The 71315-nt window shown below is 43.9% G+C and overlaps 3 protein-coding genes across 4 annotated transcripts in view; 1 reads left to right on the top strand and 2 right to left on the bottom strand.

Moving 5' to 3' along the window:
* Positions 1-21771, top strand: part of map3k21 (mitogen-activated protein kinase kinase kinase 21) — a 26027-nt gene extending 4256 nt beyond the window's left edge. The window contains exons 2-11 of one of the 2 annotated variants that reach the window (XM_088933937.1): positions 7376-7556; positions 9410-9558; positions 10297-10472; positions 13316-13556; positions 14104-14226; positions 14373-14456; positions 15982-16132; positions 16450-16544; positions 16789-17385; positions 18303-21771. In XM_088933937.1, the coding sequence (XP_088790063.1) occupies positions 7376-7556; positions 9410-9558; positions 10297-10472; positions 13316-13556; positions 14104-14226; positions 14373-14456; positions 15982-16132; positions 16450-16544; positions 16789-17385; positions 18303-18706 (2201 nt within the window). In that variant the 3' untranslated portion in view covers positions 18707-21771. The remainder of the gene's footprint in view (positions 1-7375; positions 7557-9409; positions 9559-10296; positions 10473-13315; positions 13557-14103; positions 14227-14372; positions 14457-15981; positions 16133-16449; positions 16545-16788; positions 17386-18302) is intronic. The other variant, XM_088933936.1, reaches the window with a different exon arrangement.
* Positions 21772-22178: 407 nt separating this feature from the next.
* Positions 22179-27600, bottom strand: il22ra2 (interleukin 22 receptor, alpha 2). The gene is made up of 6 exons (XM_088933938.1): positions 27479-27600; positions 26104-26227; positions 24829-25007; positions 24553-24722; positions 23123-23273; positions 22179-22694 (listed from the first exon to the last, which is right to left on the bottom strand). Exons 1-5 carry the CDS (start codon positions 27561-27563, stop codon positions 23124-23126), a joined length of 708 nt encoding a protein of 235 aa, XP_088790064.1. The 5' UTR covers positions 27564-27600; the 3' UTR covers positions 22179-22694; position 23123.
* Positions 27601-40540: 12940 nt separating this feature from the next.
* Positions 40541-70541, bottom strand: ifngr1l (interferon gamma receptor 1-like). The gene is made up of 7 exons (XM_088933820.1): positions 70216-70541; positions 47979-48105; positions 47348-47547; positions 46239-46408; positions 44667-44829; positions 43825-43949; positions 40541-42936 (listed from the first exon to the last, which is right to left on the bottom strand). Exons 1-7 carry the CDS (start codon positions 70301-70303, stop codon positions 42514-42516), a joined length of 1296 nt encoding a protein of 431 aa, XP_088789946.1. The 5' UTR covers positions 70304-70541; the 3' UTR covers positions 40541-42513.
* Between the last annotated feature and the right edge of the window lie 774 nt (positions 70542-71315).

Raw genomic sequence — 71315 nt, 5'->3', positions numbered from 1 at the left:
CTACAGCATTTTCTAATCCCCCCTAATTCTGTATTGTTGATATTCTAAGTCCTCTGCAAACATGACTGGTTTGCCAGCTATGCTAGAATCAAGATCATTGACACGTATGAGGAAGAGCTGTGGTCCTGGTACAGACCCCTGTGATACTCCACTAATTACATCATACATTGCCCAGGTCTTATTCTACTTGCATGCATTTTCTTGAATCCCTACCACCTGTAATCTGAGCATTTTTAGAAGAAACGTTGTCTCCTACTGAAAATCTTAATATACTATATTGTATGATTTGTATGCATTACTGCTGTAAGGCAAGAGTGACCTAGCTTTTCTAAATAGATGCCACCTTCCAATGTCCTTCTGGTGTACATATGAATCTCAATTTTAATTCTAATGATCCTTTCCAGAATTTTCATAATAGATGTAAGTTAGGATTTATAGGACTGTAAACACTTGATTCGGTTTTGTTACCTTTTTTATGGATGGGTCCTCCAATAATCAATCCCCACTCAATGGGAAGTGTTTTGTTAACAGTATATAACATCTCCCGTGTCCTTAAGTACAATTGCACAATATCATCAGGCCCTGGTGATCTTTTAATCATAAGTATTCTGGGCACCTGCAAGACCTTTTCCTTTTTTTTTTCCTCAGTTTATTTTATATAAAACTTTTATTTGCTCAGAGTTATCTGTCTGTTGTTAAACATCTGAGTGAAATATTGATTTAATGAATTAGTTCCTGGAAGGTCATAGAGTCCTGCTGGCTTTTCTCGGACTGGTATTCAGAATATTGCAGATCAGATGTTCTGTTGTGCGGTTTGCTTCAGAAAGGGGATTGTGAAATATTAAGTAGTATGGAGAAAGCTATCCTGCTGCAGATAAAAACATATTAATGCAATCTCCAAGCCCACACAGCAGCTTTACTGAATACAAGGACAAACCAGAAGTAGTATTGAATTATTCCCTGCCATGTGACTCCAAAAGAGTTTTAGAACAAGATAGCCAGTTCCTGAAGGGTCATACACCCACGCTAGAAAATCCTCAGTCAGCATAAATTTGAGCACCTTCTGTGCGAGAGACATTCAAGAAGTACAGAAAGTCAGACACAGGTAGGAGCAGCTTTGAGGCAACTGATCTGTGTGTCATGCAGTTTCACAAAACAGAAGACGAAAAGGCTTTTTCCAGTCTATTAGAGACTCTCTTTTAACCTGGTGTTACAGTTCTATGGCACGTCGCCTGTGAATTTGAGGAATTGTCTTTACTTGGGCCTGGTGGAAGGTGTGCTCAGTTCCGTTTATCTTTACATCGAACACTCCTGCATTGCACAAATGTGAAGTGCTAGTGTGGAAATAGTCAAATCTCCATTAGTGTTAGCTGTTTGATTGTTTTAACCCACTGGACTCCAGATATTTTTATGCCCATTTGCTTTCCTGTTTTAAAAGATAACAGCAATGCCCTGGAGCTGTGAAGATGCTGTATTTTCAAGCCGTCTTGCACACAGTTTAAGCTTTGAATTGTGTACCATCAGGAGAGTTTCCCTTTTCAGAGAAAGTGTCATAAACTATGTGTTCTGGTAACAGTTTTGCCAAAATGGCATGCCCCTCAATTTGCAGTTGAGATTAATTCCGGAGCTCTTCTCTTGTAATTTACGAGGGCTTTATTTTGTTGAACCCTTCTCCTCTATGGATGTGCAAGAATCAGGCCCAGTGTGTGTGCCCCTCTGGGGGCTTTGGTCTGAGGTCAGAGAGGATTCACTGGTGCTATTCCAGAGAGTCCCAGGGCCCTCTGCACCCCGAGCCGTAAATTTGTCAGCAGCGTGGTGACTCAGGGGTCAGCTTTCAGGCTCCGAACACGCTTGATTTGCAGTTTTTCACTGTTCAGTGAAGTTTTTAAGCAGTTGTAACAACCTAGCATTTAAATGAGTTTGGTGAGTAATAAGATGCTTGATTGCAGATTTGCAACCTTTTTGTGTGTGTAGCTGACATCATGAAGGCACTACTAACATAAACTAGATAAGATAAGATCATTTTATTGGCCATATACTATTTCTTGCATTAGGAATTTGTCTTTTCGCATACCCCAGCTTGCTCTCCATGAGACACACAGACAGGGAGACAGAAGCTTGGGGTCAGAGTGCAGGGTCAGCCATTTATACGGCTCTCCCGGAGCAGTTGGGGTTAAGGGCCTTGCTCAGGGGCCCAACGAAGTAGGGTTCCTCTGCCGGCTGCGGGATTTGAACCAGCAACCTTTCAGCCACAGGCGCAGATCCTGAGCCACAGAGCCACCGCTCCGCCCAGTCCGTGGTTCTTGAAATTTAGCCCAAATTATTCATATCTGAATGGCAGTTTTTATATTGTACAGTATATATTTTGTGCATATACTGGAACAGGTATATTGATCATATCTGACCTGACAGCATTGCGGTGTAGCAGTTCTGTTCTGGGACTGCAGCTCCGGTGCCTCTGTCATAAGCTAGATCAGCTCTTTCACCTCCAGTCTCCTCACTCGAGTGTGATTGTTTGAAGAGGCCAGACCAGTCCAGATATCCTGGTAAATAAGTCTGCAGGGTGCTCGGACAGACTGGGTGAGGAAGCAGGGGTTAGCCACATCTGCAATCGCACGTCCAGAGGCTGACATCCCAGTCTGCGAGGTAAATTAAACTCTGGCTGAGCCCCAGTTTGGCTTTGAGCTTTGGCTTTTACCCGTGCTTGCATTGGCGATGCGATAGCACCTTCGATCTCGGGTGATGGCAGGCTGTGTTCCTTTCAGCCGGCCAGTCAGGCCTGAAAGGTCTGGCTTGTGGAGTTGAACACCCTCAGGCCACGAAATCTGCAGGCTTAGTGTGAAATGGGGTCCTGCTGCTGTGTGCCTTTGTGAGGCAAACCTCTCTCTCTGCGACAGCTTCAAGGCTTCTCCTTCACGTTCTGTAGAGAAACTGGGCAGCAGAAGAGAACTGCCTTAAAGTCAGTGAAAAGTGCGTTTCTGATCATCAGCAAACTACGTGGACAGATCTTGGCCAGTTTCCACTCCGGATCCTGTTTTTCTTACAGCCTGTGCTGATCTTTATCACTCAGATTGACCTCCCCCCACCCCAGTGCAGGGAACTGCTCAACTGTTACTCAGCTGTGAGTAAGTGCATTTGTTTGCTGTTCCACACACTTGCGATAAATGAAGGTGGGCTGGGTAAAAGCTTATTGAAACCGTGTTTGAGTAAGAGTAGGTAGAGGCCAGTTGCTGGCGTGTCGGAGGAGTTCTCATTGTTGAAGGAGTCTTCAAACTTTTGCTCGCCACTAATAAGGAAACCAGCAGTGCTTGCAACTGCATAAAACTCTCGGAGACAAGTTATTAAAGCAGAGCATGCCATAGCTAAAGCTGTTGGTTTGCCTCTTCCACGATCATTTGAAAAAGCTTGTTTTTACCAGCTCCCTAAGGCTTCTCTGCATAGGTTTGCCAATTTGAGGGGTAGGAAAAATGAGGTTAAAGAAATATTAACAAGTCACTTGGTTTGACTATGTCTTTGTGTGTCCTAATCTCTTTAATACCTAACCTAGAGGAATGCTGCTAATGAGGGGGCAAAACTTAACAGAAGTTAGCACAAAGAGTGGTCAAGCGCTGGTTGCTAGGAGACTGCAGGCACAAGAATGCAGGGACCCTCCTCTGCTAGAGAGAGTCGTATTTTCATTATATTTAATCTCCCAGTTGCCTGCTGGTAGAATTTAGGAAATTCGGTCGACAGAATTGTAGTGTGGAGAGCAGTCCCTGTGCTGCAGAACAACACGGAAGCCTGGGCCTGTGCCAGTTCTGCTTTTACTTGGTTTCAGGTACATAAAAATGCCAGAGGAATTGCCGATGTCCATGTGTCCTAATTGAAAGGGAGAAACACAGGTGGGCTGTTGAAGTAAGCCCTATCCAGACCAAAGGTTCCTCCTGTGTTTCCTCTTGTTTTAAACATTCCTTTTTATTATTTTAAATGCTGCACCCCAGAAGGGATGCTGGAAGTGAGCAAAGCCTGTTTCTAGGGTGCATTCCTTCTTACCCTTGTTCTGAGCCATGTCCAAGGGTGTGCCTTCATTGTGCACAACAGGAATTCATACGAAAGGAACGCAACTTGTTTAAACAGTTGTGTGCATGTTCTTAATTGGGACTTAATGAATACAAGTTTTTATATTACAATATCAAGTATAATTTCTGAAGAGAACCACTGTTCCATTGTGAATGCATTGGCTAACGTCCTGTAGGTAATGCTCCCATTAAGTGGGATTAGATGAGCAATCAGGTTAGAGTTATAGAAACCTGGAGGCAATTTGTATTGAGGAAAAAGTAATGATGTAAAGATTCCTGAGCTTTAGCTTGTAGTATCAAACCTGGCATCAGCCTGTACCGTGTATGGTGGTGATGCACTCGGTGTGCCGAGGTGAAATTGGCACAGATTGATTCAAATTGACCGGTTCTGGTTCAGGTGACAGATGGGAAATCGGGCTGTGGTTTTGCAAGGAGTGGAGGCAGTAGAGCCGAGGAGGGAGGGCAGCCACCATGTTGACAGAGCACATGGCTGCGAGGGAGAGACAGGGTTTCTGGACTGCTCCCTGCCCCAGTCCTCGCCGTGGGGGCACAGGCTGGGGATGTCCAAGCTGACATTAACAGAAGTGATTTTAAGACAGAAAGAGCAATGTATGTGGTGGCACTGTGGCTAAGGATCTGTGGCTGGTTGCCGGTTCAAATCCCGTGGCCAGCAGAGGAATCCTACTCCGCTGGGCCCCTGAGCAAGGCCCTTAACCCCAACTGCTCTAGGGGCGCCGTATGAATGACAGACCCTGCGCTCTGACCCCAAGCTTCTCCCTCCCTGTCTGTGTGTCTCATGGAGAGCAAGCTGGGGTCTGCGAAAAGACAAATTCCTAATACAAGAAATTGTATATGGCCAATAAAGTGATCTTATGTTATCTTATCTTGCATCTCCCTGCTGGATGTATCCTTCTGAGATCAGCTGAACGCCTTGATCGAGAGTCTCCTGCCTGGGTCCCTGAGAGCCAAGCTCCTGCAGTTCTTACATCTCGGCCTTAAATCAGCAATTAGTAACGTAATCGGTTCAACTAAGCCAGGAATGTGGCAGTCTTGGACCAGGGTTGGTTACTCCCGTTTTTGATTCTTAAGTCTTACCAGAGGCACCAGAAAGAAATCTTGGTAGGTGAGGTTTTCTTTTTCCAACTTGGGATCCCAATACACAAAATGCCACGCTGACATCGATGTTTAAGTGTCAAGGAAAGCCAAAGAGTTAAAATCAAACTATCAAGCTGTCACTTTGGTACACTTCTTATTTGTTTATAGTTTTGTTTAAGCAAAGTGACTTGTGGCCCTCCAAGGAGCTGAGCAGTGCACTCCCACTTGTGTGGTAGCAAACCACAGGCCATGCCTGCCGGCCCCACCTCCAACACTGTTTAAATTACTGCTGTAACTACATTAATGCACAATTAAATTGGACGGCACCTTTCGATCTTCCTTGATTGCAGTTCCACAACATCCTCAATTATCACCCCGAGCCTCCAAATAGCACCTACTGAGTGGTGGCTCTGTGGCTTAGGATCTGCGCCTGTGGCTGGAAGGTTGCTGGTTCAAATCCCACGGCCGGCAGAGGAATCCTACTCCGTTGGGCCCCTGAGCAAGGCCCTTCACCCCAGCTGCTCTGGGAGAGCCGTATAAATGGCCCTGCGCTCTGATCCCAAGCTTCTCTCCCTGTCTCTGTGTCTCATGGAGAGCAAGCTGGGGTATGCGTAAAGACAAATTCCTAATACAAGAAATTGTATATGGCAATAAAGTGATCTTGATCTTGTCTACTAATTCAGTTGCTTCAGAGTGATCTGAAACTGCTCACCTTTGTATCACAAGGCGTTTTCGTTGTGCGATTGTCATTTCTTTCCAGCACGTGCATATGTTGATATTGCCCTGCCCTGTTCGGTCACTACTTTTCTGACTGATGTTTTCTTTCTCTGCTCTGTTGCAACCGAGGAGTAAGACTCTTGCCTAATTAAATAAGGGGTGAAGATGATTTTATTCATGTGGCTTATTTAGGGTCCTGTGGTTATTATAGATCATAAGAGTCATCTTGTAAACAAGAAGCCACTACGCCAAGCGCATCCGCACTGTGATTTTTATGTTGTGTGGAACAGAAGTTGGGGCTCAAGTATGATTGTGCTCTACTCCTGGTTACATCGTACTCGTGGACCTAGCAAATACGTAAATTCTTGGTCCTGCTTGTGGGCCGCTAACTTCGACCTCATTCAAAATAAAACCTTATACAACACTTAAGCTGATACCATAAACATTCTGTCGTAGGAGTCTCTGGATTGTAGTAACTTGCAGTGTGTTAGCAGATGGGGACTAATACTTTCCTTTAGGACCCATTCTTAAGAGTGAAGTAGCTGAGTAATTAAGTTCGGACCTCTGAATAGGGCCAGTTGTAGATGGCTCATTACTTTAACAAGAATTCAAGGGCTTCTCCACTCTGCTACCTTATTGTAGTACAATTGTTGTATTTTTTTCAGACCTATGCGCTCATGGTCTCCGTCAGCTTCTGCCAACAATAACACTTCAGTTGCAGACAGCTGGCTGGAGGTGTCAAGGTCTTTCGTTGGTTATCAGCTGTATGTTTGATAGCAGATTAATTATTATTAACTGTGAACTCTCGGAGCATGGGAAAATCAAAAGGCTCTCTTGTTTAAGCACATTTTTAAAAAGTGTAATCCTGTATAAAGTTGCAATCTCCAGACAATGATCTACTGTTCCTGCAGTTCACGACTGAAGTTCTCAAGGATAGAAGTGGCACATCTAAGACCGGTTCTGCCTAAACTACAGCCTTTTTAGCTTTGTACATCCTTGATCCAGGTTGAAAACATTTCTAGAGCTTTAACATTAGGAATCTCACTCATCGTTGCCCCAAAAAAGGTTAGATCTGAATCATGGCTATATCCTTTGAACTGCTTCATCAGAAAGTTTGATATGTTGTAGTGAAGTCTGAACAGTGATGAAACAGAGCAACCAGGAAGGCAGGGCAGCACCTGACAGCTGTCCTACAGCCTGACACATCTTTGGTGAAGAACCTCTGCTTTTCTGATGTGCAGGATAACTGCTCTTGCACGCAGATGTGTCTTTCTTCTCTCTGTTTTTCACCATTCACAGTCACTTGTTGATTATTCTTTGGCTTAGTTTTCCACCTCAGCATGCGTTACTGAAAGCTGGTGGCACATGTGTACCCTAACAGGGCTGGGGTCCCACAGCGCTACTGATTGTTAAGGGGAGTCAGAGATTTCCTGTTGCCTTTTTAAACGTTTTTGTCAGCGTAAAATGACACCTCCTGTTCTTTTTTTTTGTTTTTGTTTTTGCAGTATTGTTACTTGAAAAAATCGAAAATGGAGACATTGGCCAAAAGACGTTAAAGATCACGGACTTCGGGCTGGCGCGCGAGTGGTACCAGACGACCAAGATGAGCGCAGCGGGCACCTACTCCTGGATGGCCCCTGAGGTCATCAAGTCCTCGCTGTTTTCCAAGGGCAGCGATGTCTGGAGGTAACCGCTGAGCTGTCCTCGCGTGTGCAACTGCAAAACCTGTTCTCTCGCTCTTTCCTGGCCTCTCTGTGGAAGCTATATGCATTCATCCACTCGTGTGATCGTGTGTGGTACAGACTCGCTCAGTGGCCAACACAATCCCAGCCAAGATCCTCATGGGAGTTTTACCATTTAAGTGTTTGATCTGTCCCAGAATCTGCGATGCACAGCGAAGGCACTTCTTATTATCAGCACGTTTGCAGTTAATTTTTTCGGTTATAAATATCATTGGTGTGGTTGAATCTACAAACTACATAATTTTGTTCAAAAGTAGTTCTATTTTTTTCTTGCCTTCTTCGCATATTTTGGCTTTTTCCAAAGTGAACTACATGTAACTTAAGGCTAAATTTCCTTGTTTTTCCTGGAATGCTCTTGGCAAAGTTCCTTTCCCAAGAGTGTACAACACCACCTCCATCTGTTTCCATCTGTCATTTGACCCTTGATCCTCCATTCTGGAGTCCGGAGAATTGACCATTTCCCCACATCTCATCTTCATTTATGATCGGCTTATACAGCTTTCTAACCAGTGACCTATTCTTTAATAATGTTTAATTCCATGTGGCATCTTTACCTGCTCTTAGGACAGCCTGGGTTGTTGAGGAATAAAATCTCCAAAACATTACCATTACATTAACATTGCCAGCAGCCATATCACCCTGCAACTCACAACTGGAGCTCAGCAGGTGTGAGCCTGGTCAGTACCTGGATGGGAGACCTCCTGGGGAAAACTAAGGTTGCCGCTAGAAGAGGTGTTAGTGGGGCCAGCAGGGGGCGCTCACCCTGCGGTCCCTGTGGGTCCTAATGCCCCAGTATAGTGACGGGGACACTGTACTGTAAAAAGGCGTCTTCCTTTGGATGAGACATAAAACCAAGGTCCTGACTCTCTGTGGTCATTAAAAATCCCAGGGCGTTTCTCAAAAAGAGTAGGGGTGTAACCCTGGCGTCCTGGCCAAATTTCCCATTGGCCCTTATCAATCATGGCCTCCTAATAATCCCCATCTATGAATTGGCTTCATTACCCTGTTCTCCTCCCCACTAATAGCTGATGTGTGGGGAGCATTCTGGCGCACTATGGCTGCCGTCACATCATCCAGGTGGGGCTGCACACTGGTGGTGGAGGGGATCCCCATTACCTGTAAAGCGCTTTGAGTGGAGTGTCCAGAAAAGCACTATATAAGTGTAAGCAATTATTATTATTATTATTATTATTATTATTATCATCATCATCATCATCTACACTTGGAGGTTTGAATGGTGTTTTTTTGTGAAAGACTGTTGGTCATAAAAAGGCACACCGTGTTTATCTTTACTTAATGAAAGTTAATTTTCGCTAAATACATGATCTGTTCTGCAGAATTCGTCTGATAACAATAAATGTGGTTCCCTTTTATTGTGATGACTGTGTAATCTACCAAAACTGCACCGCAATCCAGTCATCTGTTTAAGGGTCCTTGGTGAACTCGGAGCCAGCTGTAGCATCACAAACCATTCCCCTGGTCCAACTAGGCCTTTCGACCCACTAAACCCAAAATGGCTTTCGAAGAGCAGCCCTCAGCTTTGTTGGTGCTGCTCAGGTGTCCTGTATCAATCCAGAACAGGGCAAAAGACGCAACACGCATTGTGCGGTGAGCTCAGGTGCGTTGTGCAACTTAAAGGCAGGAAGGAAAGCTAAAAAATCTGAAAACTGGAGAAAGTGATGTGATGAGATTTTATGGCCTGTTACACGTGTGTGTTTTTAAGGCGAAAGGAGGTTTCTGGCCGGTTTTGACTCTGAAAGCTCCCGGCTCAGGGCACTGTGCTTCTCTGGTCCCCAGCTATGGAGTGCTGCTCTGGGAGCTGCTGACCGGCGAGGTGCCCTACCGGGGGATCGACGGCCTGGCCGTGGCCTACGGAGTGGCGGTCAACAAACTGACCCTGCCCATCCCCTCCACCTGCCCCGAGCCCTTCGCCAAGCTCATGGAAGGTAGGTTTGACCTGGGAGACCTGGGGAGTCGGGAAGTTCTGAGCAGGTGTCTCCAGGACTGAGATCACGTGCCACATCTTTACACAAAGAGAGGTGGGGGTCGCACACTACCCACTGGATGGCATTGTGCTCTTGATGAGTTACTAGCAACCAAAGGAGCAGGATGGGCCTAAGCGCCTCTTTCTGGTCCCAAGATGAGCCTTAAACACAAGTCTGAGACCAAAGAAGTACAAGGCAAAGCTGTGAAAACTGTATGGGAGCAAACCTAATCAAAAACACAGGCCTCCAGTATCGATCAGGTATGAACCAGTCCCAAACTGTCCCTCACTAGGTGCATGTTCACATGACCTTTCACCTTTTTTCTTGTGCAATACCCATGCCACGCCACACGAATAGGCTTGAACTTTTTTCCATCTGGTGCTAGATAAGTCCTTTCTAGTTGAGACTCGACTAGCTGGGCCCACTCTTCCTATTATGATTTTGCTTTGCTGTTTTAATACCACATCAATGTTATTTCACTCTTTACGGCAGAGAGCAGTCGAGCTGCCAAGCTGCTTTTTTTCTAAGCTAGAAATTAGGCCCTGATTGTGCGAGAGAGATTTTCGGCTACCTGGGCCTGCCTCTTCCCCGCTGTGGGGCAAGTGGCTGTATTTGCCCACCTGCCGCCTCTCGTGGTTGTCAAGGGAAACGCGTGCGCCCAGGACGTTGCTGACGCTCAGCCCTGCTTCTGCTTTCCAGAGTGCTGGGAGCAGGACCCTCACATCCGGCCCCCGTTCCTGGCCATCCTGGAGCAGCTGACCGCCATCGAGGACGCCGTCATGGCGAAGATGCCCCAGGACTCCTTCCACTCCATGCAGGAGGACTGGAAGGTGGAAATCCAGGAGATGTTCGATGAGCTGCGGACCAAGGAGAAGGTCAGCCATACGGGGAGGTTTTGCACTGGGCGTTCCTGTGGCCAGTTTGTCCTAATGTTTGTTCGACTTAATATCTGTACTTGAAACATTTAAAAAAAGCTAATAGTTTAGATGTCCTAGCCACCTGACATTGGTGGCCACAAGGGTCTCGTACCTTTAGAAATGTCTTTTTTTAATAGTTGATCTATTTTAAACTTGGCATAAAACCCCTCTATTACCTTCCTGCAACCTTATGTTAAGCGTGGCGTATTAGTCCTCAGCAGGTGCTGTAATCCGCCATCCCGACTAGAGGTGTTCCCAAATGTCCGTAGAGTCGGATGCCTTATCCTCAGATTTTTATGCACCTCGAGTTTCAAAGGCGCTTCTGAAGATTTACTTCTCTTCTTAAGTTTTAATTGGCTATGTTTTTAAGGCGCACTAATCATCCCCCCCCTCCCCCCCCCACAAAAAACAAAGCAGGCTGTAAATTGTGAAATGGGTTTAAGCATTTCCACAGCGTAATACGATAATCTGCTTCTCTTCCCAGCGAGCCCCTCATTATTTTAAATTGGGATTTGGAATGGCTGTATCAGGAATGTGAGGGCATTTGCAGGAAAGCACATTAATAAGCTACTGTACCTAGGTAGTTGTTGGATTCCATCTGCGTGTTCTTGTATCTGTGAGTGTGGGCTTCTGCCATTTCTGTTTTTTTTTTCTTTTTGTGCCAAACCAGCTTTTCAGCAAGTCATGGCCATGAGCATCGGTGTCACGCACACCACGAGCTCTGGGCTTCCCTGCTGGCTGTTAGTTGAGGCTGAATGATCCTAATGGTCTCTCCTATCTGTCCTAATATTTCTTCCGCTTGGATTACTAGAAGGGATTAGTGAGCGTGGGCTACCGGGAAGTGGACAGGGATCTTTAGCGTGAGATTTTGGTCTTGTTGATAAGCACAGGTTTGAAGGTTTCTGGCTCTTTCCCCTGACACTACATGAACAAGGGAGGCTTGCAGGGGAAGCTGAACAGCTCGTGAACTTCACTATCAATAAGGAAATCCTCTTTTTGCCTGAGGGGTGGCTACTGTTTATGGAGCTCACAGAGTAAAAGCAGCTGGTGGGAGAGTTAATTAATAATTGCTTACACTTACATAGAGCTTTTCTGGACACTCCACTCAAAGCGCTTTACAGGTAATGGGGACTCTCCTCCACCACCACCAGTGTGCAGCCCCACCTGGATGATGCGACGGCAGCCATAGTGCGCCAGAACACTCCCCACACACCAGCTCTCAGTGGGGAGGAGAGCAGAGTGATGAAGCCAGTTCAGAGATGGGGATTATTAGGAAGCCATGATTGATAAAGTCCAATGGGAAATTTGGCCAGGACGCCGGGGTGACACCCCTACTCTTTTCGAGAAACACCCTGGGATTTTTAATGACCACAGAGAGTCAGGACCTTGGTTTTATGTCTAATCCAAAGGACGGCGCCTGTTTACAGTATAGTGTCCCCGTCACTATAATGGGGCATTACGACCCACATGGACCGCAGGGTGAGCGCCCCCTGCTGCCCCCTCTTCCAGCAGCAACCTTAGTTTTTCCCAGGAGGTCTCCCATCCAGGTACTGACCAGGCTCACACCTGCTGAGCTTCGGTGGGCTGCCAGCTGTGAGTTACAGAGTGATATGGCTTATAATTAAAAAGGATTCTCCTAACTGTTTTGTAAGGGCTCCTCTATTGCCCTCTTCACACACATTGTAAGTTAATTGTTGGTTTATAATAGGTTATTGGCTTGGGAGCTGTGAGGTAAACACACGAGCAGCACAGCTTTTCAATTTTTGTTTTTCATTTAACTTACTTCAAGGCACAGTTAAAGTTTTCCTGAAGCTTTGACTAACTTGGCGTCTTATAACAAGGTGTAGTTGCTCGCTCTTGTTTTGGGTTTTGTCTTCTTTTGTGTAAACTAGCTTCTGAAAAAGAACTTTTCTCCACCCGTCGAGAGGAAGACTAAAAGGGCAGCAAGGTCTCAACCTTTATTCACCTGTTCTTAATTTTTTGTCGTGAGTTTTTGCTTATCAAACTGTTTGCAGGGCAGATATGATCTGTATGTCTCTGGCTTGTGGAGTATGAGTAGCAGCTCGCCATTGTTTACACAGACAGTGCAGGCTTGACAGATTGCCACTGAAGTTCTCACACACACACACAGAGAGAGTAATGCTGTAGGGCTGTAAGACAGTGCTTCAGCTGTGCACAATAGGATTAGCTGCTATTGTTCCCAGAGCCAGGAAGCAGAACTCGAGGTATAGACCTGCATGCATTGACTCGCTAGCACACTAACTGCGCTGCAGTGTATCCCTGTGTTGCTGCACAGATAACCTCAGCCATAGGATCTCAAAGCTTGCGGGACAGGATTCTGGTAGGCTTCTTATTATGGCCTTGTTGTTGATAGTCATGAAAATATTAGGGCGATCTAGAACGTCTCACCCTTTTGTGCATGGATAAGCACAGTGCCACAAAGAAACATTTTAAGCAGTTTTGACCACAGCAAGTATTGATTTTCCATTTTCTCCTCCATCTTTCAAGGATAAGAAAAGCATATTCTCAGGCTATTCCATAGCAAAGGCATCCCTTAGAATGTCTCGCTGTGAGGCAGAGTTAAGAAGCCTCTCCTGTGTGTAAGAATGTAAAGATTGAAAATGACATGAAGACGTTGGACCTTGTGCTTGGCTGTTTGGTTGAGAAGTGCTTCCTTGATCTAGACATCATAGTCAGGCTCTTACTGGAGGATCCCAGGGAACTGGCGTCTTCCAGGCACCCAGACGTGCCACCTGCCCTGCTGTCCCAGAGTAACGTACCCCTGTCCTGCTGTCCCGCAGGAGCTGCGCTCGCGGGAGGAGGAGCTGACGCGCGCGGCGCTGCAGCAGAAGTCCCAGGAGGAGCTCCTGAGGCGGCGGGAGCAGCAGCTGGCCGAGCGGGAGATCAACGTGCTGGAGCGCGAGCTCAACATCCTCATCTTCCAGCTCAACAAGGACAAGCCCAACGTCAAGAAGCGGAAGGGCAAGTTCCGGCGCAGCCGGCTGAAGCTCAAGGACGGGAACCGCATCAGCCTGCCTTCAGGTGAGGGGCAGGAGGGAGGACAGGAGGGATGGGGGGAGGACAGGGGGGAGGGACAGGAGGGATGGGGGGACAGGGGGCAGTTGGGAGGGACAGTAGAGGACAGAAGGGCAAGAGGGGAAGGAAAGGGGGAGGGCAGGAGGGGCAGGGGGGCGGCAGAAGGTGCCGGGAGAGGATGGGGGAGGGCATTGGGGACAGGAGGCACGGGGGAGGGCAGTGGGTGGGGACAGGAGAAGGACAGGTGGGACAGGGGCAGGGCAAGAGGGGGAGGGTAGTGGGGGCAGGGGGAGGACAGGAGGGCAGGAGGGACTGGGGGAGAGCAGGAGGAGGACAGTGGGGACGGGAGCAGGGGGAGGATGGGGGAGGGTAGTGGGGACAGGAGCAGGGAGAGGACTGGGGAGGGAAATGGGGGCCAGGGGGGGACAGGAGGGGACAGGAGAGTCTGGGTTCAGGGTCAGGGTCTACAGGGTCCCCAGTGACAGCAGTGACATCCGGCACAGAGCTTTGCTAGCGAGCGGCTTTAACCAGTGTCTCTTGTGACTTGTCACAGATTTCCAGCACAAAATAACCGTCCAGGCCTCGCCGACGATGGACAAGAGAAGAAGCCTGAACGGCAGCAGCTCCAGCCCTCCCAGCAGCCCGACGCTCATTCCTCGCCTGAGGGCTATCCAGTGTAGGTCCCCTCTGAGCAGCCGGTCCCGTTACTACACAAGGAAGCTGGTTTTTGTTGGTGCCTTCTTGCTGCTTTGCAGCGAGAGAGGAGTTGCCTTCACTGAACTTTGCATCCTTTTTCAGTGTCTTGTAATCTCTTTTTCTCAGTGCACTCAAACAGGAGGGACAGTCTGTATGTGTACCATCAGGAAGTGGATATCACAAACGAGTGTCCCGGGGTTTGGAGGACAGGCAAGAAACTGATCAGTTCTGGATGGTGTTGTCACTGAAAGTGAATCCAAATCAGTTGTCTGCTGCTGGTATTTGGGACGTGTCTTTGAGAATACGCTTTTCTCCACTCTAAATCGATATACAATATTCTGTTCATTGATAATTGTAGCTGACAATCATGTTATCTGAAGTGTGATGGAAGATTTAATCTTGGGGAGAGAGTCATTTCTGAAGGCTTTAGTACTAACTTAAACCATCTGGCACATGTCTGGTTACATTTCTGGTTAACAACACTTGATTCATGCTCACTTACTTCGTAGGTCCATTCTTGGTTTGCTGAGTGAAGGACAGTACACAGGAATGCATCAGCAAAGAAAATAAGACAAAATGTGATTTTGTGTGAATCTGTTTGTTGAGTTTCTGTAGTTTGAGTGAAATAGAAAACGCACAATGCAAGTATGGATGCATTTTGACATTTTCTTTTTGGTAACCAAATATAAATAATTCTATAGAATATGCTTTTCACAAACTAAATCCAAAATCTCTTGCTCCGTGGTTTAACCTGTGCAAGAGGAAGTGCTCACTTGTTGCTTTAGCCACTTGGACAGCAGAAACATGTCGGACATTTCAGAGCGTAGATAGTACTACCTCACATCGACGCTACAAAAAGAGTCTCCTATAAACGCAGACCGCAGAGGGTGTTGATACTGAATGTGTCTGTGCAGCTCTGTAGTCATTCCAAGTTAGAAACTTCTATGAAATAGGGGCGCAGTAACTGCTGACTGTAAATTCGAACAGAGGTGACTGGGTGTTTGGAAACACCGGTTATTGGTGTACAGTTGTTCAACTGCTTGATCAGATTATGGGGGAAAAAATAATTTGAGGCTGGGAGACAGAACAGAAAGGCTCATATGGAACATAGTGCAATATTTTTTAAATACAGTCCAGTTTCCTGAGGATGCTATGATCATTGACAGATGCAAAGATCGGTACGTACATAAAACCATACAGTGGCCAATGACAGTTTTGCTTTTCTCTATTATGGGTCTAAAAGTGATTGTGACCTCTTCCAGTCACACTTTCAGCAGTTGTCCTTAAGCATTTGATATTTTGCAGGCAGTTCAAAATACTCCACTTGATAAAAGAATTTCAGATCTCAAGTAATTGGCTTTCCGGTGTGTTATCCATGGCTGTGACAGCATACTTCCACATAGCTAGGGTAAAGGTGGAAACAGACACCCAAGAGTGCTGCTTTATCAGTAGTTGATTGCTAGTACAGTATACTATCAGCAGGGAGTAATCAGTTTCTTAAAACTTAGTTAATGCAAGTCTGTGGTTTTAGTCTTTATCTTTCTAGATACAGAGGTTGGCTCTTTTATTCTTGCTTTGGACTTGGTTTCTGCCTGCAGCTCGCTTGCCAGAGGTGATCTGATCGTGGGTCTGGGGAGCTCTGTGGTCGGTCTTTTTCAGGCTCGTACAGCTGTTGACGACTGGCAGGCTTTGCTGGCTGCTCATTCACACGCTGGCGATTTTGATTGTGATCTAGTGACACTGGATGAAAGCAACCGGACCTGGGGAAGGAGCACAGCCTGCAAACCAGAGGAGTTCGAAGATGTCAAAAAGGGCTTTAGGAAGAAGGGGCGCACCTGGGGGCCGAGTTCTGTCCAGACGAAAGAACGGACGAATTGTGCTGAAAGGTACGGCCTGTGAGTTTGTGTTCTGCCCGTGTTTGCGGCGCTCTGGTTTCCTCCCACAGTCCAAAGACATGCTGGTGGGTCCACTGGCCCTGGTGTGAGTGTGTGTTTGTGTGTGTGCCTGCCCTGCAATGTGCCGTCTTCATCGAGGGCTGTCCTCTGTCGTCTGAGGACGTTCAGGGACAAGCCTTCCAGCTGTCCTTGGTTCTTGAGAACATCTGCGCAGCGATGGGAGAATATAAAATTGATGCTGACAGTTTCGGAATGTGGTTTGGACGGTGTGACTGTTGCGGTTAGACACTCCCATGTTTTCTGTGCAGAGTAAGACCCCTCTCTGATGGCAGTAACCCCTGGTCCACCAGTCTCATGAAGAACCAGACGTCTGTCCCATTAGCTGCGCTGTTTGCAGAGCAGGGTGAGTAACAATCTGCGTGCGCAGATGTAAAGGAAGTACAGGAAACATCATTGTTATGGTGATCTGCAAAGCGGACAGTAAAACTGATGTTCTGTTTCGTCCATCATTAAAAAATAGGAACAGTTGTGTAGGAGATTGATGGGATCTTTTTCTGCCAGGTTTTTCAGAGTTATTCCGAGTTGTTTAGCTGACGTCATTCCCCCCCCCCCTGTGTGAATAATCCCACTTTCTTTCTCGGCTCTAGGGATGTGTCCGGATGCCCCGGGCTCAGCTGAAGTCTCAGACAGCAGTAAACCAAAGCAACTGAAGTTCCCTAACCAGGTCTACATCGATCTACCTCTCTGGAAGGACGATCAGGGAGAGGGCGGGGCGGCGAGCGAGAGCGTGGAGGACACCACGCCCGCCAGCTCGGCCAGCAGCACCCCTCAGCTCACTCCCACCAACAGCCTGAAGAGGGCGGCGCAGCGCCGGAGGACCGACGCCGTGCTGTACAGCTGCGCCTCGCTGCTGGCCTCCGTGGCCCTGGGCCTGGACCTCCGGGAGGTGGGCCGGGCCTCGGCCGGGGAGGAGCCGGAGCTCCGGGAAGAGAAGAAGAAGCGGGAGGGCATCTTCCAGAGAGCCACGCGCTTCCGCCGCAGCACGAGCCCCCCCGGCCGGCCCCGGAAGGACGAGGGCGGCCCCCCGGCCCCGGTCAGCCTGCTGGCCATGTCGGCCATCTCCGAGTGCAACTCCACCAAGTGCCTGCTGCTGCTGCCCGACTCCGACGGCCTGGAGGAGTCCCTGCGCCCGCCCGGAACAGACCTCGGCCCGCCGGCCCCGCACGCCATCGGGCTCCAGAACAGTAAGTCAGCTTTCCACCCGCTGCTTCACTAGAACTGGGAACAGGGGGGCGAGCGCCCCCACTGAGGGGTTCCACTGAGTCGGGACACGCCACTCTTTTTCCAACGAGGCGCTGGGCGAAACACCATTCAAACCTCCAAGCGTAGGAAATAATATTAATAATTGCGTACACTTATATAGCGCTTTTCTGGACACTCCACTCAAAGCGCTTTACAGGTAATGGGGACTCCCCTCCACCACCACCAGTGTGCAGCCCCACCTGGATGATGCGACGGCAGCCATAGTGCGCCAGTCCGCTCCCCACACACCAGCTCTCAGTGGGGAGGAGAGCAGAGTGATGAAGCCAGTTCAGAGATGGGGATTATTAGGAGGCCATGATTGGTAAGGGCCAGGGGGAAATTTGGCCAGGACACCGGGGTTACACCCCTACTCTTTTCGAGAAACGCCCTGGGATTTGTTATGACCACTCATAGTCAGGACCTCAGTTTTACGTCTCATCTGAAGGACAGCGCCTCTTATAGTGTCCCCGTCACTATATTGGGGCATTAGGACCCACACAGACCACAGGGTGAGCGCCCCCTATTGGCCCCACTAACACCTCTTCCAGCAGCAACCTTAGTTTTTCCCAGGAGGTCTCCCATCCAGGCTCACACCTGCGGAGCTTCAGTGGGCTGCCAGCTGTGAGCTGCAGGGTGATATGGCTGCTGGTTGCATTCTTATTTTGCTGCAGCATGCAAGGCTAAGAGAGTTAGCAGTGTAAAACACAATGACCCCAGAACACGTCCTCAGCAGCAGTACATACAACCTGCCTGTGCACACTTGAAACCTGTTAAAGAATCCCGAATTCCACCCATGAAATCAATCCCAAGGGTATCACAGGTACGGTCTCGTGCTGATTGCTGTTTTCGTCTTCCCAAGCTAACGGCATCCCCAGTCCGCACACGGATTCAGCAGTATTAGTCCAGGCAGCGAGCCCAGGAGCAGTCGCGCTGAGGGAGAGGCAGGACAGGCCCGACTTCCCGAGCTCTGCGGACGGCGTGTCGAGGCCTCGGCCCCTGGCTCTGAAGAGCAAAGTCCCGTCCTGGGCCCTGCTGAGAGGCCACAACAAGAGCTACTCGCTGGGACCCTTCTCGGGGGAGAAGAGCGCGCAGACCTTCGACATTTTACTCCAGGCTGAAGCCCAGGTGGTGCCGGGGGCCTGCTCCCTGCTGGACATGGACACAGAGGGACAGAAACGGGACTGCACGGTTCCTCTCTGCAGGATCCAGAGCAAGCCCGGGAGACCTGCGGTGTACGAACTGGAAAAGGAGTTCTTGTCTTAGTCGCCTGCCTCACATTCCTGTCAGTAGCACAGATTCCCCTTGGATGTGTCAGTCTGACAATGCGAAAGCCTGTTGGAAGATACAGGCGGGAGCTGTAGACTTGAAGAGAGCTTTCTTTGTCCAAGGTCCTTATTATTTATGTCCGTATACTTAGAGTGGAAAAGCTCAAGGCTTACTTCTCCAGCAAAAACTACAAAGTGAAATCTAATTTAAATGCACATTCCATTTTCAAATGAAATTGTGGTCCATACTACTGTAACAGAAAGCCTGAAAGCCGAGCGTTTCTACATGTGCTGTCCTAGATTGGGTTTGGTTTCATGTGTAGTAGTAATGATGGGACTGAAACTTAAAACGGAGCGCTCTGCTTTTAACTGAAATTCTGACAGCATGGTTGTAATGATTTTATTATTTTTATCCAGTGCTTTGATTGAACCAGAAGGAGATTATGTTCGCAGCTACTGCAGTGTTCATTGTTACCAGGACAAGCTACAGCCACGATCGCCTCCAGTATCTTGAGTCGTTTGACTTGACTTATTTTGGGCAGAGTTGAAAGGAAAGCTAATAACAAAAACATTTGTAACAGGTATTAGGTTGTCCAAGTGGTTTTCTCAAAATGGAAGCCTAGAATTGCCCTACCAGCTGCTATAAATGGTCTAGATTTATTGAATGTATAAATTATACTTTTTTAAGTAAGGGTACTTGACCTGCTGTTTTTAGCGAGCTCACAAACATTATTTTTGACATGAGGAATATAAAACTGAAATAGGTGGAGCATAGTGAACAATTCAGCAGTTTAGAGCATTCTGTCTGTCACGTGACGTGCACCGAAGCGCTCTCATATGAGCGTGAAAGTACAGAACTGGAAATTGTAGATCACTGTAACCAATGCAGTTAACTGGTGTGCCCTGTGAGAGAATGTTTCACAGTGATGGTATCAAGCATTTTTACTAAAATGCATTTTATTCAATACCAAATGATCTACTTTAAAATTAAATTTTCAGAATTCTCAACATTGTGTGGTGCTTAAAAATACTTTTTTCTTTTCTATATCTGCAGTTGGTGCAGTATCGCACGATACTATTAGGTACTGTAGTGCATCAATTTCTGCATTCCATTAATGTTGTCCTGACTCAGTTGTAAGCACACATTTTTACACATTTGACAACTTAAGTGTATTTAGCCTGCTAAGTGTGTTCAATTTCAAAGCAGAGTAATGGGAATTTTGTTATATTTTTTTCACAGTGAAATCATGTTTTGAGATGTGCTGAAATGTTTTATACCAGGTGCTACAAATTTACCTTTTCAAATTGTACTGTTGATGTGAAAAAAGCCGTTAAATAAGACACCTTCCAGTGAGACTTTCTGAAAAGAGTTGCTAGCTACTGAGCAAATCTTATGCACTAAACTACATGAATTATTCCTTTATGCTCTACCAGTTATCTGTTAGTTTTTTAAATATTTTTTAAAATGTGCAAATTTTATAAGATGATATTTACTTTTGTAAAACAAAATGAAACATTCATTTGTTCTGATGGCAAATGTTGTTTTTTTTTCTTGAGATAATGAAAAGATTTGTGAAATGCATCCTGCCACCTACAGGGGTGTTTTAGGAGTAAGAGTACAGCCTTCAGCCTCTTTGGTTCTTTGTGTCTGGAGAGTATGTTCAGTGGCTGAAGGCTGAATTTCTTATGATGCAATATCTGAGGGGTGGGCAAACCGAACTCACTTTGTCACAGTTGGACTGTTCAGCTAAATAACCTATTCTAAAACGTAGCATCTCTAGATCTGCTTTAAGGTCTGACCATAAAGTGCTTTTGCAGAACAATAAACTTCCTGTGTAAGAGCTTAAAAACAAGTCAGTGATCCTTTTTATTTTTTACAACATTTTGCTAGTTTCTTCTGCTTCCTAAGGAGGGTGCTTGGTACAGTGGTTAAAATAAAGGGCTTTGTGTAATACAGTTCTCCGTTCAACCACCAGTTGTGCTACAGGCTCTCTGCCTGCTGCCCAGAGCAGTCTGGCAGTCCACCCCCTTGTGCTCCAACCTGAAGATGAGATCTACGTCAGTGAACCTGAAGATCCACTCTTCTCTGTCACTTTGTATAAATGTGTCTGCAAAGTGACTTAACTGTAGATCAGGGAACAATTCTCATTCTCTCAGGCTTGGGTACCGTAGTGCTTTATAGGATTTAAAATTCTACAGCATGTCAGACGCTAGGCCTGGGAGTAAGCAAAAGACAAGGAAAGAGCGCCCCCTGTTGTGATTCCAGAGATGTGCATTTCACTCAGAGGAAAATTAATTTGTTTCACCATTTGAAATGTGGTAATAGCAATAATTATGAAACATCTTTCCCCTTTTTACGCAGTGTTGCGGAATGCTAAAATTTCTCTTGATTTGCGTATATTTCTAAATGTATTTTTGTACCCTGTAAACTGCATCAGTCCATATTTACGGAAAGTACATGGATATAGATGGGCTGAAACCATATACTTCAGCTTTGTTATAGGGACTGAAACTTCAGTATTTGACAATACCTGGGACTGTGAAATCTAGCTATCTCTTTGTTCATATTTGCTCTTTATATTTTTAAATACTTATGCTGTCCTATCCCTACTCTGTATAAAAACTATTTCTCTGCAAATAGAAATGAGATTGGATCCTTAAACTGTTCTTTGTGACCCAAAATTGGACTTCCTTAACATTTTGAAATTCGAATAAATATTTTTTTAAAGCAGACAATATTGCACCTGGGCTTAGTGAACACGTGAACACTGAGCTGTAGAACTTTGAAAAACACAGCTCCTGACTGAAGAGAAAGCAGTGACAGAGGTATTCCTGAAATTTCTTAGTTTTCACTGGTGACCTTTTTCCATGAAATCAAGTGTTAGTCACATACAGTAAGTGAACAATACCTTTCTTTGTTTAATGTTGTTTCGCCAATTACAGTATCTGCATTCTGGTGCAAACCATGTTTGACACTATTTCTGTAACAGATTTATACAATTTAATTACAAAATGAGGAAAAAAACATACCTTTTGGTTACTCTGTGAAACAACGTCAATAAAGATGTTCCAAAAAAATGAGATTTTTTTTCCTCATACTTTCAATCTATAAGCAGTTTTTTTCCTGATTGAGACGCGTATTCATGTCAATTTTGCATAGACCTCACATACTATGTGAACAGAGTAGGTCTGTACATACATACAGTACTTGGAAATGGTTTTAACAGTTGACAGCTCCATATGTAGAAATATCACAAAAGTGTAGTAAATTAAAACACTTTTAATCATCTTTCATAACTGTCCTAATATGGAGTGTGTGAAATGCGACTTGAAAACAGTTCCTGTTTCTTAAAAAAACTTCAACAGGGCTCCAATTTCTTCTGCTTTGTGATTCCACAGCCGTGTTCCACTTTCCTAGTGAGATTCCTGTGCAGTTACTGGCAACACTAACTGAAATAAAAGGAGAGCACTTTTTTTCTAGTCCAGTTGTTTTCTTTATTAAAATCCCCTACCTTTGCTGACACATGCAAGCTGGAAAATGATGGCCAACCACTTCTTCATTTGTAAAATGTTCAAAAAGCATCTTTTAAGTTCTTAATGGAAACCTAAACAGACATGCAAGTTCAGAAAATGCTGAAATTGTTTTGGAGCTATGGCTGACAATCAGGTTTAACATGGGATTTTATGAAATGGCAATTCGTGTGTGATGAAAATATTCACATTTGCACTATATTCTTTATCTTGGCTCATTGAGTTAAATGTAACTTTTATAATGTTATTGCAGGTTTAGACAGAATACAGCAACTTGATTTAAATGTCACGACCAAACATAATCCGAAAATCAAACACTTATTGCGACACAAGCAGTGCAGCGATGGAGGGTAAAGTGGCAGTTAGGTCTGGTCCTGTCGATCCTGTTTCACGGCAGCCATGATGAATTCTCCTGGGATTCTGTGGAGCTAGGTGCCAGTTCAAAGCTCTAGAACCTGTTAAAAACGAGGACCACATTAGAACACCAAGAGAAAAGCTGGGCCACGATCCCAATCGATCAGAGTCGTCATACTGGAAGTAACCTAGTGAATTGGTTAAGGTTTGAAACACCTGCCTGCCCATATTGTTAAAGCCAGCTTTCCCCCTGAAATACCTATATATGAAATACAGTAGATGTCAATGTGGAACGGAAAGTATTAAATATCAGTGTGAAGATTTCTTTCATGCTGAAAGGAGAATAAAAGAGACAATGTTTCGCACCACCACACCTGAAGAAGCCTCTGCAGCCAAAACGTTGTCTCTTTTCTTTTCAGCAGGGAATAAACCTTCACCTGTTCCTTTGCAGCCTACGCGTGCTGACGCAGCTCCCTGCTTGAAATGTAGCTGTATCCTGTTCGACTGGGCTTCGGTGTTACTCACTCACCTCAGAGAGTGATGACACAAGCCTTCTTGCTTCTCTTGCTGGTTCGGTTGTGCAGCTGAATTTTGGCCTCGGCCTGCACACAGTAGGTTGTCTTGGGTTTCAGGTTGACGATCAGTATTTTTCTTACCGGCCTTCCCAGAATGTGCTTCGCCTATGAAATACAAACACACAAAAAGATACCAAAATTATGGAAGTGCAGAATAACAAAGAGGATAGAGGGCGCTCTTCCCTCGGGAGCAGAATTTCCACATCACGGCCCTGGTATTACGGCTGGGGACACTGTGCTGCAGGAGGTGCTGCCATTCATCCAAACAAGGCCAGTAGAGATCCATGGCAATGGGCAATGTACGAAAGTCTGGGGGTGTGAACCCAGTGTCCTGGCTAAATTCCACTCTGGCCATGTGACCGGTTTCACTGAAGTTCCCCTTTAATCCAAATGGTGAAGCAGTTGCTCGCTCCTCCCCCTGGTGTGCACTGAGGCTGCTGGTGCAGTGTGACTGTTCCGTGTCACCCAGGTGGGGCCGCACTCCACTGAATGAGCTGAGGTCAAGAGACTTGAGTTTACAAAGGCAAAGACGAAGCCATCTGGGCATCAGACTGTCTACAATGCTGGAAGTAATGCGTTTCATTAAAATTTAATTCATGATGACCGGCTATGATTGCAATGACACAGGAGGGTCATTTCGTGAGCCTTCTGAGCTACACGCTCTTAGATTGACTCTCTCGTCTCTCCTCCCGCGAGACACAGCAGCCCTGCCTAGAGTCATAAGGTCAAGTCGAGGAGCAGGGGAGGACTGATCTGTTTCCTGGGAGTGAGTTGTTCCACTGGAGACAACAGCATTTTGTTCCCATCTCCCAGAGGAAAAACTCAAATGATGGGGCTGATGTAGATAAATTCTCCTGGGCTTGAGTGCTAAGGCTTGTTTCATACCAAAAACAACTTCTCGTTTTGTCTATTAAAAATGGACAAAAATTGTGAATTTCTGAAATGAGCTCCTGAAAGGGTACTTCTTCAAATGTGAAAAAAAGCATTTTGGAAAAGCTATGCTGTAGAGGAAAATGAAGATCAGATTCATGCATATAGTTAAATCTAGTCAAGGGCAGAGGCCGTCATCAACAGGAGACTTTTTTCTCGTGACTTTTGTGTGTGATTAAATCATTCTTTTGGCTTAACTCACACCTTTTTTTCCTCTCTGGCTTTAAGTTGATCACTTCGCCTTAAACCAGTTCAATCATGTCCTTGGCCTGTCTTGGTTTATTCACATGTCGGTATAATACCACAGGTGAAGGACTAAACAAGTGAAAACCCCCCGCAGTTTGTGATATCAAGGATATGGAAGTTCAGTTCAGTGCTGTGTCACTACTCCTATGTTCTAGAAGAACTTGAAGCCTAAGTCATACACTGTCTGGGCCACAGAGTGGTCACTCGCCTGAATCATGTTGTCCTTCATGACGTATAACCTGTAAGTCAGCTGGTGGAGCCTCTTCATTGATATCCAAGAGCCGTTCCTTCTCCTGTACGGGGAGCGTGGAGCCTTGAGCTGGACCAGAATGGCGCTTTCTTTTGCAGTGAGCTTTATCACAGGAGCACTGAGGGACGCTAAGAAAAAACAGACACCGATGATGACCAGCATTGTAATGACTAGGCCACCATCAGCAAAACAGCACTTTGTCGAAAAACAATGCCAGTTAGCACCGATGCTTACTTTCCCATTGTGGAACAAATCTCGGACTGATCACCCAGGGTGACAGGGTGTCGTCCAGGGCGGCTTGAACCCGGGCGTAGTAGCACTCCCGCCGGTCAGAGGTCTCCTGACTCAGGTCGCAGTGCGGCTCCGTGATGCCCAGACAGTGGACGGCGTCGGCCCATTTTTTCTGCCCATAGCTGTGGAACCAGGAAGGCAGAGGAAGGAGACGCAGAGTGTTTAGAAACGTCCAGTTTCCTTTTACATTTCCTACCTTTTAAAATATATATATATTATAGAACAGCCCAGTTTGGGGTTTTGCAGTTTGATGTGTGTTTTGTTTTTATACCAGCTTGGAGGTATAGTGTGGCTATATGACTGACACTGTGTTTTACTGAGGTTGATGAAAGCACAGCTGCTTTTTTCTGGATGTAATATCAGATGACACTCCTCTCTCTGGACCAGTGATTCTAAACCCAGTGTGGCAACAAGCATCATTGTTTTGCAGAACGTATGGAGTTCTGAGTAAAATTCAGAACTAGAAAGACAAATCAACATGATACTGTAGTTTCCAAGTCCAGAGAAAGCTTAGCAGTTCTGGCTTGTTTAAAGAGCAGCTACACATTAGATCCGATTGGATAGCATGTTCAGGACTGGCCAATCAAATGTAAGCAGCGTTTGGATCTGATTATGCATTAGTAAGACTGGGAATTCTGGGGCTTTCCAGTGCCTTGGAGATGATAATAAAGGAAGGGAAAAAATGTCCTTCCTCTAGGCAGCACCTCCGGTGACAGGGAGTCAAGCTGGTTTGTATAGTTAAGAGGCTGGTGGTTTGAACCTGGGCCTGGGTTTAAATCTGGAGAAGCACATTATTATATTTTTGTAATAAAATACCAAACTTATTATTTGAGCTCAAGCTCTTTCAGACCTTCACATTTTGCTTACTTACTGTAAGTCTATTGGAATATTTTGATCTAATATTCTCTTCCTATTTGAACCTACAAATAAATTGCTCATCTTTAGCAATTCTTCCACTTTGGTTTCCTTTTTGCAAGCTGCATGTAATGCAATACTGAGGCCTTATGAGCTGTTCTGGGTTTCACCTCTTTTACAGTCTCCGAATTCAGTTCTGCCACTGAAATGACTGAAATGTGAAAGTTGAAGGCTACTGAGTTTTTTAACCAAGGGAAGAGTGAAGCAACTCGTTGGGCTCACCATCCAACTGCTATTAAAAAAACTGGCACAGTGTATTTTCTGCCGTTTCATGGCAGGGGAAATACAAGAGCAGGTACTCACATTTTGTACTGCACGAAATAAACAGGCCTCCCTTGAAGGGGTTTGAGCAGTTTCCAGTGCAGGACATTTTTATAGTCGACAGAGTGGAACTCCACCTCCTTCGGTGTGATTTCATCCTGGAGACCTGAAAGAATTTTTTGAAATAAGAAAACATAACAAACAAAGGAAAGATGAGTCAACAGTGTTTAAAGACCAGAACAGGAGGCTTTAAATTTCTTTACCTACAGGCTTGTGGGGGTGTAGAACAATCTGCCCAGCCGTGTGGTTGAAGTCGATACCAAAAAACTCCAGAATGGGATCTTTGAATCTGTTAGCTACTGTTCAGCAAATGAGCTAGACAGGCCAAATGATTCCTGTTGTTTATAACCCTTCTTATATTCTTCTGAAGTCAAAGGTACTCTGCTATAACCCTTCTTATATTCTTCTGAAATCAAAGGTACTCTGGTATGTGCACATTCAGTAACAGTACTAATCAGTAATCAACAATCAACAGTAAACAGTTCTAATTATTGTGAAATATTTTTTTTAAAAGCTGGTATACTAAACATTCTATAGCAGGTGTCTGCAATCCTGGTTTGGTGTCCCTGCAGGTTTTTTAGGTCTCTTTCTGCACCCGAGGAGCTGGGCATCAGTACTGAGCCTATTCATGGTGTTAAGAGTCCAGATGCACTGAAGACCTGTGAGCACAGTGCTCCCCCAGGATTGGGACTGGTGACCCCAGAACGACAGTATAGCAGGGATAGTTTGAAACTGCAAGCTGGATTAGGGATGTTTTGTTGTGGTCCCCTCTCTTCTTGAGTGATTTGGGGAAAGAGGGACTTAATGAAAAAGCAAATACACAGTGCTAATACTGGCATGTGGCAAATTAAAGGAAAATGATTAACAAGCATGTAATTTATAAACCTTTTGCGTTCAATCTTTAATCAAGGTTAACTTGCCCACCCTGTACAATCACACATACAGAAAAGCACAATAAGAGTGTGCTGAAGGCATATTTATACCTTTCAATTCAATTTTTTTTTCAATTTTGAAATTTGCTAAAACAGACAGAAAAAAATGTGATGCACTGTAATTGAAAGCATAAATTAAAGCATTCATTAAAATAAAATATCTTCCAAGCTCATGCTAAACTTGTAATTTGCACATGCTATAACACTACACGTCAATGTGCTCTTGCAATATTCTCTTGCAATATTTTGTTAATGTTTCATATATTGCACCTTTTCAAGACAAAACACTAATGCTGGTGTATTATTCTGTGTTTTTTAATATTATTGCCTGCTTAATGTTTTAAAACCGGTAAGAGAAAATGTTGGATGCCAGTTTGTTCTTTACCACTCTGTTGTGCACTAAAGACAAGAAACTCCAGACTTACCCAGACCCCACGAGACACAGATGAGCGAGCTGCAGAGGAGCAGCACAGGTGAGGCACATAGAAGCGTCGTGAAACACCTTCTCATTTCAGCAGCTCCACAGACCAAAAAGATATCTCCACAAACCTTGTGCAGCACAAGCGTTTTATACATCTACACAGAGGAAGTAAGTGAGCAACAACTTCCAGTTGTTACAAATGGGGGGAGTTACGTAAAATTGTGAAAATAAGGATTAGACCGAGCGGTTTACTCAATAAGTGAAATTATTTATCATCCCCAACTTGTCAGTATTTTCTAGCAATACTGTATACCAGAGCGGCTGGTATAATTCGAGGCTCATGAATTCTTTGTTCTCTGGCACTGTTTTGTTGAGAGGAATAATAATCCAGGCATACTGGGTTAAGTTCAAGTTCAAGTTTATTGTCATTATACTCGTATACAGGTATATGTGATTTAGCTAGCTCTGACGGTAAGAAGTGCAAAAACCCAACAACAATACAATTGTATAGACAATTGTGTAGAAAAGAAAGACAGAGATAACAGGCAGTGTGCAAAACAACATCAGATGTGCAAAGTCATACATCAACAGAATGAAATAAAGGATAGAAATTTATGGGGAGGGAGCTTCTTGACATGTGAGGTAGAGGTAGATTTCAATGTGTGTTTGAGTTTTGGTAAGAAAGAAGGCACTGTGAGGTTCAGATCGTAGGTGAGAGGTGAGAGTGAGAGAGGCTGGGAGTTTAATAGTTTGATAGTGCGGGGGTAAAAACTGTCTCTGAGTCTGGTAGTTCGGGCCTGAATCCTCCGGTACTGTTTTCCAGATGGTAGAGGGTCAAACAGTCTGTAGCTGGGGTGTGTGGGGTCTTTGATGATGCTTAGAGCTTTCCTCAAGCACCATCTGTCATAAATGTCCTGGATGGATGGGAGAGCAACCCCAGTGATGGACTGGGCAGTTTTTAAACAAATATGCATTACAATGAGAAGACACAAACTACATGGCACACAACAAAAACATACAACACACAAATTACTCTATGTACAGTATTTACAAACAAGGCGTTTCAGAGGCCTAACATTCAATCACCCAGAAAACTCCAGACTGCTACTAAGCATGGTTAAAAGATTAAAAGAGTCTAGTGGAGTCAATACCACAGATGTCAACACCTCTGTTCCCTAAGGCTGGACTAATGCCTTATGGACAAGAGCTTTTGACATCGGAGTTATTGAACCAGTGCTCTTATCCCAGTGCCTCTGATGCACAAGGGAAAGGCAGGGTTCTTAGTCATCTTCAGACAATGTTTTACCGCATGCAGGTTTCCCTGACGTGTAGTTTAATAAGGCAGGAATGGGGAAGGTATTATAATTCAATCAGTTTTGTCCTGTTACTTCTGCCTTCGTCCCTTGCAGCTTGTCCTCACTGCTCTCCTATTCATGTTCTGGGGATAGTCTTTCAGACGATACAGAACATAAGAGAGGCTGGGTGGCTTGTCCCTGACCCCCGCAACCCTCTGTATGAAGAAATTAAGCCTGTTCTCAGTTTTAAATGTACGCCCAGGGAGTCTGAACACATGTGTCGCCTGGTTCATGTTTCACAGTTGATTCTGGAGGATTTTGAAGATGTGAATTAGGTCCCCTCTCAGTCTCCTCTGCTCGAGCCTTGTTAGAGAGAGCATGCTATTCTGTGTTTTTAAGGAACTTGAGTTTCCTGGGTAAAAGATACCTCAGTTAGAAACATCTTTCCTGCTTAGGGTGCATCTTTATGGATAGGGATATAGGCTCCCATTTATTTTGTGGTATCCGGGCTGCAGAGAGAGAGAGATTTTACTGCAGGTTGCTTTGTATTTAGTTAGAAGACAGCTTATCTCTAATGTGGCCTCTGTTGGCATTCAGAGTTTACTACTTGGAACACTAATAATGTGAATGAATGGTGCCATTAGGTGAAGCAAAAAAAGAAGCAAAGCAAACTTCACAGTCTGACGGTCAGCCTGCCTCATCTTCCAGTTCTGTGCGCTCTTCTGCTCGTATCCCCACAAACCAGGACACCTAGAAGTCCAACAGGTAAGGAACGACAGGGAGGTGGTGCAAAACCCAATTCACCTTCAGTTTGAACCTGGGACAGTAAGTTATACTATTTGATGTTAAGGTTGTTTCTGTACTCAGTTCTTGCTAACAAATAACTCCTCATGCCTGCATCTCTGAATAATTGGGGATTTGTTATTCCTTGTGGCTCCACTAAGGCTACAAGAACTGTGAACCACTCTCTCAAGAAGAGATAAGAGTTGCACAGACACAGCCATAAAATCATTTGGCCTTGAACAAAGTAGGCCTGGTGATTCTCAAGTCAGGAGAAGAGATTCACCAACACCAGAGACAAGGCCATAAATTTGGGACCACTACTTAGCAAGGAATGCAAGGAAGGACTTTTGTAAGCTGCAGTCTCAAGAAACTGAGCAAACGCCTTAAAATCCTCCACATACTGTATATATCCTATGTACCGCAAACACCATTAAATATTAAATGAAGAAATCACAGGGTTATACCATGGAGAGACAACTGTATTAAATCTCAAGAAACAAGGGATGTCCGAGCAAATGCCTGTAGATATTACTTGTTTGGTCTTAAATTAAAGAGCAATTTATAATAATTCAGAAGAAGCAGCCAAGAGTTCCAATTGCAACAAGCATTATAGAAAGGATTTAGAAAACAGATTATTCCACATCAATTGAGGGTCCCAGTTAGGAAAACCAAGCCACCCCTCTTCTGGTGAAATGGGATGCATATCCCCTCCCATTGCTTGAGTAACAAGTCAGAATTTTGACCCAATAAAATAGCATCCTTCGTTCCATATTGATGAAAGAGTTTATAAAGTACTGGCTGTATTGCCACATTACATACATCATTCCCTTATGAAAGTGTAAATCCAAGATATTAAATTAAAATACAGTACGTTTGGTATCAAAAGAATGGGCAAAACATGCGTAGTTCACAATTCTAATGATCAAACTTGTATGTATTACTCAGACGAAGTTATGAGTTTTCCCAAATACTGGACATCTCCTGGTTGACGGAATAAACATTGCTGGAGGAGAGAGATGCAAATGACAGATTTGAATTGGCCAACCAGAGCTCTGGCAGAGAAGACATTGGAATGGCTTTGTCTGAGGCTAATAACCAGGGCGCGCCAAGAACCACTCCTGGGAAGTTAGGCCCAGGAGGACCGGAAGTTAGGTCCGGGAAGTTAGGCTCAGGAGGACTGGACATCAAGACCCAAGGAAGCCAGCATACACAGGAGAAGAAGTAGCAAAGAGCTCAATTGGGCTAGGAAAGTAAAGTCTGATACGCTGCTCCACCCAGCAGCCCATCTACTTGCACTCCACAGCAACGCTGGATCTGCTCCTGAGCTGGGTCACAGCACTCCTCGTCTACCAGATTTCCCCAGATCAGGTGATGCCTACTTCACCGCTATTCAGAATATAAGCAATAGGAACACACCAAGCTCTCCGATTTGCATACCTCTTAAAGGAATAGGTTGCAATCATCTTGTGCTTGGGTTCAAGAAAATTGTTTTCATAATTAATTGCTTACACTTATAGCACTTTTCTGGACACTCCACTCAAAGCACTTTACAGGTAATGAGGATCCCCTCCACCACCACCAATGTGCAGCCTCACCTGGATGATGCGACAGCAGAGTAATGAAGCCAATTCATATGTGGGGATTATTAAGGAAAAGGGAAAAACTATGGTTGCTGCTGGAAGAGGTGTTAGTGGGGCCAGCAGGGGGCGCTCACCCTGCGGTCCATGTGGGTCCTAATGCCCCAGTATAGTGACGGGAACACTATACTGTAAACAGGCGCCGTCCTTCGGATGAGACGTAAAACCGAGGTCCTGACTCTCTGTGGTCATTGAAAATCCCAGGGCGTTCCTCGAAAAGAGTAGGGGTGTCACCTCGGTGTCCTGGCCAAATTTCCCATTGGCCCTTATCAATCCCTTACGTCTCATCTGAAGGACAGCGCCTTTTTACAGTATAGTGTCCCCATCACCATACTGGGGCATTAGGACCCACATAGACTGCAGGGTGAGCACTCCCTGCTGGCTCAACTAACACCTCTTGCAGCAGCAGCCTTAGTTTTTCCCAGGAGGTCTCCCATCCAGGTACTGCCCAGGCTCACACCTGCTGAGCTTCAGTGGGTTGTCAGTTGTGAACTGCAGGGCGATATGGCTGCTGGCATGAGAGTTTAATGTAACCTTACGCCTTTTGCCTCAAATTAGGATTCAAGTTTATATGTTGGCATCCTGCACTTTTCTAGTTCTTTATTTTAATCCATTTTCTCATCTCTTTTCATAAGCCTTTGTTTGTATTAATGTTATTTCTAAGAAACTTACCCATTTTAATAAACCAAAGTCCTGATTGTCCTGATTTGAATTCAAGCAGATCAACCTACAGTACAAGCTATCTTGTATTCGGGAAATTAAGCATTGTATTAATTATCACATTAATCTGGCTGTGTTTTCAGAGGACATGGTGGTATAAGGTTTGGTGTTTTGGAATCCCTGGACATATGGTTTAGTCTTGTGTTCGAAAGTGCTTACAATAGGGGCTAAGGTTTAGGCACATGTGCTATTCTCCCAGAATATGTACATGATTGAGAGGAGGTTCAGATAACACTCCAAAACCATCTGGACTATTCGGTCTGTCATCCAGCCAAGCCTCTCTGCAGCTCCAAGCTCCTGCAGGAGGTCATGGGACTGAGCACCAGCACAAGCAACAAGCAGGGAATCCAAGCAAAATGAAATGTACAGTAACGGGGTGGGGGAGTGCTGGGGTTCAGGGAGTATCCCAGCTAACGACATCGGCCCGGTGGAGCGCTCCTTCATTCTGAAGAGCCCCTACCCCTGACCCACCACACCCATTACAAACTGCTGCCAAGTGCTCAGCCAATCAGCTTTTGAAAACAGAAACCAACACTGCAGCTGTCATAGTGACTTATTTCTGCATATCCTGTCTCTTCAGTGCATGAGACCCTCCCCAACCCTTGGGGATTGTGTAATGACCTGGGAACATCACCGAGAACATTTAGGAAGGAAAGTAGACGCTTCCTCAATGCTGAAGTGACATTTGAAAGCGCTCAGAAGAACAAAGGGTTTTGCAGCTGCCCTAAAGGCCTGAGGTTCAGTGAAACCACTTCTTTGGGAAATGAACTTCAGCACAGCGTTCACCACAGTCATTGCATGCACACTTCTCTACTCCATGTACAATGCGAACCTTAATGCTGCATCACCTGTTCATGGACAAATTAGAGCTAAAGGAGACATATAAATCTCAGATTTGAAATGGAACCCAGCTCCCAAAGGTGAGAGAAGTATGTGTATTACTGGAGGCCTGTTGAAAAGCAGCCATGACATCACTGTAAATCTCTTGGAAACCTGCGATTGCGATCACACCTTGTGGAAGTCATTGTATCCGACACAGACAACTGCCGCTTGACCTTTAAAGCTGTTCCTCCCTCTGTCTTCCTTTTCGATTTCACTTCGTTATTATGGTGACAAATACAGAGCATCTGTTGAGTCCAACTGTGCATTGTCCTCAAAAGCTGCAGAAATAAACAGCAGGCTGTTTCCCACTTTCTCCTCTCTTCCACTGCTCAACAAGTCTTTCTAGAGCTCAGCTTTGCTCATTATTTAATAGATAATAATTAAAGTGGGTTTGGGGTGTGTTGCCCTGTGGAAACGTTATTCTGGGGTCTTGCCGTGGTTAGGAATGATATTGGGACAATGATGTTAAGGACAGACGATGCCTCAGAATGTCAACACAGTGCCTGCTGTCTGAAAGCCTCTCTCTCCCATTAACCCCGGACTTGCTCGTGAAAGGGAGTGACAGTTTGCATTTCCTTTTCACCATGGATTGTGGAACCAACCCCCCCGTCCCCATCCCTGTGTTCATTTCCAAAATCGGATGTTTATTTTAAAAAAATTCCGTCCCTATTTCCTTTTCTTTGAAATGTGTCATGTCACTGAAAATGAGAAAATCCTAATGATTACAAAATAATACATAAACTATGCAGCCCTCATCTACATATTGACTTCCTGACTGTCTCATTTTTTTCGAGAAGCAACAGGACATTTCTCAGGATGTAGATGGAAATGCGGATGTGTTTTTATAGTACACTTCTTTATTTAGGAAATGGTATTCATTGCCCTCTTTGATGTGTGCTTTTGTTTCAAAACAATATTTACTTCCCTTCCTTTTGTGCAGATGAGCTGAAATTACATAACCCCAACAATGGTGGCGGATACGTCAATAACACAGGCCTGTACATTACAAGAAAAAACAAAACAATATGCTTTTGACACTTAATGATTTATACAAGCACTCTGTATGCATGCAGACTTGTTATTAGCACAAATAAGCACTCATCAAAGTCAGAGGATGTATAAGATTAACAAACTGAAGAAATGCATGAAAACCATTCCAGAGGAGTTCTCGAATACAAAATTGAATGCCCTACTTTCAATTGTTTTTAGTTGGTTTCCTTTTAACTACTCTGCTTCATAAGTTACTCAAGGTCTCTTTTTGAGTGAGAAAAAGACTTGCAAAGGTTCCTGTCAAGAAACTCTTAGTTTGATTAAGGATTTAGTTCAAGTTAGGAGCTCGACAGAAATGAAAACCAGCAGTTGTGTGTGACCACAGGACCAAGGTGTGGAACCCTACTTTATATAGCCCTATAGAAGCCTACAGAACCCTAAAGCTGTGTTTCCCAGTCCTGAGATTGCAGTACTCCTCTGCTTTCTAATACTTCTTCCAACACAACCTTCTCAACTGATAACATTAGCATGCAACCTGTGGTGGGTTACACCTCTCCTCTCAGTTAGGTTTACTGTTTCAGCGACATGGCTGAATGTAATCAGTGGGTCCATGCAGCACTCAAGAAAGCTTATTGTGAGTGTCTGACAGTGCCCTTCCCACATGCTTCAGCCACTATGTCAAGCCAAGTTGGATAAGAAAAAAATCTGCTCATTGTAGCTCTTGGGAACTGCAAGACATCAGCAGGTAGCGAAGACGTCAGAACATGATAAGGATTCTGAATCAGAGGAAGACATCAAGCCCAAGTAGCTGATTAAATGTCCAGTCACAAGCTAATCTGTTAGGGATCTGTGAATGTCCAGCTGTTTCTTGAAAGTCAGAGTATCAGCTTTGATAACAAGGTTCCAGGCTTGTTACAATCCACTGTGTAAAAGGTGCTCTTCTGTTCAGTTTTAAATGCACTTCCCTTTACTTTACTGTCAGATTATGTGCCTCATCTGTAATAGGAGGGGAGAACCTCCAAGCCAGGATGCTGCAGTTAAGTGTTGTTGGTAGACCAGTAGGTGGTGCTCTTCCCAGCAGCCATATCACCCTGCAGCTCCCAGCTCCCAGCTGGCAGCCACTGGAGCTCAGCGGGTGTGAGCCTGGTCAGTACCTGGATGGGAGACTCTTGGGGAAAAACTAAGGCTGCTGCCAGAAGAGGTGTTAGTGGGGCCAGCAGGAGGCGCTCACCCTGTAGTCTGTGTGGGTCCTAATGCCCCAGTATAGTGACGGGGACACTATACTGTAAGAAGTCATTGTCCTTTGGATAAGACATAAAACTGAGATCCTGACTCTCTATGGTCATTAAAAATCCCAAGGTGTTTCTTGAAAAGATTAGGGGTGTTACTCCGGCATCCTGGCCAAATTTCCCATTGGCCTTTACCCATCATGTAACCACCTCCTAGTAATCCCCATCTATAAACTGATTAATCACTCTGTTCTCCTCCCCACTGAGAGCTGGTGTGTGGGGAGTGTACTGACGCATCACCCAGGTGGGGCTGCACACTGGTGGTGGTGGAGGAGAGTCCCCATTACCTGTAAAGAACTTTGAGTGGAGTGTCCAGAAAAGCGCTATATAAGTGTAAGCAATTATTAATTATTATTATTTTTTAATTATTATTATTCCCTTTGAATCTGAGGTTCCAAGACAATTTCTTTTACAGTTGCTGCAGGTTATCTTAACCTAAAGGTCAAAGGTTCTTTAAACTCTGAACCAGATCTGTTGGTTGTCTGCCTTTTCTTGTTAGCCAAGTGAGTGTAAGCAAGTAGAAACCGTTTGAAAAGTTGTTCTTCACTGTTCTTTAAATTACAGTAAAGAGTATTGAAGTTCATCAAAGCGTGCTTATTGAAAGTTACCACATTTGTGACGAGGATAAACGTTGAAGCATGTGGAAGGAACTGCAGAGTTGTTTTTTCAAATTACTAAGAGAATTGCAGTGACAGCATTGCACCGGCACACAATGGCGTTGTTCGGCTCGGTTGGTGAGTTTGTGGAGGAAAATGGGGACTGGACGAAGTACAGTGAAAGACTGGGACATTTTTTCTCAGCTATTGATATTACAGAGGAGGCTAAAAAGCTCTAAATTCACTTGAATGCGTTTGGCGCTAAGACTTATAAACGTATGAGTTAATTATACGCGTTAACCGGGGGACATGTCTTACGATGTGTTAATCATCCTCGTTCAGAACCATTACAAGTCAAACCGTCTGTAATCGTGCAACAAACAAAAAAACACGGAGACCCTGTAGCAGATTTTGTCGCCAAATTGCATCAGCTTTCGGAGCACTGCAAGTTTGGAGTGACATTGGAAGATATGCTACAGGACAGATTGGTATGCGTGATCAGTGATGATGCAATTTAGCGCCGGCTGCTGGGAGAACCTACATTCACGTTTAAAAGAGTGCTGGAAGTCGCGCTAAGTATCGAGTCTGCTGTAAAAAGTGCAAAAGACATTCAAAAAGCAAAGGAAATAGCTACGATTATGTGCGTCTTGTAAATAAGGACAGAAAAACTGAAAAAAATGGACTGTTATAGATGTGAGGGAGGCCATTTTGCAAATAATTGTCAATTCTAAGACAGTATTTGTCACAGTTGCAATAAAAAAGGCCATTTAGCTAAGAAATGTAGGGGAGCTAAAGACAAAATAAAAAGACATGGAGATTTAAAGGAGCCACAGTCAGCCACACATCACCTGGAGGATTCTGATCAGGTGGAGGAGGGCACCAATACAATGTTTAAGGTGACTGAGTCAAGAAAGTAACCTTTTTTATGCTACTGTTAGTGTCAATGGCAAAGCCATTAATTTGAAACAGGAGCATCAGCTTCAATCTTAAGTGAAGAAACTTATAACAAATTGTGAACTGCTGGTCAAGCTCCTGCTCTTCTCCCATTAGACTAAGAACACATACTGTACTGGAGAGGCACTTCCTCTGCTGGGGGCAGTGCAAGTGCACATTGAATATGGTGGCCTGTGGAAGATCCCCCTTTGAGCGTGGAGAGGGGTCTCCACATGAACCGTAACTGTATCTTCTCTGGATAGCAGTGGCAATAACCTCTCTTGGTCAATTCCAGTTGGCCAGGCAAGCTAAGTAACCGTCTTCTTATTTACCAGTGTCCAAACCCAGAAAACGACCGAGGCTGCTGCCAGTTTTATCCTGTTATAATTCCTCTCTGATTTGTAGTGCTTAACAAAACCGTTATCTCTGAATTGTCCCTTTGAATATGTCTTATTAAACCATGAGGGTCTGTGAAAAGACAACCTCTGACTGTCCTAGGAACTGCTTTTATAGGGAGCTAAAGTCACCAGGTGCAGCCAATTGAGCGATTTCCCCGTGAGAATCCGAAGAATGTGATTCTCCTCAATGAGACAACCCCGCCCCTGGGGAATTCACCCGTGTTTCCAACCGTTGCTTGGCTACATGGCCAGAAGACAACGGCCGGCTGTCAGTGGTCAAGGGTTCAGGGCTAATCCTGATTGGCTTAAAGAAATTCATTTAGACTGGGGTCAAGTTGAGTATATGAGGGGACTAACAGTACCAGAGTTGGACCAAAGATACGCAGATGTGTTCAAGGAGGAACTGGGCACTTTGAAAGGCATGACGGTAAAGCTCTGGGTTGATCCTCATGCTACATCATGATTCTTCAAGCCCAGAGCATGCCTTATGCCTCATGCCATGAAAAGCAAGGTAGAGATAGGACTACAATGGTGTCTGGCAAACCATGGGTAGCAAAAATGTGATGTAAAGTCTCTACTGTCACTGGAGCAGTAAAGTTGGTCATGATGTGTGCCTTGAGCCACTTGGAGTGTGCATCCATAAGGACAAGGGACATGAATGGACCCGCAAAGTCCAAACGTTGGACCAAAGATATGCAGATGTGTTCAAGGAGGAACTGGGCACTGAAAAGCATGACGGTAAAGCTCTGGGTGGATCCTCAGGCTACACCACGATTCTTCAAGCCCAGAGCATGCCTTATGCCTCATGCCTTTTGCCATGAAAAGCAAGGTAGAGATAGAACTAGAGCGGCTGCAGCAACTAGGCATCATAGAGCCTGTCCATGTTTCCCAGTGAGCAGCTCCAATTGTTCCTGTGTGGACAGGCAATGGGACAGTTCGCATTGCGGTGATTACAAGCTGACCATCAGCCAGGTTTCCACTCTTCCACGGGTGGAGGACCTGTTCGCTACACTGGCTGGGGGGCAAAACCTTTACAAAGCTGGATACGAGCCACGCTTATCAGCGGCTGTTGCTGGATGAGGAGTCAAAACAGTGTGTCACAATTAACACACACGAGGGACTGTTCAAATATAACAGGCTCGTTTTTAGTGTGTCTTCCAGCCCAGCAATTTTTCAAAGGACCTTGGAAAACCTACTGCAAGGAATCCCCCATGTCGCAGTTTATCTTGATGACATACTCATCAACAGGTACAACTGGGGAGGAACACCAGAACAACCCAGATAAGGTGCTGAAGAGGATGGCAGAGGCAGGGCTGTGGTTGAAGAGAAGTAAGTGCATTTTCCAGGCTCCAGGTGTGACGTATTTGGGTCATCAAATCACTTCACAAGGCCTGCGTCCTGTTCCAGAGAAGGTCAGAGCCATCAAAGAGGCTCCACAACCCAGGTCTGTCTCCGAACTTCAGTCTTTACTAGGGATGGTTAATTATTATGGGAAGTTTCTCTCTGACTTATCCACAGTTCCAACCAACTCTGTACAAGATGCTACACCACTGCTGTCAGTGGCAATGGGGAGCGGAACAGGAAGCTGCTTTCAAGACAGTGAAGGGACTGTTGCAGTCAGACACGCTGTTAGTTCATTTTGATCCGGACAAAGAGCTCGCTCTGTCTTGTGATGCTTCTCCATACGGGGTCAGAGCGGTGATTTCCCACTTGATGGACAATGGATCTGAGAAGCCAATTGGTTTTGCATCACGCACATTATCGAAGGCCGAAAGGAACTATTCACAGTTGGATAAGGAAGGTTTTTGCAAGATTACTTGTCTGAATATAAGGATACAATAGAGTCTGCACCTACTTCCACCTACTTCTCTCACATCATTAAAAACCATCGACAGCTTCCTAAAGCCCAACTGCCCCACCACGTTACCTGCCTCTTCACAACTTTGCAACACGTTTTTAGTTTTCTTTAGCTCCAAGTTCCACAACACCACATTCTCTCCACAGCGCAAGTTTCTTCCACACCTTCTCCCTGCTTGCCCAACTTTACTGGTTCCCTTCTTTCTAACTTCTCACTTCTTGACTCTGCAACCATCAGAAAACGTGTTTCACATATGAAATCCAGCACCTGTATATTAGACCCCATCCCCACCACTTTATTCCAGTCCTGTTTCACTTCCCTCTGTCCCATTGTCCTCAATATAATAAATGAATCCTTGAGCACAGGTGTTGTACCAACGGTCCTCAAACCTGCTGCCATTACTCCTGAACCAAAAAAGCCAAACATGGCTCTGGACAATCTAAGCAATTTTCGCCCCATCTCCAACTTACCCTTTCTTGCAAAAACCCTAGAACACGTTGTTGCAATTCAGTTAAATAGCCACCTCATTGCAAACAACCTTTTTCGAACCCCTCCAATCTGGTGTCCAACAGCTTCACAGCACAGAAACTGCCCTGGTCAAAGTCACTAACAATCTTCTTATAGCCTCTGATTGTGGTTTTCTTTCTGTCCTCATTCTTCTTGATCTCAGTGCTGCTTTAGACACTGATAACCATGACATCTTACTTTCTCATCTTGAGAGGGTGTTTGGAACTTCTGACACTGGTCTCAAATGGTTCAGCTCTACCTCACTGATTGCTGATTTTTGCCGTGGTCCTTACTGGAGACCAGGGGTCATTATTAAAAAGCAGGGTCCGCTCGCCTTTGCAGTACGACCGATGAATGAGAAACTGATATGCCGACATCAAGATCACATCTGTTTGCGTCATGTTCCAGTAAAAGAGGTTATTTCAGATCAAGCAGCAGTGTCAGACCAGAGTGAAACTAAGGAACTGGAAGGAACAGCAGAACAGGTACCAGAACCAACTACTCCAGACCTGGGAGCAGATTCAGACATCGATCTGAGCAACCTAACTCAGGGTGTTCAGCCTGCTCCTACATCTCCTGTTCCTGTTGCTCATGATACTGAGACACAGTTGTCAGGCGAGGTATCAAGGCCATTAAGGAGTTATTACTGTTGTTATTGCCAGATCTGTTGGTTGTTCACCTTTTCTTGCTAGCAAAGTGAGTGTAAGATTGTGAGTCTGCCATTTGAGAAGTTGTTAACAGTTCTTAACATTACAGAACAGAGTGTTGAAGTTCATCAATGCGTGCTTATTGAAAAATACCACAGTGTCCTAGTGTGTTGTAACACTGTACTACAGGAGGTGCTGACCGTTGGGTGCCAACAGAGGTCCTGACTACCTGAGGATCTATGTTCATTATCATTGCAGTAGCACAGTTCATCATATCAGGGATGTTAACCTTGGTATTTCAGCTAAATTCCTCTTTGGAATTGTACAGATAATCCTTTGTATTTCTCCTACATTAAATCTCATTTTCCGTACACTGTACATGAATGGTTTACTTAAAGACTTACAGTATCTATGAATCCTTTATACTATTGTCTGTAAAATTACTACTCTTATGTACCGAATACCTCTTGCATGATCCTGTGAACCTTTTTCCCCCATTTAATCCCAGATAAAATGACAACTTAATAGCAATTTTATTGATTTTGTTTTATTTACAAACGTGGGTCTGCTAACACAGACACTAGCAATTATGCATTACGAAACCTTACAAAATCATTTACAGCAGCATTGGCTGGTGATATAAACATATGACTAAAAAAAAAAATAAAAGACATTTTGTCAATATTGATTCTTTCTGCATGTTTATTATATACTTAACATTAAAAGTGGTATGTTTTGAAATAACAATACAGGTCGTAGAACCTTCACATAGAACCTACACGTAGAAGCCATGTTACAAAAGAAGTTGTTTCCATCACCAGAACAGAACAGGCTGTTATTTGCACTGACAAGACAAAGTGGAAAAAAAGTAAACTTTTCTTTTGCTCAACTGATACATTTGTAAATTAATTGCAATTAATGATTTCATATTAATGCAGACTACAGAAATCCCCCATGCAGTTGCTCAAGGCTTATGCTTGATAATTCTGGCATTATCTTCACATCATTCTAGAACCGTGATCTTGGAACGTAAGGTCACAGATTCTGTGATTTTCATGGATGTCGGTGAATTCTTGAAAAACGAAATAACAGTATTTGATTTGGATATTAAAGGATTTCATCTCCTGCGGAACAGTTGAGGATCGTTTTCCTGCACCGCCTCCTGCTGAGCCGGGCTCAGGCGTGGCAACCAGGCAACGGACCGAGTGGGCGCCCATGCAGGAGGGGAGAGATGGCGATGCCAAACACAGGGAGGAGCAAGCTCCGAGCACGGCTGCCGGAGGAGAGAAGCAAGAGCCATCCAGGGTTGTCAAAGGGGTGAAAGGAATGTTTTGACCAGCGTGGAAAGTTCCCACAGATTACGAGGAGAAAGCAGGCTGTGACTGAGACAACTCGGCATGAACGGAAGGCACTCAGACAGGCCAGGGACTGGCCGCGGGAGAGAACGAGCTGGTTACTGTCCGGACTGTAGAGCAGGTGCATCCTGGGACAGACGTTGACTAGTTTACTGCACGTCCCAGACAACCCTACTACGAAAAGCTACCTGGAAAGCTCACAGACGTGTACAGGCACCATATCTACGTACATTGAATCACTGTCATAGCTGTACTGCAAGCACACAATTTAAATTCTACAATCAATCTTATCAGTAGTTATATTCTATCAAATTAATCGCAATTGTTTAATATGGTATTTAAAAGCCTTTGCATTGATGTAGGAAAAACCACATTAAATGTATATTTCTTCTGTATTGATTGTCTTTTCTCAGGACCTGTCCGTGACTCTTACTAAAAATAACCTGTACCCAAATCGTAGCCCTATAACGCTGCCCCATCATGACTGCTGGGGAGTGGACATGTTCAGATGAAAAATCACAATGATCAGTAGTTAACCGGGACTTTCTAAACCCAACATGTGAAAAATGAGCTCTAGTTTGTCATGTGTCTTCCCTTTGGCCTTCATGCAGCTGTGACCAGCTGAGCCTTTGACCAAGGCAGTGCAACTGATAATGTACTGAAGGCACAGACTCAGAGCTGCACCACACTCATAACCAACACAAAGATCAGATTGTCCTCGTACCCACTTACACATTTTTTTTTAAATAGTAGAAGCATGTGGGAATTTGAAGCACTTTGATGAGGACCTAATAATTCCAGGTTCTGGGAAGATTCTGCTGAAGAGGATGCTAAATGGAGACTTTCATATTCCAAGAAGACGGTAACCCCAATCCAATTCCAGCTAAGGCTAATTGTTTTTTATCTTTAAATCATTCATTTATCTTTTAAATCATAAAGTGCATCACCTTGTAAGATAAATTATCTTGCCAGAATTCTGCATGGTTTTATCAGCCTGGCTCCAGACAGGCCAGCAGTTTAGCCATGTGGGTAAGTATCAGGCAAGCAATGTTACATAAGGGTGACTCTTCCGTACAGCAACCCGCTGCATGTGGCAAAACCACTTAGAACAGACTAGCATCTCTATGCCGCAGGGTGAACTCCGCTGTCTCACAGCTGCGTGTGGCTGTAGCCCTCTGCTGTATCCCCAGGGCCCATTTCCACTGTGAGGACTTTAGGCCTGTCGTACCCGGAGGAATTAAAGCCTGTGGTGAAGAAGTCCGCTGAGCCCCCGCTGTCCTGCTGATCCATAACTGCACTGACCGACTGCCCCTCCTCCGTGCTCAGGCCGTGGTCAGTTTCTTCTGGCAAGGCGACAACAAGGGTCTCATTCAGCTCCCCGCAGTTTTCCGGGCCAATTTTAAACCTGAGACAGTCGTCCAACGAGCTGTCTCTCGTCAAGCTGTTTGTCTTGCATTCTTGTATCAGAGGAGTGGAGGAGGGTGACGTTCCTACAGAGGACACCTGGGAAATGTGCTCCTCACCTCTTCCTAAGGTTGGTTCCGGCCTAAATCCTGGCTTTAAGCGCGAGACCTGTTATTAAAACAAGATTTAAGAAGGCGGACTTTAATATAAAACAATCACATATTCAGAGTATGCCATTACAGTGCCTCAGGCCTGCTTGAGTAGCTGATGAGTTGGTCCAAGTAAAAGATGGAACCATAAAGAACCAAAAAAAAAACATCCTTGCTTGGAAGATAGTAGTATACAACAGAGGGCACTACTGCAACGTGAATGCCATGAGTGTCCTAAAGAGACATACTGCTGCCCCCTGGTGGTTACTATACTGTCCTGCAGGTTTCAGGCTTCATAAATACACTTATTTTTGTTTGCATGTGTAAATGTTCCCGATATGCACAGCTCAACATTAAGCTCATGCTGTTTCAAAACACAGCCTATTCACTCATGTCATATTTTTGCAAAGGAAAACAAAATACAATTCAGGTTTAACATTAACATTAACTAAATCACTGAGTAACTAGCCTGATAATGTGCAGCTTATAAGCCAGAGGTATAAAAAAATCAAGGACAAAACAGATTTCAAAGACAAAAAAAAAGATGCATCCCATGATGCATGCAATACCTTGAAATCAATGCACACAATATCCCCAATGAGACTGCACATTTGCTACTCCAAGTTCTTCTGTGCAAGGCATTCATTTGTTATTGGAAAAGTGGATTAAGGAGTTGTATTTCCCTTAGAGGTTGTTTTTCAGTCTACACCAAGCAAAACTAGTTCACTCCTTTAAGGGTTTTTTGGGTCTGGATGCCAAGCTCTTGCACAAGGAACCTATTAGCCTTGTGATCAAAGTGCAACCATGGCCATCTTTCCAACAGCTGAGTAAAGACTTCTCCCAAGAATGTGCAACACACCATTTCATATGCAGAAAGAGGAAGAGATCAATGGAGACTCATACTTACCAAAGACTTTGGTAAAGAGACCCGTCTCTTTGTCAAATACTGGAAGACGAACCATCCAATCACAAGCAATAATACAACAACAGAAACGGTGAGACTGATAACGATGACTGTTATCTTAATTATATCTGAAAAAGAGCATGAAGAAATCCAAAAGGTTAAGAATTTTGTGCTCCGAGAAAAGAACAACAGCCCCTGTTCTCATTATCCTAAGCCTTGGCGAGTGGCTGACTCTCTTCTATCAGCTAACAGACATTCCGTTTTGATACTAATGCAAACAATTGAAACTTTTAAGAAAATATGTTGTGGATGTTTTTCTGCTGGAATATCTGCTGTTGTTTTGGCTTCCTCTTATGACTAAATTGCTGTGACTCTCACTGTATAAAAAGGGAAACTGCTGTATTCAATTTGAGCTACATTCAGAACTGTATTCTGTACTGTGCTCCTGTATGCACACATCAAGGTCTGCTTTCCTGCTCACTTCAAGAACCTGATCATCGAGTGATTTCTACAAGCAAGAAGCAAAGATGTCCTTACAGGTTAATAAGTACAGCCTGAGATAAAGATGCACGATAAAGATAACACCCGATAGGATTCGGGCTTTGTTCTGTGATTTTAGATTTCCTGACCCTGTGCCTGAAACCTCATATAGTTCCTCAACAGCCAAAACCAATACATCACAAAAACTCGTTTTCAGCTTGATTTTACTTGACAATATAGTGCTATTATTAAAATAACAATGGCACCTTACCCACATTTCACTCTATAAAAATAACTGTTTAAAACATCATAACATGTTTTATTTTAAAATGTTGGCATCTTGGACTTTATGAACGCTGAATTACCTAAAACTGGCTTCTCTGGCTGTTCCTCTGTGCAGATCTGGGATGAGTTGAAAATTAAATAATCCACTGTGCCTTTAACCAATATGCAATGCTGGTCTTTCTCTTCAATAAATGGAAATTTTGCTTCACAAACTTTTTGATTGCAGGTAAATTTATGGACATGCTGTGGGGAAAAATAAAACTAATCAATTTTGGAATTCAGAAGAAAATGTCCCCCCAGCTAAATAAGCAATTTTGACATTATTTTGACTGAAATTGTTTTATCTATCCATTTAAAGTGCATTATAAATGATAGCAGAATTCACTACTGGTTAAATGTGACCTTAAGTCCTCATGAGTCACGCAAACTCAATCTAAGCATCTCACTTACGATTGGATATCTCAGAGCAAGATTTGCAGTACAGAAATTTAATTTTAGCTGTCTCTAGTCCTCATGTCTCTCTACTCACGAAGGAAATTCTATTAACCGGGCAAATTTGAACAAATTGTAAGACCAACACTAGACTGTTTCATCGTTGTAATGTAGATTAAGTGTAGAGACATGGGAACCTCAGAATTATTTCCTTTGCCTGTGTGTAATGTTTGTTATAATTGTGTGTTTTCATGTCTATTTCACTTAATCAATAAAAAATGGAGCAGCAATTCATAGTACTGTACCTACAAACTTATGAAAAGTGGCAATCAAATCAAAATTATTGCTACTAAAAATGTACATTTCATGCATAACAAAACTGGCACCTGATGATCACAAAAGCATCAAAACACCTCATAGTATCTGACTATTAAGAGTGGAAACGGTATGGTGAGGACCACAACATTTATTGCTCTGGCAAAGAGGATTGCAAGCACATACCTGTAATTGCAAAATAAGAAGAGTAAAAAGTTAAATCTGAAGGATTCAGTAAGTGTTAATTTGCTGCTGCATTATAATCAGTACTGTAGTGAGTTTGAAGCTGTCTGCATGATGACTAGCTAATGTGTTTTTTTTGTTGGTGTAGTTTTATGAATACAGGCCATCTGTATGGGGTGATAATTATCTACAGTTCAGTCACTGCCTCTGTGCTTTGCATTTATAGTATGTAACTTTTATTTATAATCGGCTGATGTTTATTTTTGGTAGGTTTTTAAAATACGGTATTTGCTATAAAACAAGAATATTTCTAACTACCAGCCTCAAAAACAATACAGAGTGCCCAAGCACACTAAATCTAGGATGTACTTAATCCTTTAGGCATAAGATCTTTTTCTAAAATATACACAGAATACTAAACTGTTTCAGGAGTGGGAATCAGTGCTCAACACAAGCCATTCACCTGTTTCACATATAACGTCCTCAAATCATGCAATATTTACTGGGCTGATCGTTTTCCCATCTTAGGAAACTGGAAACGCAGAGCGATGCAAACTACTGTACGTCTCATTAGCTCCTCTGTTTTACTGCGTGAAGAAAATTGGGCAAAATAAAAATAAAAGTACAAAATGCCCCTGCTGTGGGGTTTGGCTCTTTAATTTGCACCCGTGTAACAATCTTCATCAAGCTGTGACGTCCTGCAGCACAGCCTGGTGCCTCACCTCTTCCATGTCGTTTCCATCCTGGTAAATGACTTCATAGTTAAACTGTTTCAAATTCTGCAGTTTCAAGGTTTGTTTCAGTCTTTTGAAAACCTGCTTTGGATGAGGGAACCTCAGAATTATTTCCTTTGCCTGTGCTGTAATGTTCACAGCTGGGAGGTCCAAAAAACCTGAAAAGCAGAGATTCTGAGGTTACTTTGGAACTGGCTTTGGGAAACAACTAAGCTCAGAGATTGAGAAAACACTGCATTCGGCAGATACCTATACTGCCAGGCTGAAGGTTCTGTTCCTTTGTCTTGAACAGAAAACACTACTGGGAGACCTGATACAAGTATTCAAAACCCTAAAAGGCACTGAGAAAACCAAACTATCTCTTCATAATGAACAATGAAACATTAACCCGAGGACACAAGTGGACACTGCATGCATGGACACTTTTTTCTTTACCAAAAGAGTGGTGAGAGTGTGGAACAAGCTACCAAGCCTTTTTGTTGAAGCCAATATCCTGGCTTCTTTCAAGAAATGACAAGATGAGATCTTTTATCAATCTTGCATCAATCTGTGATCAGTGACCACCAAACTGAGCAAGACAGAACAACTGGCCTCCTCTCATTTGTATTCCTTCTTATATTCCTGTGATTTTAATTTAATAGTGTCCATCATCAGCTCTATCTGACTTTATCATCAGAACAAAAGAAGGACTGAACATTCTGTGCTGTATCCAGCTTTTACCCGACTAAACTGCTGCTTTTCCTGAAAAAGAGAGATATATTTATAATATTACAACTCCATAAATCGAGGCGTTTTCTTGCTACATATGGACCTTTGGGTTTTGTATTTCAGAGCTACCACTTATTGTTTTTTCCTTCACTGTTTTGTGAGTGATACCAGCAAGTCAGTAACAGCCCAGAGCAGACGTGAGCAGGTGAGCTGTGAAGCCCTGTGGAAAATCACCAGCAAGCGGAATTTGCTTTTAAATTGCCTTCAGCGTCAATGAGTCTAACCGGTGAGAAATGAAAGAGTGGGAATCGCGATAGTCGTTCAGATCGAAAACTCAATGTTCTGTCACATCGTGAAACGATGAAAAAACGGAATGAAATTCAACTTGCAATGTTTCTGTGAGCTTGCTTGAGAGTTGTAGGTGAACATTTTGGAACAATTTTTGGAACAATTGCTCGACTCTTCCGATCCTGCAGCCGCCTTCACGCAGAGCGCATAGGTGTCACTCAGGTCTGTGATGGACGAGGAGACGTCGCAGTGACGGCGAGTCACGTTTGTGCATTTCTCCACTGCTCTCCATACACCATCACTGGAAAACACAATTTAAACAACTATAATGAGATACAACATACAAAAGTGGTCGGTAAAGGTTAGTTCTTCCAAAATATCCCGGGAGAAGGATCATTACACAACGGATCTGTGCCCCCCCCCCCCTCAGGGGGTGAAACAGTTTGTGCCCGTGGAGGGCTGATAACTCAGGACACATCCTGTGTAGCAATCCCAGTGGCACTGGCCACTGCTGGGGTCACGCTACCCTCAGGGTGTTCAGTCTGGGGCCTGAAACATCGGTAAGACAGAGCGAGGCAGAAGCGCACACATGCCCCTGAAGCCTGGCCCCATCTGAGGGCATCCAATGGCAAAAAAAGCCAGATTTTCCAGAGTCTATTTGTGTTTCAACAAAGTAAGAGGTATCTGATATAAGTTTACTCCATGCCACCCATGAATGACTAATACACTTACGTGTATGACCAGATCTCCACACTGAAAAGGGGTCTACGCACAGCGTGGGTGTAGTTCCAGTACAGTACAGTCTCAAGATTACGGCAACTCACAGACAGGTCTGTGGGAAGAGGGAGTCTTGGAGTGTCTGGAAAAAAGTGAGCAAAAAAAGCACAAAAAAGTAAGAGAGTGTTAATCCGTCACAAAGCAAAAATCACAAGTCAGAGCACATTTCAAGAACATCGAGACCTGAACCTGAAAAACGAAACTAAAGTAAAACTAATGTTACAGTTCAACAGTTGAAAATGACAATTTTGACACCCCTGTGCTGTGTCAGTGGCTTTACTGTAGAGCAGTTTTCTCAACCCGTGAAAATTCAGACGATAACTGCTGTGCCATGGAGTTTTGGATAAAATCATATCAGAAAAACACAAATAAATTAAATATTGTTTATATATAGGACTGTGTACTGTAAAGGTTAATTCCAAGCTGAAAAGTAGAAAACACACACGGAATTCTTAAGGTGTGATTATAGATATATTATTTGTGGTGTAGAGTAGTAGAGGTTTTAAATTCAAGTGAACAGGTTGAGAAACAGATGGCAGGGCGCTCAGTGAAACAGTGCACAGGGAATCCACACGGGGGCAGCAGTGTTCACTGCTGGTGGAAGTTTACAACAAAACCAAAAGAATTGAACTTATTCAGAACAGCATTACTTCTACAACAACATACAACGCTGCATCAAGTAGTGACGGTCAACTTGCAGCTGGTGAAAAATTCAGTGAGACCTGAAAACATTAACAGCCCATACCCATCACTACACCCCTTACATAATACAGACGACACAATTTGACAAGAGCACAATAAAAATAACACGTCTAGCTGGCGCCTCATGGAGCACAGATTTACAAGGTGTCGGGGAACCCATTCAATTAATGCAGACTACTGGGACAGCAGCAGCGCCATCTTCAAGTAGTGACATTTTAATCTGTCCGCCCACAGTCGCTTGTGAGCTGTTACTCGGAAAACCTTCAGTACATGACTCAAAGGATGTTTTCCACGCAGCACACATATCCTGTGGTAATTAGTACCTAACTGACCACTGATCACCTCTGAACTTCAGGCAAGGCTCACAGAAATGTGTGCAGAGCATTATGAAGTCTGGGGTCGCAGCGGCTACAGAATTTACAGTTTGTTTGCAGTTACAGGGGGAAGGCTGGCGCCACATATTAAACAGCGACACGGATCTAAGGCAACACCAACTGGACATTTCTGTGCTTCGGAACAGCACATATTAACGGGCATATTAGTTACTACAAAAGCTGGACAATGGGAGCTAAATCCGGCTTCATTTTGTCCAGAAGTGTTAAAGCGAAGTGATTTCAAATCCAATCCATGGGACCCCACAGCGCTTTCAGAAATTTGCATTCCAATGTACTGAAGTGGCCACAGAATTTCTCCTTAGGACTGCAATTCGAGCACTTTAAACAAGATCTTTGATCTTGCATGTATTCATGGAGCTCCTTTGCAGTACCTTGTACTGTACATTTATTGTCAGCAAGTAAACCAGTGACAAGCCCACCACTTAATCCTGGCAGGGCTCACGGCAGCGCAGACATTGTCCCCAGACTCCAGACACAGGGCGCACACACAATTTAGAGATTAAAGGGCAACTGCAGCACTATTTTTGTACTTCGGAGTTAGAAAGGCACTGATGAGCGCGTTTCAATGAAAGTAAAATGTACACAGCACAGTAATGCGTTAAACCTCCAATCTGCATCATTTCCAGGTGTGCGCAGCGCCATATTCTGCGTTTCAGAACGAAGCAGCACAATCTTCCGGTGATGTGATGAGGCCCTATTACACTGTAAGCAAGCAGGCTTATGAAGACATCTCTCTTAATCCAATAGAAATATTGCTCTCGACTTCGAGAGGGTTTTGTAGACAAAAACTACTTGTTAACTCTGCATGCAGATGACATTGGGACATTTCTGTGGTGAAATATCTGCTGCACAACCTGTACTTATTCGCTTGTACAACGCATTACACTAGTCATTACAGTGACTAGTGAGCGGGAAGGGCCGCATCACGCCGCAATTCGTGGGAACATGGTGACTATCCAGTACGTTCAAAATTTATTTAGTCTCCAAGATTTAATACCGGTGTGAGAAACTGGGTCCCTTTTAAAACGAACAGTAGCAGGTGTGGCTAAATTAATTATACTTGAGTTAACTGCACTCTTTTCATTTCTATCAGCTCGATCAGTTTCATGTGCTTCCTCACTCAGTTGAACAGTTATAAGGGCTGTGCCTTACAGGAAATATGATGAAATCATTTCGTTGTAAATCATCCAGCGATTTCATCAGTTTTGACTGCTCTTTTTCCTAATAACTGGCATGCAGATTTAAGAAGTCAGATAAAGAGAGGCTGCTGGCTGTATTTACTTCAACAGCACTCTTAATAAATAATAAGAAATTAACATCAGCATTGATTTTGCAAATCAGTTGTCTCTGTCCTTTTTATTTTTTTGATTCTTAAATGACAACTTACTAATAAGGTAATGTAATAAAGTCAGATGTCTTCTGGGTTTCTAGATTTCAACATTTTGTATTTCTAATTACCTTTTTTTTTCCAAATTGAAGCCACAAGACCACACTTTACTAAAAAAAATTACATGACTTCATTTTCAAAATAAAGGTATGGCCAAACTGAATTATCACGACGTTTTGCTGCGCGAGTTATTTCCTAGCGTATACCTGTCCTACATCTGAGAATCTTCTCTTAGAAACCACCAGGTTGCTAAAATCATTATGAAGACAAAAAACTGAAGGGATCTCGCTGCAGCACGGCCTGTTTGTGTGCTCTGTGCTGACTTGTCTCATGCTGCACAATATCCTGAACATACTGCTTTCCTGAGACTTCCTGCTTCTCCGGAGGCTCCTGGACAATTATTAATAATAATAATAATAATTGCTTACACTTATATGGCGCTTTTCTGGACACTCCACTCAAAGCGCTTTACAGGTAATGGGGACTCCCCTCCACCACCACCAGTGTGCAGCCCCACCTGGATGATGCGACGGCAGCCGTTGTGCGCCAGAACGCTCCCCACACACCAGCTCTCAGTGGGGAGGAGAGCAGAGTGATGAAGCCAGTTCAGAGATGGGGATTATTAAATTAAAGGCAGAGCCAGGCCAACAGCCCTGCGGCGAGGTCTTTACCCCTTTTTATCCTTCATTGCTCAATGCGTTTTGATGAGCATGGTCACTCGCAACCACACAACAAACAGCACAACTTAAATGACCCCCCAGAGGCCAAAATAAGCAGTTAAATAAAACCGCCCATGTGTTCACCCGCTTCACTCCCACATTACAACAAATTCAGGACAGGAAGCAGGATTCCAGTGAGACCAGAAGGTGGCGAGAGGCGAGAGAAGCCCAGATCCTGTCCTCCCACTTGGGTGGCTGGTGTGCTGTGGCAAAGACGTCGGGATCTGGGGCTGGAATTCCCCTGTGTGCTGGACAGATATCCGAGTCGGACCAGACCACTGCAGGCAGGAGGGAAATCTGCTTCAGAGCAAACAGAGCAACAGGATCCGCACTGCTGACCTCCAGCACTCCCCCATTCACCCAGTGGCCGAGACACCTGGGCTGAATCGCATCGGTAAGGAATCTACACAGCACAAGGGCTCCAGTAACAGCACCCAACAGCCCTGTCTCGCACATCTAGTAAATGATCTCACTAACAGGGCTGATGATAAACAGCAACAGAAAAAGACACAGAGGTGTGCATGTGACAAACCCCTAACCACAGCTTTAGCACAGTAGCTTCACAGTGTCGGGCTGAGGTGGATGTACAGGTCATCACATCCCTCACAGGCACGTTCTTCACACAGGAAGTGCCGCTCGCATGCGCGGAGAAAGCGCTAGAAACCGCACGCCGGCCTAGCCGCGCGGCTGTGAAAGCCCACACACTGTGCGAACAGCGGCAGAGGAAGCGGTGACAGACTCGAGGCAGAGAGCAGGTGGGACCATGAGCAGAGGCTAATGTCAAGACAGGCTCAACACAGCAGCTGGATGTGTAGCAATCTAATTACACTTCCATCAGCCCGGGGCTGGGCTTCATCTTAGGAAGGTTGCATCACCTGGCATCAATTCTGACTCGCAGAAGAAATGTTATGAAGTGCACTATTGTTCTGACTAACTTATTTGGCCGTCACTTTCATCTAATGCAACTTAATTCATACATGTTTATTCTGCTGGGGTACTTATTGGATCAGTAATCTACTGTAAGTGTTTCGCTCAAGGGTACAACTGCAGCCTCCAACCCTGGATTTGAACCCACAACCTCCCAGTTAAGTCCACAGCCCTAGCCACCAAACCACATGCGCTTTGGCACACTCGTATATTTGCACACCGCTATTAATTCAATGAACATCAGGCCTTCTCTTCATGTGAGAAATTCCAGAATCTTGAACGTCAAAGTCTCACCAGGCTAAAGCAGAAGGCATTCTTATACTGCTGTATAAAGGCTTTGTGAGGTTCCATTTAAAAAAAGAATTTATTCAATGCTAAGAAAATGACATCAAGTCTTGTTTGGTACACCCTAAAAATACAGACAAATTTATCTTCATGGGGGCGTACTGTTTGCAACTGGGTCTGGGAAACTTCTTTCGAAAAAAACAAACCAAAAACTTGAAGGCATGAGTCATTCCTGTAAAACTGAAGAAAAGTCCGTATTTCAGGATTTTATGTGTTTTCTACAAAAATGAGGAAGACTTGCTCGGTTTCCAACAAATACAATCATTTATCTACAGACTGACGTGTACTGTGGTAAAGAGTACATGTTATCAGCTTTCAGAACGAGGTCAGAGAGTCCCCTAGACTCAAGTCTGAGCTGAAGGCCAAAGCTACAATTTTCAGATTCCATAGTGAGTCATTTAAACGCACATGATCCAGTTCCATTGAAAGGTACCAAATACTTTCACAGGAGAAATTCAACAATGTATTAAATATTTTGCTGACCCATCTATAAAGTCATTAATGGCACAATGTCTTATTTCCACTTGTTAAATCTGTACCAGTTCGCCATGTATATCTTCAATTCCCTGACTCTGTTATTCCTGGGTTAAAGGAAATCTGGACACAGAGACAGTCCCCCAGCTCAATTTGTCTAGAAATACAGGAAATGATTTGCTTCAACGGTTTGCTCCCCCACTGCCAGGCAAGCATGCCTTGGCCACAGAATGACCAGCCACTAAATTCAGGCACAGCTCCCACGAGTCAGTAACCACGTAGAGGAGAGTCATTTCAAAGCTTGTTACAGAGCTCTTACGTCCCCAGTATGGCTCAGTCTAGGGGCAAAGAGGATCTAACATATGAGCCAGGGTTTAACGGATGGAAATACACACACAACTACGTGTAGTATGACGGGAAAACGCTGGGAAGGAAAAAAACCACAGGGGTTAGTGAAATAAAAAACAACGACACTATTCTACAACCCAATTACCTGCTAAACCTGTCTCCTGAGAAAAGGGGTGGCAAAGCCAAAGAAAAGTCTTCCACAAGCTATCTGTCTCCTCTACACTAAAACTAAGCCATAACGGGAAACTAAAAAAAAACACGGAAGCCACAACAATCCCACCCCGACACCACGGCCAAGAAAACAAATCCGACACGTCTCCCGTTTTCACCGTTTCTTCTTCTGACACCTCTCTTCCACACCACTCTCCGGACGTCCCGTACCGGCATTAAAAACCGGACCGCTCTCTTCAACCAACCCAGAGAGAGAGAGACCCAATTTAGGGACACATCCCACCTCCAAAATTCCCGCATGGGAGGGGAATTAAAAAAAAAAAACAGAACATAACAAGAGCAAACCTGTCCAGATAAAACTCCATCCAATTTTCCAAAGCTACACAAACGACAGGAAGCCATTTGGTCCTCTGGCTCATTTGTCAGTTAGTAGCAAATGGATCCAATAATCTCATCCAGTTGTGCCTTGAAAGAAATCAGAGTATTGGCTTCAACAATACTGCTGGGCTGCTTGTTCCATACCCCCACAACACTTTGTGAAAAGTGGCTCCTGATCTCAGTTTTAAATGTTCTATTTTTTTAAATGAGAAATAAAAATATTTCCATGCATACTCTGTCTCCTGCAATTTACCTGCAAATTTTAAAGCTATTTGCTCAGAGGTAAAAAATATTTCACCCCCACTCTCCCACCACCAGCAGGAATCCCTTGTTAATTCTGCACTAATGTCCAGGGAGGGCAAAAATATTCTGAGGAGACTCTCAGTGCTGGTTGTACTCTTTAAGGCATACAGAAGATAAGACAAAATCCCACCGACAAGTGTGGGGGGGTGCTCACTAAACAGCTATTCAATGTTGTTAGCATTGTTGAATCAGAAACTTAACTCGGGTTCGGTCAGAGAAAGCAGTCTTTATTGTGTACACAAGGAGCAAACACCTAGCAGGATAGCAAGTGAAGCTCAGATTACAGTGAGTCTTTCTAGCTTATATATAATATCATAAGCAGGTTGGGGGAATCATTATCACCAGTGTTGCTAAGCCACAGAGTGGTCAGCAGAAGTACAAGGGCGAGAAATAAGGAAAACAAGCGCGTTAGTGTTGCACACCAGAGGTACCAAAGAGTACTCTCAGAACCGTGAGGCCTGTGTGAGTACTGAACTAGAAACCTGGTAGCTCTCTAGAAACCTTTTAACTCTTTTTACATAATTTTGAGTCGATTAAGTAAAATTGGAAATGTTGGACATGCCTGCATGGTAGAAACTACAGTACGTGTCACGGTTGCCAGAAATAACTCCCATCAGAACATGCAGTGAGTTAATAAACAAACAATGGGAGACCTCAAAGCTCATTTAACTTATTAATAGCCGATGAACGATAGGGTAAGGAATCTCTTGTGTAGCACGGGCGAAAAGACGATATGGACAAAGTCAGGCTCTTTATACAAATGAGGAACCTGTGATGTGCCTGTGGCAGGAACTGACACCAGGGCTTCGAAAATCTCTGATTCACACAAGCCCACCCCACTTCCCCACACAGAAATGAGCACACTGAGCAATTTCCCCACCGCAATAAACAAAACAGTTGTGCTACAGCTTTTAAACATGCGATGACTTGTTTGGTTTGTATACTTAAAGGGAATTGCAGTCACAGGATACAAAAGAGGCAGGCCGGAAGACTTCCAAATTTACTTCTTCACATCAAATGATTGTCCAGCATGACAGTGTAAGTAAACAAGGTTCCATGATTAAATCAGAATCTTCCTATATTTGTAGTTTTGAACTACACGCTGCAATAATTTGCAGAAGGCAATCCAGGCCTCTTTCTCAGGAAACTGTCAGTTTAATAATGCCCCTGAATCTGCCTGCCATGCTGCACTGCCCCAACAGCACGCAGCCAGGGGCAGGTCAGGACACTGCCAGGACCTGCACTGTTACAGTCATTCTGGTAAAGAGTCATAATGGGGAGCAGAGCCAGGTCTGACAGATTTCCAGTAAAGACAGCATGGCCTGATTTGTCTAACACCTGTTTCACTCATGAAAGTCACTTCGTCCCCAATCAGAGCTTACACACAGAAACCTCAAGGCAAAATCAGTCACATTTACAGAGATATGCTGAAGAGATTGTGTTTGCCACACTCCTGTCCTTCCGGGATTTCACTATATCCGAGCCCTGGTTTAAGTAGCCAGTCTCATATTTTGTTTTGCTTTTCTGTTACCTCAGATAACGGCCGATTTAAAGAGATCTGTAACACCTGGTGGACTGCGGCGCTCAGAAGCTGGAAATCTGTGGTAGCTGTATTTCAGGAGACTGGGCACAGATGACAGAGCAGCTTTCGAAAAGCACAAGAGGCACATTTTAGTTGAAAAAGGACAAAAGGGGGTTTTCTTCAGCTTTGCTGCACATACTGCCAGCTGAGCACAGCTGACAGCAATGACAAAAGACACAAGAAAGGACTAGACTCTCTTCACATCTGACATCTGTTATAGTCCAGAGGAGATTATTTCAACCTCCATACACTGTATATGTGTCGATACCTACACTATATTTAGATGGTGTGAGTACCTTCGTACTTGTTACATTTACCTCCCCCCACCCCCCGGAGACACCACAACATGGACAGGACTTATCTTCAGAAGCCAGGAATCCAGGCCAAGTCAGGGAGATATGGCAGAAGAATTCAAACTCCAGCAGGAGAGACGGCCACGGTGCAGACAGTGGGACGCTGCGGTGCTTTCACCCACCCAAGAGGAATGAAAGCAGTCAGCAGGTACTGAACACAGGGCGGGCAGTGCGCCAGACCTCTTAGGTAGCCTCACAATGAAAACCACGAGCAGAAGAAGACATGCAAAGTACAAACAGGAGCTGGACTAAAAACGGAGATTTTTTTTCTGTTAGTGGCACTTTTTAAAACAAAAAAAAAAAGCTCTAGCAGAGCAAAGAATGAAACTAGACAATTCACTTTCGAAATAACAGTGGGGTATGTCAAAGTCTCGGGGGGACTTGACAGTTGTTGTTGAGTTTGGTGGCCCAATCGGGACTATCCGATACCTGCTGGTTAAATGGCACTGTCCCTTTGACACTGAGGGTAAGAACCCCTCCTGCAGAAACCACTGACTTCTCTTGTGCCAGGCCTGCAGAAACCATCAGCAAATCTCCAATCTTCCCTTTCTGCTAAGATAATTGAATATTGTTGCCATATAACTTTCTGACCATCTTCTTACATCTGTTAGAGGAATGTAAGTCTGTGTTTCACAGTGGCCACAATGCTCTTAATATTTTATTACTGTTCCTCAGCAGACAATGTCGATCTGTATTGAGAGTTGCTCAGTCTTGGGTCCCTTGCCATTAAGTGTAAACGCTAGCAGCCACGACATGAGGAAATACAAACTCCACCTCCACTTCTGTTTTGCTGACAATACACTCTTCATGTCTTGTCCAGCCCAATCTGACACGACCGTGTCCATTCTCAGAGGGTTCAACTGGAATGGAATGGATGGGCAAGGTGGAAATGAAACCCAGACAAGACAAAAACTATTATTGATTGGCTGTAAATGCAAATTCCCCAAACATGATCAATGTAGTAACTGCAGCATTAATTACTGTCCCCATGTTGTTGTTGTTTTTGGCTTTTTATTGTGATGTATAAAAAACACCACACAATCATCTTTCACGCAGACACCTGAACAAACACGAGCACCTAAAAAAATCTCAAGTAGTTAAACTACATTCCATTAAAAAATGCTTTTGCGGTGTTCTCGCCACACCACCCTCCGTGCAAAAAAAAAATGGTAAAAATGGGTGAAGTCTGTTTCTCAGCCCAAGTCCCTCCCCAGACCCACCACGACCCAAAGACAGGTTTGCCTTTCCATCAGCCTCTCAGGGACTCTGGCCTGCCACAGTCCCCTCCTTCAAAGGGGCAAATTATCCTTGCAGTAGCTTTCTGACACATTCTGTGTCAACTTCAAAATCCTCAAGCTCACCTATAAGGCTCTGCATGGCTTGGCACCTCGGTACCCGTCTGAACTATTATCACCCTACTCCCTACCTCACAACCTTCGCTCCTCTAATTCTGGTCTCCTAACTGTCCCCCAAGCCCGTCTACACTCTGGGGGTGACAGGGCCTTCTCCTGTTATGCCCCCAAGCTCTGGAACTCTCTCCCCAAGGATATCGGAGAGTCACCTTCTCTGAACTCCTTCACATCCAGACTCAAAACCTTCTTCTTTACTTAACTGGTTCTGTTCTTTACCCCTCTGCTCCTACTGTAATAAAAGTACCTCCATCTACTGTCTCCTCTGCGTACTCTCATCGTGTTTATCTCGTGTATTTTTTATTGTTTATTTTTAATTGTTGTTGCTGCTGTTGTCATTCTGTAAAGCGCTTTGAGGAGCCACCTTTAAAGGTGCTATATAAAATAAAGTTTTTTATAATTGTTATTCGGGTTCTCAGTCACTAGAATTTTCTGGCTGTCGGAGCAGCCCTGGGCACTGTGTCTCTCAGAGGGCAGGCACACCTCCGTGTCCAGGAGCTGCTGGGAGGTGCCGTCCAGGAACTGGAAGGTCTGGCTGTGGAAGCGCTGGTGAGGCTTGGGCAGTCGATGTGCTCAGTGGAAGTGTGGCCTTATCCCAGAAGGCTGGGGCGGCACTCCAAGAGCAGCACCCACACAGCAGTCCGAATGGAGGCTCCCTAGTGATGACTCCATAGTTCAGACTGCTGTGTCTGCCCAGGGCCCCCACCTCAGCCAGGTCAATCGAGGTCTCTCCCATCACAGAGGCATGGCTCTCGCAACCAGTCACGGGGAACTTGAAGATGGAAAATCAGAGGTAGAGATAAGTGGGATGCAGGACTATTTTCCCCAATGAGTTAAGAACCCAACTTTCTGCTAAGCTTTCTTTTGATTTACATTTGCATCATGAACTAGAACTGATTTCAGTCACCAGAGGAACCACCACAGGAACACGGCTAAGCACAAACAGGAAAAACATCCCTTTCCTGAGAACTGTATCTCCTGATCTGCTGGTTATCCTGACAAACTGAAATAGCCTCAGGCTGTTCAGAAAGCCGCTGCCCATGTTACTGAGTAGCACTTGCCAGTCTGATCACTTTACCCCAGTGCTGGGGTCTCTACACTAGTTGCCTGTGAAGTTTTGAATTGGCCATAATAGAACTTGTACGTTTTCATGAATTAAGGCCTCCCAATCTTGAGGAGCAGCTCAGTTCTCCTGCACTAAATTACTCACAGAGATGGGAATCTGCTAGTGTGATTTACCTCTTATTCCCAGTCATCAGTTTCAGTGGGCTGGAATCTGAGACTGTAGCTTCTGTGTGTCTGGTTTCTAGAACTTGCTCCCAAACAACATCAGAAATGCTGCAATGCCAGATTGTTTAGAATCTAAACTGAAGGTGTTTCATTTTGAATCTACTTTTGTGTAATGCTGTTTAACTGGATTTCTGCTTGTGAACAGTATTCATGGCATAAAGTGTGCAACAGAAGAACAGATTGTAAAATTCCAATTTTTACAAAACAATAAATTGTTTTGTATTGTAAATACCATTCCTATGCCGCAAGTGTATAAGGTGGTATAAAAACGACAGCCTGATTAACAAGACTGTAATAATTCTGTAAAAATGAATGAAGAATTTTTACTGCATTTGTGAAATTTAACCACAATAATTTTCCGTGAATCACCTGCAAAATATTCAAACTCACTGCCACTTTTTAATTCTGCAGGCCCTGACCATGTCTGTCATGCTGTACTGGTTGAAATATTTCTTGTATATTCAGAGCTCCAATTCAGAAATGGCTGAAAACTCAGGACAGGAAGAAACCAGTTTGTTTAGCAGCATTTCATAACGTGTAAGAAATTACAAATGGGTGAAGAGAAAGCAAGTCGCTGTTCAGTTTTCTCTCGGGTCATTGTTTAAAAAGCAACTTTCCTGACCAGAGCTTTTTAGTTCATTCAGAATTTACCTCAAGCCTTCTGGTTGAATCCAAGCCCCGTGAAGACAGGAAGTTTCAGAGCTAAATAAAACTGCAAGGACGGTGTTGATAAGAGCGCGTGTCAGACAGACGCACCCGAACATTTCCATTTCCATATGATTTCATTTCATGAAAGACATTCCCCAGGTGGTCTTCATGTTAGCGGCCTCTCGTGTATGGTATTTTTTTAAGTAAGCCCGAAAAAAGACAGGACCCACTGGAATACGGTAATAATAACTGGACACTCCACTCAAAGCGCTTTACAGGTAATGGGGGTCCCCTCCACCACCACCAGTGTGCAGCCCCACCTGGATGATGCGACGGCAGCCATAGTGCGTCAGTCCGCTCCCCACACACCAGCTCTCAGTGGGGAGGAGAGCAGAGTGATGAAGCCAGTTCAGAGACGGGGATTATTAGGAGGCCATGATTGGTAAGGGCCAATGGGAAATTTGGCCAGGACGCCGAGGTGACACCCCTACTCTTTTCAAGAAATGCCCTGGGATTTTTAATGACCACGGAGAGTCAGGACCTCGGTTTTACATCTCATCTGAAGGACGGCGCCTGTTTACAGTATAGTGTCCCCGTCACTATAGTGGGGCATTAGAACCCACAGGGACCGCAGGGTGAGCGCCCCCTGCTGTCCCCACTAACGCCTCTTCCAGCAGCAACCTAGTTTTTCCCAGGAGGTCTCCCATCCAGGTACTGACCAGGCTGACACCTGCTGAGCTCCAGTGTGTTGCCGGTTGTGAGTTGCAGGGTGATATGGCTGCTGGCAGTAGGTCTTTGTTGTCTCATCCAGGGATGTATAGAGCTGCAGCAAATTATTCAGCACTCTCACCAGCAGATGAACTCACTGATCATCTTAGGATATAGGAACAGGAAAGACGCCTTTGTTTCGGTGTAAGTAAAAACTCGACAACAAAGGTCTCAGCGTACCCAGTGGACTACTGAAGGAGCATGTTTAAACATCAAAGTCAAAATAAGAAAGTCCCCTCTGCTTTGGTTAAAAAGTATTTCCTGGCACACAAGGGGAAGGACAAAAGGTCTCAGTGGGAATGTGGTGACTTGGAGCAGATTCAGACATGCCACTTACTGATAATGTGATACGTGGGGTTGGTTTAAAAAAAAAAAGGTGTGCACTTTGAAACATCATCCAAGGCATTACTGTGAGCTAACAAAACAGTTACGCAATATATAATATCAATGAAACGATTCCTGGAAACCCTTAAAAGTAAAAAAAGGCATATCAACACTTCTGTATCATTATGGTTTCCAGGCCATGCAGAATTAATACATATTTATTGCACCTTTAAATACTGCTGTGTTCATCACAAAATCGCACTATCTTCAGGAAAGCACAATTAGATAGGACTATATAAAAAAATATATATACAGTACTAACAACATCACTGCAAATTCCTGTTGTCTGTACACAGCTTCAAACCTCCACTGACAGACTTCATACTTTTAAGATCTCAGAACAGGCTTTTGGTATCGGCAGGAGCTGTGAAAAAGCATTTAGACAACAAAAAAAGCAGAAGTGATTCTTGTCTTATGACTCTGTTATTTCCTTGGTTGTGCTCTGGAAAGGCCAGCTCCAGAAGCCATGTCTGGGTTTCCCTTTCTGTGAGTGCCTACCATACTGCGTGAGGCCTTCGAGAAGCTTTTTACGTCTTCAGAGCCTGGCACTGCTCCAGGTGGGCGAAGCTCCTGATGGGATGAATTAAAGAGCAGGAGCGCTCTTGCTCGCACCTGGGCTTGTCCCCAGCTCTGCGTTTTACTGTCATGGAACATTCTGAACTTCCTCCTTCAGCTTCTCAAACGTGCCACCTCAATGCCCAGAGGCAGCCGTGAGAATGTGTCCCAACACCACATCCACTTAAGAGGAAACAGTAAATGATTCATTTACAACTCAGGCACGCTACAGTATACACATAAATCTAGCACAACTTGATGATAATAAATGAACAAGGTCTTTATTTTTTCTTGAATGTTGAACGTCCTCATGCCGGTAATAAAGGTTGCAGTGGGTAGAGCCAGTTAAAGGTTTACCAGGTCTTTAAGATAAAGGGAAATATCTCAGGACAGGATTTCTCCTAGTTGCTTCTTTGTCGCTTGTGTTGCTCCTCCCCTGTGGAAATCCACATCACTAGACTGCGTCCAAGCCTCGCTCATTACTGCAGAGGGCACTGAATGTTGTGTCCCAGACATCTTCCAGGTGCCCACTGACAAAAACACAATACACTGCGCCCCCAACAGCCTGATTTGCATTGCCTGTCCCTCAGGTTTCAAAATCAAGGCAGTGCTCCTACAACACTAGCGGCGTTTTCCTCTCCGAGCTGTTGATCGCCCGTGGACCTGCAGTCTCCATGCCTAAGGGAGAGATGCCCGTCTCAGACGTGCTTGTTCTGTACTGAAGGCGCACTGGTTCTCTTTGGCTTTACGCCACAACCCTTCACAAAACCACTGTGATATTTCCCATCACAAAAATGTCTTTCAGGTCAACATACATTTCTCTATTTAAAGCACTATGCTGCATCAAGCTTTTTCATTTTCTATGTAACTGCAAATTCAAATACTTCTATTCAACCCATGAAAAACAAAACACTCTGAACTTCCTACATCAACAGTTTGTCTACTTTAATACTATATCCTTCTGACACTTTTACTGCAGGCCCACTTTAGCATTTTAGTCATGGCAAAGCACTTGGATAGGCCCTTCATTGTTATAAAAGCCTCTCTGAAAATGAGACATGAATCAGAGAGGACCCAGGCAGGAACGTCTTAATGCTTTTCACTTTGGTAGACTGTGCAGTACATACCGAGCCTTGCAAAAGTACTCAGTCTTTCCACATGATGTCCCTTTTTGTAAAACTACCAATTAAAGCACACGCTTTGTCAAACTGAACATTTCATTCCAAACCTCAAACTGAAGACATCTATGGAAAAGATGAAGTCAGAAGTAAACGTCAGCAAAATATTAAAGAGGAAAAAACAGAAATCTGTTGGTTGCGTAAGTGCTCAGAAGCTCATCTGTTTGGGCAAGTCTCTACCAACTTACTGTGGCACACCAGCTTTGTGCAGTTCGTAGCTCCTTCTTCTTAACAGATTTGCTGAAGCTCTCTCGGGTTGCTTGGGGATCGTTTCTGCACAGCAGCAGCTTTTCAGCAGCTTTCAAGTGTTTGTCACAGATTCTCAACAGGTTTCAAGTTAGACCTCCGAGCCATTCAAGGGCATTCACGTTCTTGTTCTTAAGCCACTTCAGCGCAGCTCTGGCCTCCTGCTTTGGGTCACGGTGCTGCTGAAAGGACTGAAACAGGTTTCCCTCTAATATTTGGCTGCATTATGCTCGGTCCATTTTTGGACAGATTTAAGGCATGGGTGAAGGAAAAAGGTGAAATGTCTGACTATAGGGGTGACAAAAAAAGATTCCTATTTTTGTCCCTCTGTCCATGTCACTCAGAACCTGGCCATGCTCCATTTCCTGCCACAAAAACAACGAGTCTGAAACCCACCCTCTACAAGTTTGAGTGTAATTATCATCATCATATGAATATGCAATACAACGTTATTTTTGTGTTTGACTTCAATGTGATTTGGCATCTGTTCAATGACAGGAACAAAACAAAACCCACCACACAAACACAGGAGTAACTAGAAACTGTAATCCAGTAGTAAAATAAAAATAAAAAACTTGAACACCAGCAGCTTCTAGCTCCAGTCCTGAAGAACTTTTACCTCTATATTTTCACAGCACCTGTTCTCTCAGCTGAATCCCAAACTGACTTGGTGACTTTTGGGACAACCATGTCACAAGTCCTATGGGCCCTGCACAGCAAAGTACAACACCAGTTTGAATACTGACTGCCCCTGCTGATTCAAAAAAGATGCCAGATTTGAATCTGTAAATCTACAGAAAGCACTTTCTTCATCATTAAATTCTTGGGAGTCATGAGTTCCCAACGTCTGCATTTAGGGACTGATGTCAAATGTGGAGACCAAAGAGGTCACCAGTTTTTAAAACCTTCAAGAAAACCCCAAAGCCTTGCCATGCTACTGTAGCAGACTTCTTATGCAAATATTCAATCAGACTCATGCAAAATGTTTAGATTTAAAACAGTAATTTATGTGCAAAGTGAACTTCTGATGCGAAAACAAATCTTCACATTATACTACAACATTCTCAGAAAAAAGGCAAGTAGGATTTTCAACCTCATCAACAAGAAAATTAATTATTTTCTTGTAAATCAGAGGATCTTCATTGCTAAGAACTGAACCAACAGTACTTAGCTACTGCAATTTTATCCTCGTTACTCTGCCCTTCGCTGTGTATCAGTTCTTTGTGCTGCAAATTCAGAAATCCTGTCTTGATATCTGACTATGGATCTTCCAAGCTTAGTTTCCTGTTATGCCGCTGATGTTTTTAAACTCATTACTTGAAAAATGTTAAAGCCCAGAATACATTTCCACCCCAGATACTAGAAAATATAACACTGAAGAAAAAACATAATAGAAACGCCATGCTAGAAATGGAAAGTACTGTACTATGATAAGACAAAAACCACTTCACCAAGTGTTACACCAAAAACTTTCCCCGCCCACACTTGCTTCTTTGCTGTACTAGAGGCTCGTAGGCTTGAAATCTGATCTGTACAGTCAATTCAAACTCCTGTTTTAACAGAGAAGAACTTTATCACATTCTCAGCCCTGTAACGTAACACAAGCTGGAATCTGTCACTGGATATTTACAGCAAAGGTCATCTTAGTCATTTATTTCAAACAGATTTCTGCACGTTTAAATGCTGTTAATAGTTGCTCAGCGGTTCAAATAGTTAGCAAAGATAACAAGAAGGAACATTTACAGATATGAATGTATGATCAGCATTATTATGATGTTCAAATGTAGTCTCCTCCGTCTCTCCACAAAACTAGATCCCAGTTACTGGGTTGTTTAAAAATACATCATTTGAATGGCCTCTCAATTTTTTTTAATCCTACAATAAGCACTAAAGTAGTCTTGTTTTCCTAAAACACTTCAACACCTGGAAAGTCATGCCAGCCTTCTGATGTGACACCAGGCACGAATATCACTGTATATCTTAAGCAGCAGGACATCTCTGTGCCAAGGCTGTGAAAGGCAGTTTGGTTGCACAGGGCTCAGTTACACCTCGCACTACATACAAGAGGATAATTGAAGAAGGTGGATGTCCTTCAACTCTGGATCCTGGTGGAAGACATTCCTCAACAATCCTAAAACCGTATTTTCCTTGTCCCCCAAGCCATCTTACAATCTGGTGGACTTTACTATGAAACATAAATAAAAAACCTCAAACACAGCTGCCGTTTGCCAGAGTAATACAGCATCTCTTGCACTGTGGTCGTCAAACCGGAAATACTTTCCATCTTTAGATGCTGCAAACTCTATCAATGAATGCATTATAATTTCAAGCTACGGAACAGATTCTTAACTATAAGGAGAGGGAAGAAGTCTTCATGGAAACAAGGTGAGGCAAAACCTCTGCAAGGACATCGGGATTTTTCAGCCAATATAAAAACATCTCTGGAGCCACAACACTTAACCCAGGTGGGTAGAAAGTAGAAGCCCAGGGAATTGTTCTGATTCTTGCAAGTAACCTTTGTAGTGTCCAACTGTTACTCAGTGCAGAGAGCTTGTCCCTGCTTCCTGACATATCGTCTGTTGTCCCCAGTATGTACTGTATAGGAATTTCATGGGTGAAAACAGCTTTGTGCTGTTCTCAATGAGAACGGGGTGTGTTCATTATTTCAGAACAAACACACAGTAAGTAACTTTAGTGTTGATGTAACCGTGATTCGGAACTGAGGAGATGTGATCAGCAAGGTCTCATTACTTTGGCTCTGTGCACACAGACGTGTCTCAGACGTGGGACTCTTGGCATAAAAGGAGTTCAACCAGATATTCTGAACCAAACAGCAGGCAGAGGAACGGTTACATTTATCACTAAAGTACAAAATACCGTAGGCCTGATGTGTCAGAAACCAGGGATAAGCTCTCTGCACTGAGTTACAGTAGGACACTACAAAGTTTACATTCAAGATAATTTTATTAGCCAATAATTTCTTGTATTATTTGTCTTTTCGCAGACCCCAATTTGCTCTACATGAGACACACAGACAGGGAGAGAAGCTTGGGGTCAGAGCTCAGGGTCAGTCGGGAGGGTCAGGGTCACCCCTGGAGCAGTTGGGGTGAAGGGCCTTGCTCAGGGGCCCAGTGGAGTGGAATTCCTCTGCCGGGCTGTGGGATACGAGCCAGCAACCTTCCAGCCACAGGCGCAGATCCTGAGCTACAGAGCCACCGCACTGTCCCCTATCGGTCTGTTTCTTTTTCAAGAAACAGAATGATATCTGGGCTCCTACTTTCCATCCTCCTGTGTTGTTGTGGCTTCAGAGATGTTTAGGCCACTCTTTTCTATCCTGATAATCATTTTGTGGCAGCCCAGAGGGCTTTGAGTTTTCGCTGCTAAAAGCAGATGAGGTATGCTATCAATGCTATTAATCTGCAACACCAGTATACAATATGGCTACTAATCATCCTGTCATTTTCAATTACATTTCTCCAAAACCGAGAATCATCAAAAAAAAGCTTGATGATTTTTTTGTAAATCAGAGGATCTTGAGTCTTCATTGCTAAGAACTGAACCGACAGTACATAGCTATTGCATTTTTTTCCTTGTTAATCACTCTGTATCAGTTCTTTGTGCTGCAAATTCACAGAAATCCTCTGTTGATATCTGACTATGGATCTTCCAAGCTTAGTTTCCTGTTATGGTGTGGTTATTTTCAAACATATTACCTGACAAATGTTAAAGACCTGAATACATTTCCACCCCATTATACTGAAAAATATACTAAAAAATATCATATTGAAATAAAAACAGTATGTTAAAAATGGAAAGTACTGTACCATGAATAAAGAAAACACGTCACCAAGCCTTACATCAAAAACATGTTACAAATCATATAATGAATAAGAACATATGAGATGGTTATAAATCATTCTGTAATTTTAATTACATTTCTCCAAAACTGAGTTTTGTCGACCAGGTTCGGTGACTAGGTAAAGAACTGGGGATTAGTTTCTGGGCTTGCTCATTTGGTTTTAACTTTGCATAACCTTATTTTTGGAAATATTCCTGTACTACCTTGAATTAAAGTTTATTAGTTTCACAACAATTTATCTACTGTATTATGTATTATCTTCTCCTATGGCATTTGACTTTTTTCACATGCAGACATTTAAAATATTTGCCTGCCTGATGATTTCCATTGCAAACGAATCTGCAAGAATAGCTTGAACAAGTACGCCAGTGATCTCCTTGTTATTCGCTGTAAATCTATTTGTTTGGACTGAGGAGGCTGAATCCTCTCTCCTGAATTAGGAGCTTACTTGACAGGCATGCGCTGCTATTATTGTGTAATGACAGCCATTTACATACCCCATCTCTTCTACTCCTCTGCATGTTAAGACACCTATCTCATCCTGAATATAAAGCAAAATTATATTCCCTCCGACCACAGTATTTAATCAAAGGTTCTGACTGGTTCATGATGCGATACAAACTGAAACTACCAATAAATCAAAAAAGGAGCTGTCAAAAGCCCTGAGCAGAGGGAGGAATGCTGGAGAAATCGCATGCCCACTGTGACCTCTTTTCTACAGCGAACACACAAGCAGACGCGTCATACACTGAAAGGGAAATGTCAGTAGCCCACAACACGTGACATTTACCCCACTACTGTAACCCCATGAAGAGACACAGGAAATGAGGGTTGTCTTTCAGACGTGACACATTGTGGAGCCCAGGATTGTGCTGCTGACTAACGGGCAGACCCCTGCGGGCCTGATCACTGCAGCACAAGCACAGATCCGCCTGCTGCACCCACTCCAATTCCAGAAACAGCGTTCCAAATCCACCCAGTGTGTTGTGTACATTGTATTATGTATTAGCCTTAGTACTTTGCACTATTTGCACGTTGCACTATGTGTATCCTGTCTACAATGTCTATGTCCGTGTCCTGTCTGTATTTGCACAGCGGACCAGGAGGAATGATATTTCGTTCCACTGTATACTTGTATATAGCTGGAATGACAAATAAATGTGAACTTGAACTTGATGTGATGGCTCTGAAGCCCTCTGAGAATAGGAGAGTGACTACACTTAGACGGGCTAATTATTCTCACAGGTTTTGTTAGGCAAACCATTAATCCTTCCACACCTGAAGAAGGCTTAATAATCCGATAGGCAAACAGTTTCTGCATTTAGAATCTACCATGCAATGTAAAGACAAAAGTAATATTCTTAAAGCAGCCTAACTGACCATTTGAGAACAATAACATGTTTATTAAAGGGTTCGGGAAATCTATGCCACTGTATACCTCGGATAATAAACAACTCGAATAATAAAGGCAGTACCAAAGTACACTATGACAGCATAGGTTTTATGAAGCATAACACCTTATCTAGGAAGGTGGAGCAGAACAAATAAGATTGCTGTAAGATTTACTGAAAGTATTAAAGATATGCTTCATTCCATGTAAAACTAAAAACAATCTTTACTTCGTCTTGTTTGTGCCAACGCTGCCCAAAATGACATTGAGAATGTAGGGCACTGGCTAATAACTAAACTTGTGGGGTTTTTTTCTGTTTTTGCAAGAAACAATACATTTACAGAAAATTCATTTCCAGTTTAATGAATTATCATTATGTGGAAGGGCACAGCTGGAGGAGTAAGTCTCTGAGGAACAGCTATCTTTGTGACAGATGTCATGAATACAATCCAGTATTGTACAAGAACAAACTGCACTGTGGGAGACTTCCTTTGGAGCAGATTCTTTAATGTCAAAAACTTTATTCTTATCTCAGCCAAGCATATTTATCCAGATTTCCCCTCACTGTGAATCCACTTTGCCACCTTGTTTCTTTTCTAGGAATTTCGAATTGTCCATTGTTTATCTTTTATCACAAACCGATCCAATTTGGAATCGCCACAGCTCAGGAGAATGACCTCTATAGGCCCAGAGAGGAAAGGAGAAAGTGCAGCCAACCTCCTCCAAATAGGCCCTCTCATTAGACACAGCTCATCGGCTGACACGACAAGCTCCACAGAGGCACTGTTATTGTTCTACCATACGATGTAAAGACAACGTAGGTATATTTCAAAGCTGCCTTATTTTCCATTTGCTCACCATTCGAGAACAAAGACAGCGTGTTCATCAAAGGGTCACTGCCTGAGCTGCACGGGAGCCCTGTACTAACATTTTTGACATTCTTATTCTCACTCTGCCAGTTAAAACGCATTTATCTTTAAACCTTCAAATACAGCCCCATGGTAAAGGCAACAGTCCCACGTCAGGCTGTAAGCTCTGTGCAGAATCCCTTGTAAGACAAATGGACCGAGTCTGGAGGCCATGTAACTCAAACACTGCCCAGCTGGAAAGCCAACATTCGCCATCGCCAAAAAAACTTTAAGAACTGGATTGTAGGGGACCTGGGAAAGACTACTTTCCCACACAACAGAATGTTATCATAGTAAGGAGCTAACGCAAAGGTCACGATTAATTTCTCTATGCATTTGCGAAAGGTTGAGTTAACTCCCAGAAGGGAATCTGTGCAGGGAATGGTTTGAACAGCAATCAATTCTGTAAAACTGTACTGTCAGGCATTATCAATGACTTTGGAAAAGTTTCAGCAACATTTATCCTTGTTAACATTTTAGAACAGCCTCCAAACTGCAAATTCCAATTTAATATATACGTTATTTGCAATTCCTTTAGCATTAAGGTTTCCAAGTCATTTAAACCATTTGTTGAAACACTTAAACCGAATTGCATGTCGGTTTTTTTTAACAGATAAGGGATACCTGTTTAATACCACAAAGCATAACACGTTGCCTAAACGCTATTTCGTTAAAATATATTGGAAGTATTCACAAGAGGCTGTTTTACTCGCAGACGCCGCAGGTAGGTCAGGCAGGTACAGTACGAATTCGGCCATTGCGCCCAGTGCACATTCGCAGTAATACAAAGCTATTTACGCTTTCCACAAAAATTGCCAACACCCCCTCCATTAAGTGACCTTACGGTTAGGAAAAAGTTTTCCAGGCTGGAAATCCCCCGAGCGTGACTGAGGCCACAGCGGAGTCTTTCCTGACGCCGCACTTCGCTTCGGTTGAACACCTGTCTGGTCTTCGACCGGCCCGACGGGTTGTGCGACGAGGCGCTTGACGACGGAACTTGAAACACCTCACAGCCTTCGTACAAACTACTGTATGAAGCTAATATGCGATGGTGCCGGTCAACCATTTTCCCCTTAGCTTCTAAGACAGACGTGTTCCTATTTTGGAAAAGGACTGACCTCATGTAAACAGAGGTGGTTCCCTTTCTGGCTTCCTAGAAATGTAGATATTCACATTTAGACCACAGAAATAAAAATCAGCATTGCGAATCGACACTGAATAAGAACAGTACGTTTAAAGTTAAAATACCTATTTTCCCTGTAAGTATTGTCTAGGTTGTAAGCGCGACGTGATTAACAATGACGACATTGAATGCGAATACAGTACGCAAGGACGCAAGGATACAGTACGTTTTGAGATCGGCTCCCTCTCAACACAAGACTTACTGGTTTACGCGTTCTGAACATTTAAGTAAAAAACAGTCATAGACAGCTTCATCGCTGACACAATTTTGACTTCACGCAGGGTACTTACCCTGAGCGCTGACAGTCCTCGGCAAAGTGAAAATGAGGACAGAAAAAGACAGAGCTCTGATCCTCCCGGCCAGCGCAGCGTCCCTCATTTTATTCAAAACCCCTTGTCTTGTTCACCAAAAGCAGATGATCGGCGTGAAGGGTGGAGGGGGGGGGGGGGAAACCCAGCTCAAATTGAGTAAAAGAAAAAAGAAAATAAGAGCATTGGCTTTTTAAAGCGATTGAAGTCTTGCTTCAGCAGTACGGCGACACTTCCTACTGTATATGACTGACTCGCACACAGAGGCACATGAGACGTCGACGCGCTGGGCGCACACGCGTGTGGGGCTGGGTTTCTGCTCTGAGCTCACCGACGCGACTGGAGCGGAGAGAGAGAGAGAGCGCAGGATCCAGTTTACAGCCTCCACACGGTACCTCTCTGCCCCTGTATTTCTTTCTCATTCCTCACCAGCGGTGGGAAACGTTATTTTTTTTTAAAAAAAGAATCCATTAGACTTAGAAATGACTTGTTTAACGGATTTCTTTGATAAATTATTGAGTGGTAAGAGAAAATTGCTTTAAAGAGCATGATATATTGCTAGACATAGTAATTCTACACCTAATCCATAGATAACTGTAACTGGATGATTTTTTTAAATCCCCCCCCCCACACACACACAAAGTCTTGTTAATGTGAAAAGTAATCCTTTGCACAAACTACTTGTGACTGTAATAATGGATTACACTATTTTACTTAGACCCAGTAGTCAACACTTTTGATTTCAATGTTTGTATCACCACACAGATTATAAAAAGATTATAAACTGCAGAAATCAGGAGTCACTTGCTCTGGATTCGACCATTTTTTCCCCTCTCTTGTGTATTGGTGCATACAGTATGAGAAGTTGGTGATTGTATTGTGACAGCTGCCAAGATAATGCGCTGATCGAAAGATTTTTGTTGAGAATCATTTCAATTTTTAGCTTTGTTAATAATTCAAAATATATGACCAGGCAGAACATGGCAGAGACATATTCTCCCAACCCCTGACGATGGTATTGATTTTCAATAGTTGTGTACAGCCTGTACTTCAACACTAAACTTCAATTCAGTTAAAGAAAC

Source organism: Atractosteus spatula, chromosome 15 (assembly GCF_055471065.1).
Source record: "Atractosteus spatula isolate fAtrSpa1 chromosome 15, fAtrSpa1.hap1, whole genome shotgun sequence".
Classification (NCBI taxonomy): domain Eukaryota; kingdom Metazoa; phylum Chordata; class Actinopteri; order Semionotiformes; family Lepisosteidae; genus Atractosteus; species Atractosteus spatula.
The sequence above is the reverse complement of the archived record's forward strand: the minus strand, read 5'-3'. Positions and strand labels throughout refer to the sequence as shown.

Bases quoted from the DNA above. Each gene is read 5' to 3' on its own strand.
- il22ra2 (XM_088933938.1), bottom strand. From the start codon at position 27,563: ATGAGAAGGTGTTTCACGACGCTTCTATGTGCCTCACCTGTGCTGCTC. The intron at 24,723-24,828 runs GTAAGCATCGGT...GTTTTTTCTTAG, and splicing joins ATTTGTTCCACAATGGGAAA to CGTCCCTCAGTGCTCCTGTG. The intron at 23,274-24,552 runs GCGAGTGACCAC...TGTATTTCATAG, and splicing joins TGAAGGACAACATGATTCAG to GCGAAGCACATTCTGGGAAG.
- ifngr1l (XM_088933820.1), bottom strand. From the start codon at position 70,303: ATGAGGGACGCTGCGCTGGCCGGGAGGATCAGAGCTCTGTCTTTTTCT. The intron at 46,409-47,347 runs GCAAGTTGAATT...TCTGCTTTTCAG, and splicing joins AGCAAGCTCACAGAAACATT to GTTTTTTGGACCTCCCAGCT. The intron at 43,950-44,666 runs GTAATTCAGCGT...GCTCTTTTTCAG, and splicing joins GCCAGAGAAGCCAGTTTTAG to ATATAATTAAGATAACAGTC.